The sequence below is a fragment of the Channa argus genome, chromosome 9, assembly GCF_033026475.1.
Source record: "Channa argus isolate prfri chromosome 9, Channa argus male v1.0, whole genome shotgun sequence".
Taxonomy (NCBI): Eukaryota; Metazoa; Chordata; class Actinopteri; order Anabantiformes; family Channidae; genus Channa; species Channa argus.
This window is the reverse complement of record NC_090205.1, coordinates 14,631,997-14,700,000: the sequence shown is the minus strand read 5'-3', so window position 1 is coordinate 14,700,000 and position 68,004 is coordinate 14,631,997. Positions and strand designations below refer to the sequence as shown.

General features: G+C 39.4%; 7 protein-coding genes across 7 annotated transcripts in view; 6 read left to right on the top strand and 1 right to left on the bottom strand.

Annotated features, from left to right (window-relative positions):
- evx2 (even-skipped homeobox 2) overlaps window positions 1–3,686 on the bottom strand; it is a 4,609-nt gene extending 923 nt beyond the window's left edge. The window contains exons 1-3 of the mRNA XM_067517393.1: window positions 2,457–3,686; window positions 1,919–2,160; window positions 1–1,411 (exon numbers count right to left, since the gene is read on the bottom strand). The exon at window positions 1–1,411 is cut by the window's left edge and continues 923 nt beyond it. Of these exons, the coding sequence (XP_067373494.1) occupies window positions 797–1,411; window positions 1,919–2,160; window positions 2,457–2,850 (1,251 nt within the window). The 5' untranslated portion in view covers window positions 2,851–3,686 and the 3' untranslated portion in view covers window positions 1–796. The remainder of the gene's footprint in view (window positions 1,412–1,918; window positions 2,161–2,456) is intronic.
- Window positions 3,687–12,590: 8,904 nt separating this feature from the next.
- On the top strand, window positions 12,591–15,140 carry hoxd12a (homeobox D12a). The gene is made up of 2 exons (XM_067516214.1): window positions 12,591–13,483; window positions 13,872–15,140. The coding sequence occupies exons 1-2, from the start codon at window positions 12,946–12,948 to the stop codon at window positions 14,108–14,110; spliced, it is 777 nt and encodes a 258-aa protein (XP_067372315.1). The 5' UTR covers window positions 12,591–12,945; the 3' UTR covers window positions 14,111–15,140.
- Window positions 15,141–18,427: 3,287 nt separating this feature from the next.
- On the top strand, window positions 18,428–23,475 carry hoxd11a (homeobox D11a). The gene is made up of 2 exons (XM_067516212.1): window positions 18,428–19,346; window positions 19,884–23,475. The coding sequence occupies exons 1-2, from the start codon at window positions 18,542–18,544 to the stop codon at window positions 20,117–20,119; spliced, it is 1,041 nt and encodes a 346-aa protein (XP_067372313.1). The 5' UTR covers window positions 18,428–18,541; the 3' UTR covers window positions 20,120–23,475.
- Window positions 23,476–23,663: 188 nt separating this feature from the next.
- Window positions 23,664–26,284, top strand: hoxd10a (homeobox D10a). Its single transcript, XM_067516213.1, has 2 exons — window positions 23,664–24,588; window positions 25,352–26,284. Exons 1-2 carry the CDS (start codon window positions 23,841–23,843, stop codon window positions 25,624–25,626), a joined length of 1,023 nt encoding a protein of 340 aa, XP_067372314.1. The 5' UTR covers window positions 23,664–23,840; the 3' UTR covers window positions 25,627–26,284.
- A 1,533-nt stretch (window positions 26,285–27,817) lies between these two features.
- hoxd9a (homeobox D9a) lies at window positions 27,818–31,148 on the top strand. Its single transcript, XM_067517284.1, has 2 exons — window positions 27,818–28,656; window positions 29,099–31,148. Exons 1-2 carry the CDS (start codon window positions 28,095–28,097, stop codon window positions 29,341–29,343), a joined length of 807 nt encoding a protein of 268 aa, XP_067373385.1. The 5' UTR covers window positions 27,818–28,094; the 3' UTR covers window positions 29,344–31,148.
- A 9,593-nt stretch (window positions 31,149–40,741) lies between these two features.
- hoxd4a (homeobox D4a) lies at window positions 40,742–44,527 on the top strand. Its single transcript, XM_067517212.1, has 2 exons — window positions 40,742–42,082; window positions 42,475–44,527. The coding sequence occupies exons 1-2, from the start codon at window positions 41,614–41,616 to the stop codon at window positions 42,771–42,773; spliced, it is 768 nt and encodes a 255-aa protein (XP_067373313.1). The 5' UTR covers window positions 40,742–41,613; the 3' UTR covers window positions 42,774–44,527.
- A 1,150-nt stretch (window positions 44,528–45,677) lies between these two features.
- On the top strand, window positions 45,678–54,067 carry hoxd3a (homeobox D3a). The gene is made up of 4 exons (XM_067517151.1): window positions 45,678–46,106; window positions 49,988–50,047; window positions 51,668–52,214; window positions 52,356–54,067. The coding sequence occupies exons 3-4, from the start codon at window positions 51,770–51,772 to the stop codon at window positions 53,105–53,107; spliced, it is 1,197 nt and encodes a 398-aa protein (XP_067373252.1). The 5' UTR covers window positions 45,678–46,106; window positions 49,988–50,047; window positions 51,668–51,769; the 3' UTR covers window positions 53,108–54,067.
- Window positions 54,068–68,004: the final 13,937 nt, after the last annotated feature.

Genomic DNA, 68,004 nt, shown 5'->3' with positions numbered 1-68,004 from the left:
TTGACAGCGGGTCTCAAAACGAGGAACTTTCTTACAGTCATGTATTCAAAGGGGCTCCATCTAGCTACATGATTGGCAATTTTTGTCATGATCCTCTCATTATTAACATAAAAATTGACACCAAAGACGCGGTGCAAAATTATATGCACCTTCCAGCTGATTAGGGGTGTCCCTATAGAGCAGGGGCTGGGTGTTGGAGAAGCTATTGCTGCCAAAATCTCAGTCTATTAGGCCTAAGAAAGATATGCTGCTGGGCAGAGAAGCAAGACTTTCTATCTAAATTCAGATGGCATAATTAGTTCACGTTTTTGTCCCTAAACCAAAGGAGTCCAGATAGTCCGGCTGGTTTTCTCACGGTGGGTGTTGGATGTTTGAGCCGCAAAAATTTGGAGTATGGCTTAAATGCAGTTGCATTGTTTACTTCAGGGTTTTGTAGAAACTAAAATGAATTGTAAAACAGCACATAAAAGAAGTGTGGGGACTGAATGACCGCATGGTCAATGGCCACAGTAAATTCAGCACAGCCTCAAAAATTGGTCTACTGATACCAAACAAGTGCACAAGCCTTTAGAAAACTTTTGAGTGCAAAAATTCCAGTGCTCAACTATTCGTGTCTTTTTCTTTAGAAAGTGGTTTTGGACTGGAGTTAGACTAGCAAAAATGAATCTTAGTGTGTGTTTGCAGCGCTGCCTAAGAAATTAATTCTTTACCCATGTGTGGATGTTTAAAGTAGGCCTGTCCCCCTAAAGTAGGACCAGAGCAACATATGAAACGGTCGCGACAGCTGCGTGAGGAGTTATCTGTTAAGTGAAGTTTCTTCTCGTTGGTCTGGTGACGGGACTGAGGTCTTGCTGAGAACAGCAGCAGAATACGGCAAAAATCCGCTGTCGGATCTTTGCCCCGAAGCTGTGCAGGTAAAGTCAGCGCTGGAGCTCCTGGAGCCCAATGCGCTTGCCGCCTGGCTGCTGTGGCAGCTGAGACACGAACAAGGCCCGGTGGCTGACGGTGCGCTGACCGCCGCCGCCGCTGCCGCAGCCGCCGCCGCCGCTGAAGCCGCCGCTGAACTGTTCAGGCCTGCGGGTGACTGGTAAAGCCCCGGGTGCCTGAAGCTGCACAGTAGCTCTGGCCGTGAGTAGGGATGGGAGAGTGCTCGGAAGGTATCTAAGGGACGGATGGAAGTAGCAAATGGTGACGAGGCGGCGCCGGTGGCGGCGGCGGCTGCTGCTGCTGCAGTGACACCGACATGCGGGTAGTAATGTAGAGGCATGTGCGAGTGGAAAGGGTAAGGTAGACTTCCTGTAGCTGCCGCATGCGTCATCATGTAAGTGTAGAAGCTGGGGTCTGCTGGATGGGGCCAGGACATCGCCAGACGCTGCCTTTTATCCTTCATCCGCCTGTTCTGGAACCACACCTGCACACAGAGTCAACACAAGGCCCATATTGAAGCTGCCATGTTGTTTCCAGGCTCTAAATTTAGACCTGTGATCAGCGTCTGCTCAGCACAGACGCTGATCCCTGCTCTGGTTTTAAATGTTGCCCCGAAATTCCTATCTTGAAATATGAACATAACCAGCTGTGGCTTCCTGCGGCAGTAAAGCAGTAATTAAAATATGACAATAAAATGTTTTTGGACTTTATGTTTTGATTAATTGTGCGAATAAATTTTACACAACAGTTGAATTGATTGGCGCCCAATGATGTGGTCGAAAAACAGTGTTATTTTGTGTACCCTGTGGAAATCAGAATATCAACATTTAAAAACAGAAATGAAAACAATAGGCCTATGGCCCTTATTTTCAACCAGTGTTCAGCGTATTGTAATTAATGTTCTTTTTATTCCTACATAATTGCTGTCTCTGCACAAAAACATGCACACCAGAACACACGTGGACAGGAATAATGAAGATTAATATCCCACCTTTATTGTAGTTTCGGGCAGATTTAGCGCTGCGGCTAATTCACATCTTCTTGGTCTCGAAACGTAATTTTCCCTGTAAAACTCTTTTTCCAGTCTTCCGATTTGTTCACGGGTGAAAGCAGTCCGATATCTTCTGACTTGGTCGGTGTTTGAATTGTTTGATCCCCCCGTTGAATTACCGTTCATGCTCGGGAGAGAGTTTGAGCTTGTGTTTGAAGATCCAGAATTACTATCTGAAAAACCTAAAAAAAAATAGATATTGATAATAATAAAATAATTTGCTTGTGTGGGGATCTACAGTAAATTTGACGGCCCACTGCTACAAATAAAACAAATACGAGTGAGTCAATAACATGTTTGTCATGAAGCAAAAACAATTTCTCTTGGTAGTTTTTAATAATGTATTGTCGTTTTTAATATCAGAATATTATTATTATTATTAATTATTTAGTCTGTGCGGAGAGACGGTGTAGCTTAATAATGGGGATAATTCTAATCCAACCATACGGAGAAAATACGGAAGTAAATCAAATGTTACCTTTGTTGTTTTCCTTGTGTTGGCTCGGGGAGCGATGCGCTGGGCATCCCACTTCCACATCACTGTTAATATCTGATTCTTGCGAAACTTCGGAGTAAAGGCTCATTTTCTTTCTGCTTTCTGAAGATGAAATGTCCGCAGAGGAGCTATTTTCACTGTTGTGGTGTGTCCCGAAAAGACTGTCGATTTCAAATTTGCCTTTCGTCGGGATGTCACCAAGATTTCCATGGAGAGAAACCGAAGTTATTCTCGGGCTTAACCGTCCGCCGTGCTGAGAGTTTTCCAGGGCCTCCAGCACTGAATTTCCAGACGTGTCTGCGAGCCTCTTCCCTGCGACAGGACTGTGCAGACCTCTCTCCATCAGTATCATCTCTTTTCTTATCCTCTCCATCATTAAGCCGCGCAAGACGAAAAAAAGGAAAAACACACTTGTCCAGGGGGCTGGAGCACCAATGACTTGTGTCGGAGCTAAATCCGCATGCAACTCAGCAACTGTCTCTAAATAACTGTCTAAAGCTTTTTATAAGCAAGACGCAAAATGAAAAAATCTGAATGCAATCGACGAGCGGCTGCTCAAAAGGAGCCGTGCATCCTCCCCACGGCAGCAAAATGTCATTCATCAAAAGTGCTTGCTGTTCGTTGTTAAAATGCTCGGCTGACGTTGCTCCAATGATCATTTATTGTAACAGGTTTATAAGCAAATAAATAGGAGAGGGCTGTCACTTGATGATGGAGGCGGCCTTCGGTCAGACGAATAATATCCAGTGGAGAGGAAGAGAGAAGTGAGGAGCGAGGTGTTTGTCCCTGGGTTGATCTCTGAGTCTGTCTTAGATTGCTCTTGGGTTTGGCCTCTTGGGTGAAATTGACAGTCTGATTAATAAAATGAGCGCTGCAACATTTCCCTCTTCATTTAGGAATATTATTATGCTTTGATTCTCTATTGTTTCCGTCCTCTCTTTTCGCCCTCCCCCTCTCTAATCGTTCTTTTATTTGTTCCTCCTTATCTCTTTTTTCAATTTTTTGCTATTTCTGAGACTTCATCAGCAGCCTATGTGAAGTGCATTGAGATTAACGTGCGAGTCTGTGACATTAGTTTATAAGTATGTTTAGTTTTTGAGTCCATGTTCATTTATTTTTAGGGCACTTCAGTTCATATTTTTTTCTTTTTTGTAGTTTTCCCCACTCAGTTGAAAACGCATGTAATATACCACATTATTAAAATTGCCGATATCGGAAGACTGTCATGCTTTTATAAAGGCAAATACAAATACATTTTTCTGTGTTAAGATTTTTTCTTTTAAAGTGAATAAATACGTTAATAATACATTTACAATTATTGCTGCTGGGATTTAAATAGTAACTTTGTTGAAGGTATTTCTTTATATTTTGACCCCTTTGTCGTTTGGTTTTATTGTTGGATTTAAACCAAATCCAAAAATGTAAGAGTTTTTCTTATATTTTATTTTTTATGTATTCATTTTTTTAGGGAACTGAATATGCGGTTTTGAAAAGGTTCGGCTACCAAGGAGCAATTTCCCTTTATTTTCAGCTTTCTTTTTCAGACCTTTTATTATGTTCGTGGCAGTAAGTGGCACATGTACATGTATGCATCACAATAACTCTAACGGAGACTCGATGCGTGAAGACATAACACGGACTCCTGATTCCTTCACGTGAAATGGATTTAAAGGCACCCGAGTATCTTCTGTGCATCCTGTGGCGCCCCCTGCAGGTGTTAATATTAATTGCTGTAATATCAATTTAAATGGTATGTGTGGGCTGAACCTGATGTCCTGATCTGTGTCTGTTCTAAGCACCAAATAGTTCGCATTGGGGCTACAGGAAAGTACCTTTAGATGATCTGGAAGCTGTAGGGCTAAGGTGCCACCTTCTGACCTTTTCTGTCTTTTTAATTTTAAAACTGTGGGCAAGTTATTGGAATAAAATTAAGAGAAGTAATAAACCCTTTGGCCTGCTCTTGTGTCATGGCACAGAGACTGATAGTGATTACTGACGTGGGGCTTAAATCTTAAATTAAACCAGCACTATCTGAGGAGTTATTTATATTTTATTTTTTAGTCAACATAGTCATTTTAAATTATTCATATGTAAAAGAGTGTTCTAATCTTCTGAGAATCATGTTTTACAGCTTGCATGACCAATTAATAAATTAGTTTTTGCAAAATCAAACAAAGTTAAAAACACTCATCCTTAGACAACACACTGTTTCCTTTTGTTTCTTGATAGGACATAATAACGGTATACTCAAGCAAGACACTGGTATTAATTTTATTTTCTAGGAGCTTTGGGAATTTACATTTAATATAATTAGGTAATTTGCATACATGTTCTGGATTAATTATGCAACTGATGACTTTAAGGGAGTTTTATAATGCAATAATTTATTAATTACATTAAATTGCAAATTTGTTTAAATTTCAAGCTATTATTGTACAAATGTCTTTATTCTGCCCAGCTCTCATCTGGCTGTTGAATCTCACCAAGTATATTCTTTGTAACTTTATATGTTTAATTGTCACTACCATCTTAAAATTGGGGCACAATCATTGCATATTAACCTTTTTCTTTGCTGTTCTTTTTTTTTTCAAACAATTTCTTTTAATACGACATTTTGACAAACCACAGTAGGAGTGGGCCTGGTGGATCAGTGGTAGAGCATTGAGTTGGGATGCACAAGGCCTCGCGCTCGAATCCCACCCCACCAGGTGTGGCCTCGCCCAGCCACAAAGGGCCACCCTAGTGCAGGTCCCCAACCCGCATAAAATGGTAGGGTTCCAGCAGGAAGGGCATCTGGTGTAAAAACTCAAAAAATATAAAAACTTTAAAAAAATTTCAAATCAACGTGCGTTACACATTCCACTTTGGCGACCCCTGAAGTGACAAGCCGAAAGGCATTGACCACAGTAGGAGAACCACATGGAAATAACTAAATGAATTCAATTTAGCTGCTTTGGTTTTTAGGTCATGAAGGCTCACTGTGGTACTGTCTTACTGTGGTACTTGACTTACTGCAACACCAGAGTAGAACGAACTCAGTTATACCTCTTCTTGTATGTTAATTCAAAATCTCTGCTGTGAAAAGATCTGTGGGTGTCACAGGGAGAGTACTTTTTGGGTAACTGATCCTCCACTTTGGTAAAGGACTGTTTTTCTATCTCCTGCTACATTTAAATTTGAACATAAAGTGTTTCATGTGGCTCTCAGGCAGTTTTTCGGAGGCTGATTCATGTCACAGATGCATGTAGTTATGCTTTTCAGCTGAAGTGTGCAGCAGTCGCATGCACTTTGGAAAATAGCCATCTCTGAATAAACCTCTTAGTTCTAAAAACATTTAGGGTTTGTAAATATGAAGCTAAAGTTTGGATATTCATACAGAATTGTCCTAAATGAAATAGTGAAGTCCATTACTGAAAAGTACAACAGTTACAGTGGTTCTCACCATTTACATGTAACAATTTCCAGTTTCTTTTTACTTCACCCATTAGAGAAACAAGAATGGTCACAATTTGGGCATAGAAAGTGCCCTCAGGATAGATACAGTGGGCGAGTTATGTCCATAACGTTTGGAGATGACTGAATTTGGGAAATGATTTCTCTCATGACTCACAGGTGGTGAGGGGCACAGATGGACGGTGAAATGAAAGGAAGGTTTTAGTAGTTGTAATAGCAGAACATTGTAATGGACTTTATGCAATAAACACATAATGGCCATTGAGTGTAGTGATGATCTGTAATGGAAAATGGACAATTATTGGAGTATATGGAAATTAAGTAAAAAATTACAAAAGAGTGGCAAATGTTTCACTAAATGAAATTTTTCAAATTGACAATAACACAAAATATAAATTCTGATAATGTTGAAGAAGCTCCCAGAGCAACTGAAAGGGGCAGAAATGATATAACACCAATATAACATCCCCTGTTTGTATATGCATATCTAACGAACAGAAATCACTAATGCTGTTATCAAACGACATTTGGTACGCAAGCTTTATACTTTGAAGAACAGCATTAACAGGACAAGGTCAGATTTGGCCAATACCACCAAGTTCAACAGTTTGGGGGAAAATGAATGAATAGTATTTGTGACAGCATGGTGATAGAGTGTTTAACAGTGCCACCTCACAGCGAGAAGGTTGCATTCTCGCTGGATCCTCTGTGCGGAGTTTGCATGTTCTCCCTGTGCTTGTGTAGGTTTCCTCCCAAAGTCCAAAGACATGCATGTTAGGTTAATTGGTGTCTCTAAGTGGCCCATAGGTGTACTTTTGAGTCTCCTCTTGCTCTATGACAGCTGAGATACTCTACTATCCCGTACGACCTTAAACATGATAAGCAGCTATAGATAACTGATGGATAAACGGTATTTGAAAATGATCTATCAGAGAGCTGCTTTTAGGCCATTGAAGGGATGCGAAGTTATCATGGATTTAGCATCACAACCGTGAGCAAGTCAGGCCCATAACAGAGCAAACTACGATCAGCAAACAAATGTGGTGAATCACAGAAGTTGGTGTAGAAATAAACCTAGAAATAAACCATATGACATTTCCAGCAACATTAGGACAACATCAAGCGTTCTTGTGTAAGAGACATAATTAACATTTACCTTAGCCCTCCAAGCTGAAAGTCCAACAATGAGCGCAGAGGAGGGTGGTGCTCAGATTGGACAAATAAACAGCAACCAGCAGTGTTGACCCGTCTGTTGAGCATATGATGCAAAATGCATTTCTTTGTAAGCTTCAGCCTGTCCTCTGTAGCACATTTTATTTCAAATTAGCAAATAAGACACGGGTTAGAAGATGTGACTCACCTCAGTGCTGACAGTTACGTTGGACTCAACAACACTACAACTTAGTGTTCAACATGAGCCCCTGACAAGTAGACCTTACTTGAACGAAAAGGGGCCTCCAGGCTGAAACCCATCTGCCACATTCCCTAAAATGTTTTCCATATACTGTACTATATATGTGGCAAAATGAGGGAAATTTTGAAGGTTAAGGTTGTAATTGGTATTCAGTTGTGAGGGTCCTGACAAAAATTGAAATACACTATGTGCCTTACAGATCCAAACTCTTGATTTTCAGTTTATGATCACAGCTTAGCACCCCCCCACCACCCCCACCTGGGGTACGCACACTCACACACAAACAAAGTGAATGTGTTTTTGACCATATAGACCATACAGATAGTGTGAACTATTTTGATTATTGTAGAGAATAAGCATTCATAATGCCTACATAGGAAGTGGTCAGAATAAGATGTGCATAAAAAGTGACTTTGATCTGAGTGAATGTCTCTTCTGTCTCAAATGTCGTTCAGTAGTGACAGAGACGAACGACATTACAGCACAGTCCTCAAAGATTTACATTCTAAATGAAATTCAGTACTTGACATACTGTTGTTCATATGTGGATTGATTATTCTCAGAAGGAATTTAACAAAAACATGGTGTGCTTAGTTATTCAGTGAAGATGAACAGGTGAAAGTTGTCTTTGTCTTCATTGATTTTATATTAACCACTGACATTATCTTTCTGCACATTTCTAAGTGTAAGTAGATAGAGGTGAGGTGTGTTAAAGAACAGTCAGTATACTTTGTAACAACGCACGTCAGCAGGTTTTGGGATCCTAAATATTATATTTCTGTCAATTTGTATCTGCATCTGCTTACTTTGAACGAATTGTGACTTATTTTACTTTATCTGATGTTTATAGGTAGATACAGTTTCTTTCCTTTCTTGACGATAGTTTCCAGATAAAACCAATGTACAAAAGTGATATATCGCAGCATCTGGGCACCATGTGTTTTAGTCTTTACTTTGAATAGGAGTCACAACCTTATGAACATTTAAAGTCCAAGCAGCTGTAACCTAGAATGGCACTGAAGATCCTTTTTTGAAAAAATATGAGGATCAGTGACCTATAATGTCCTGTAAATTTAGAAACAACTACTGAACCAGAGTTTGTATTTTTGTGTGTATGTAATAACAGAGTTGTCCTACATTAATATAAAATGAACAGTACCTTTCTTTGGCAGCCGCTGACCACCTTGAGATTAAATTTATGCTTTGCTTGTAGACAGCAAGTGTAGGCTACTTTATAACATTGTTCCAGTCTAAAACGCTCACTGAATGTTTACAGTAGTTTGTATGTAATATTAATCTAAATAATTTATTTTTTATTTAAACATACACAATTTGGGTGCTAATTAAGATATTAAGATAGTTCAGTAATAAAACATGTTAAAGCATATCTTCTTCTTCCTCTTCACCTTACGTATAAGAGCCGTTTCTAAACCAAGCATAAAACCTAAAAGAGTTAATCCAGCCCAGCTGCTAAGTATTCCAATCTTAGGCAGGATGAATGTGGAGCTACTCACTCACCACTGACGCTTGTCTGTAGCTTCTTTCCTTACGTGAGAGCGCCATCTAGTGGCGGCGTCTTGTGAGTGCAAACGGTCGAACAACAGGACAGAGCATTAAATCTGCTGCCCTGACGTGAAAACTTCCACCCTTTCTCGGTGCAGTGTTACATCAGGTTATTGTGATGAGAGAATAAAAGATTGAGAACGAAAGATGGGAGGAATATGCAAAACACTCGTTTTCTGTTTTTGTTGTTGTAATGATAACGTTCCGGTTGTAAAGGCAGGTGGTTGTATAGGTTATCTGAAGAGTAAATAATGCATTTAATGTCGGGCATTGGGTTTGGGGTAAATGTTGCAGAGATTATGTGAATATACGTTTTAAAGGCGTTGCTCCAAGCCATGTGTAAAAGGTGAATCATGGGCTAAAATAAAGTTTTGATTTCTTTTAGACTGCTAGACTTCATTCATCAAGTGTCTTTTGTTCTGCTGCCTCTGACTTAGGAAGAACAGACTCACAGTTAAAAACCAACATGCCTTATTGAGGAGACATACGGCAAACGTGAGACAATTGTTAAAGTCTAGGTCTATCTTGTAAAAAGGCGAATGGGGCCAAATACAAATACGTAGTTTTCATATAGTTTACAGAAAAACAACAAATGAAACCATGCTTTTTGCTGTATGGTATTACGGAGGATTAAATAATGCAGTCCCATAGAAGCTTTTTGACACTGTGAACGTTAAAACGATAACCGCTCTACCTACTATAGCTACTTTTGTAAGGTAGAATATATTTTTCCCATGCTGTGACTCCACACAGGTTTTATTCAGCGGTCGGGTTTAAATTAATTTAAGTTTACGTTTGCAAATTCTCCAACTTTTCGAAGTCAAATCTTTTCAAATTTGTGTCTATACACCTATTTCTTTTATAAAAAGTTATTTATTTATTTATTATTTGGTGCCTTCGTTAACTCGTCAGATTCCTTCAGCCAAACAACATTTAAGATTTGAAGTTTAAAAAATATAAGCAATAGAGTAAGTAATAAACAAGTAGTCTGGGAAAACTTTCAGAGAGTTCAGTTCGTTCAATAGAATCTGAATAACTTGTTTAATGCTTCATGGACATTATTACTGCGCATTACAAAAATGAATATGATTCCATTTCAACCACTGAATGTGTTTGTTCGATGTAACCTGTCTACGCTTTAGTATGATCTGTGGAGAAACTGCATCCTGTGCAAAACCCACTTTGACTTCCACACACTCAAACACACCGGTTTTATCACTGGGGAGCCAACATTTCTGAGCCCAGAGAACTTGAACGAGGAAAGCAGCAAGTTTATTACCAAGGACAATAGACGGCGGATAACTTCCTTCAAAGGGCCTTGAAAACAACCAGACTGAATCTCTTCAATTTGGCTCTTGGCACTCTAAACATGAAGGACGAGGGGCAATAAATGACTCTAAAACTGAAAACGTCTAATTTTCTAATTATGGGAGTCTGAAGGCTGCAGGCCCTAAAACTTTAGGTCTGCATGCCTCAAATATAAACCCATAGATTTTTATGGAATTTTTTTTAGGAGACCGTTTTTCTTAAGAAATAATTTTACGCCCATTTGGCCTAAAAGAGCTCTCACTTATTTTGTGATGAAACAAGGTTTTAGGGGACGTTTGTAGCATTGGAAGACACATGACATGTTTCTACACATGTGCCAAAATTAAACATAGATATAGTGTTAAATTCCTTGAAGTTAGGAGTTTTGTTCACGATTGTCTGACTGATTGTTTTAAAAACTATACACCATTGTTTAATCTTAATGTTTATTTTAATATGTATATCCAAGTCTAAATATGTTTTTCGTTCCAAACTTAGTTTTGCAATTGGATTATTTTTCGTTTAGCATTGCATAAATACTATTTAAACCAGTTGTGGTAAAATTTCTAATGTTTAGCTCACATGTTGCTGTATTTATTTTTGTATGTTTTCTACAAATAAGAATCATTTTCAGATTTTTCACTTCTAAAGTAGCACAATAGTCCCGGTTTCACGTGTTTTTTGACAGCTGTGTTAATGTTCCTTTGCCTTCAATGTAATTTTAAACAAAACAAAGTTTTTTTTAGACAAGGGATTTAAACGTATTTGATGTGTCCTTCGTGGTTTTAATTTCGGCTGCTGATATTAAAAAAATAATCAGTGGTTTAAAAAGTAATCAAAGAGGACTAATACAGCAACGTAGAAAAGTTCAACATTGAAAATGTTAAATATACTTCCAAAAAAACTGATTAAAAACAAATATTGAAGTCCCAAAAGTATCCTTTGTGCAGAATGGCCCGTTACGGATTCTAATGCCGGATTCTAATTACTGATATATTAATGCTCTAATAACGTTAACATTAATGATGATGGAAGCCTCTTTTCCCGATCTTATATGCAGTTTTTACAAATTTTAATTAAATAACAACAATTTGAATGAATTTAGATAATTCTAAGATTTTCAAACCGTAAAGCCTTAGGATTCAATCGTATTCTGTCTTATTGCTTGATTTCTCAAGTGTAAGTAGTTATCAAATGAATGTAGTGGAATAAAAGTGTGACATTTAAGTCGAAATATGTAGTATGGCTGTAAATGTGCAAGTAAAGGAGAAATACCTCAGTTTTGTACTTAATCACAATAGATTAACGTAGTTACTTTACACCTCTTTTTATATTGCCAGTGCATAGCTGCAGTGAAGCCTCAGACTGATGGTAATGTTTCACTGCAGAGTTTAAGCAATGACAGTGAAACGAGCAGGACTGAATGTGAGGAGACGCCATGTGTATGTGAACTTTTACTGCCACCTATCGGATTACATCTGCAACCACTCAAATCCTGTTGTAATTTGGAGCAACGTATCTGGTTTAAACCCCAGGATTTAAATCTCAGTAGATCTTATTTAGTGTGATGGGTGTTATGTTTGATAACCAGAGACTTGAACAACGTCAACCTGCGCGGACGTGGACCAGACTGAATTCCATCTTAGAGACTATCAGACTTACATTTATGTCTGTGGCGGTTACAGCGAAACCTGAGATGTAAACACTGCAGTATTCTCGCCGTATGCTGAAAACCAAATGAAAACACACAACTGCTACCAATCCTTAATGGGAGTGTATTTATATTGACCAGCGCACACACAAATCTTACTTAAATCTACTCTGAAATTTCAGGGGGTCGTTGCTTTCTTTTTTTATTTCAGTCACTAGTTTAAACAGAATTATGCTGATGTTTGAGAGAAAACAGATTAGAGAGACAGACGATTTTAGTTTGGTTGAGAATGTTTCCTTGAAAGCAATGCAGGTTTTTGAAATGCAGATACTGGTCTTTAGTTCATAGTTTAAAGGCCAAGAAGAATAAAGGCTACACTGTAAACAAGAAATGCAAAACCTCCAGGGCTACAATGTGCTATTTCCCATGAAATAGCATACAAAACAACGGGTTTCCAATGAATCCTATCTGTGTGAGACCTATGATTGTTGAGATTGCATGTGGGAAAAGGGGGATTTTTTTACGACATATCTATCTAGATATATCTAGATAGATCTGTGTGTGTGTTAGCCTGCTCCAAGAAGATGCAGACTTTTGGGCTTAAATTGCATGGAGGCACTTGGATTATTATATTACAAATGTGGGTCATCTCTTATTATCATAATTGCAGAAGTATTTCCATAAGCCTCATTGCTTACCCACTCTTCGCGCATTGTCTCTGCTCTCTGTGGTGCATTTAAGGCCCTGTATTTAAAGGTCAGACCAGAATACCATCCATGATCACGTGCTTTCAAGTAAGAGCCCCTGACATCGACCCTGACATTAGCCAAATATTCGTCTGATCTTTCTGACGCTTTCTATATAAACACATAGACTAAACAGATGGTTAGAATTTAACTTCATCCCCCACCCAATACCAAAATATTTCCTCATGGAGCGTTTAGCTATGCAGTATTGCAGGGTGGGGCGGAACAACATATTTTGCATATCACGTGATGCTGTATTAACAAATCAACAATTACCTACCCTTTATTCTTCAGGAGTTGCTAAAAGGCTTGCAAGAAGGCTTTGAGGGAAGCTCCATGGAAATGTGTGAGCGGAATCCTTTAAATCCTGGCTATGTTGGTTCTTTGTTGAATTTTGCTCCCCCTGACTCGCTGTATTTCTCCAACTTGCGCGGTAATGGAGCCCACATACCCGGCCTGCATCAGATTCCTTACAATAGGAGAGAGGTGTGCACGCTCCCGTGGACTTCAAGTTCGTGCACGTCTGGACCAACAGCACCGCCACAGAGCCGCGCCTTTGGAGGCTACTGTTCGCCGTTTCTGTCCAACTCGGTGTCTATAAATACTAACACAGCAAGCGGCCACGCCAAGGCGCATTTGGAGGAGTCGGCTCGATGCTTCCTGGACGCAAACCACAAGACAGAGGTGTCCGGCAGACAGGATGAAGTTTACGCCAGTGACCGCGGCTACTCGGACCTGGAGAGCCTGCCTCACGCTTCTGCGGCGCAGATTGATGCGGATTCAACGGATCCACTAAATGTGAACGGACCCAAACAGGAGCAAAATCCTCTACAGCCTGCATCAATTCATACATGCTCCAGGACATTTGTTGAAGGTTAAGTACCCCACCTTCTATAATTATTTGTACCAAGGTTTTATTGCACCGTAATGTGTCTTATTTCATGGCACTAGCGGGTTGGGAACTCAAATCAAACAATTGTAAGACTAACCAACTTCCACTGACGGAAATAGACGTTACTGAGACCTTACTGTGTATTACAATGACAGTTGGATGGTCACTCAATATGGCATCATTTTTCTTTAATCAGCCTATGTGTATAGAAGCTTCTGTGTGTGGTTATTAGCCATTTTATCACGCGTACTCTAAATTTTACTATATTATTAAACTTTAATTTTGAAAGATCTGAGCAACTTAAACAGTGCAATTCCCAGCAGTTATGCCCTCCACTGTCTTTTACTGTCGCTACTTCTGCTTCTTCCAGGTGTCCCATGGTGCTCGTCACAAGTGAAAACCAGAAAGAAGAGAAAACCTTACTCAAAGCCACAGCTGGCTGAACTTGAGAATGAATTCATGATAAACGAATTTATCAACAGACAGAAACGAAAAGAGCTATCAGACAGACTGGACCTGAGTGACCAACAGGTGAAAATATGGTTTCAGAACCGGAGGATGAAGAAGAAACGACTGATGATGCGAGAGCAGACTTTCCCCGCGTACTGATGACCTTTGGACTTGATCGTGACCAGCGGCGCACAGAATATGTTGTCCACTATGAATGTTGCAGCACAGGAGGAAATCTTTTGGTTTGTGGTTTGACCAGTATTTATAAATAATTGCAAAATGTTTATATATCTGCCATATAACAGGCTGCGGTTTGATGAAGCCACAACAAGTTGGCTAATTTAGAAATAACAAAAAAAGCATTGGAGTTTTGGATACAAGAGATTGTACCCAGTTGGTCATCGTAGACTTCGAGATGCGCATTAGGCCCTGGCTCCTGTTGGGCCTCAGTGCGGTTGAAAACAAATATTTGACCCCAGTTGTGATCCAACATAAATGTCTGTCCTATTTAAACAGGATTATGGCTCTAAGTGTTTGTGTGTATTTTGTAAGATGGTGCATGTAGTGTGGGCCACTACATCTGAAAGCAAACAGTCAAGTTCAGGTTTACGGGCGGATTAAACCTGAACGCAAATAAGAATTGGAGAAAATATTTGCATGCTTTTGTCCCGGATTGCTGTGGTTCTATGAAATGCCTGATTCCCCCAATGTGTAGTAAGTTTGTTTAAACAAGCTATGTTACATTTTGTTCTCTATGACCGCCTCCACATTCAAGGTCAGTCTATGGGGGAAGATTTGCGCCGCAGGTCAGATTGGTACATTTGTGGAGGTGAAACACGCTGATACTGTTAGGTAAAACTGAAGCGTAACCGCACTGAATTAAGCGTATTTTTTCTCCCTAGACCTAGTGTTGTGTTGCTACGATTACAGATTATAAGATGGTTGCATTATAATTATTCCTGCTATGAAAAACTATTCTTTATAGGCAAATGCATATTTGATAATTGTATATTTAACTTAGCTTTGGACTAATGTAAAATTATTCAAGAAAGCATGTTATTGGTAAAAAACAAAGCAAAATGGAATGTGACTTAGACCGCCCCTCTTTATACGACCGGACAAGATTTGGCTTTGTAAAGTGGACGCTTGCAGATGATGAAAACATTTGTAAATAAAGAACATTTTTATTGCCCTATATTCGAGATTTTGTGCATCATGTGAATCATTTTATATTTTAATCCTGGATATTGAAGTTCAACTTTTAGGTGTCACGTTTTGTTTAAACATTAGTTTCTCATTAGGTGCTCCCATAATATTTTATGAGACTCTATACGTGAAAGGTGGCAGTAGTTCACACGTCAAATGTTACTGATAACTTTAAAGTATAACAGGATTTTTTTTGTCCTTTCTATAGCATGCATTTATTTGTGCATGCAGCAGTTGAACGACCCCCCACCCATATCCGCCTTTAACTTTATTATGCAGCTTTAAAAACAAATAAAATGCGAACAAGTCATAAGGAAATCACCCACTGTTTTTACAAATATTACATGACAATCATGTAATATGTATGTGTTGCTTTATTACAAATCCTCTAGGAAATACTTGAAATTGTTCTTTGACAATATTTTTAGTATCAGATTTTTAGACCTTTGTGTATTTTATGATGAGCACGTGTGCTTTTGTGTTTCTACTTTTAGATCTCGCATAGTTATTCAAAGTAAATACATAACACAGCAACAGCTCACGACCACAGGCAAAACCTCCATAATCCACTGGAGGTTAGTGTGGTCGAACCAAACGGCGTAATACAGTGATTCACAAGTAATCTTTTAATTTCAGTGTCACATCACATACATTTTAAATGCGATTGATGCACAACAGCAGTTTTCTTTGATTTAGATTATATTTTGGTTTTGCATTTGATGTATTCTGAGCACAGAATAGAATTTGGGGCTTAATTTAAGCTTATGAAAACACGTAGCTGTTGTTTGCGTGCTGCATATTTGATTATTAATAAAGTTGGCGTTTACACGTCCCATTGTGGTTCTCAAAACCGCAGAGAAAGGATGCACATGATGAAACACTGACAGACAGAGAAACATTTACACAGACTGATAATAGCCCCCCCCCCCCCCCCCCGTGCCCGCCCAACTTCCTCACCATGTACCTCACCGTGACGTCATCATCACGGCATTGATAGTGAAGAAAAAGATTGTAAATCAAATTATTTGTAATGAAACAAGAAGGGGTTGATCCCATATTGGTGTTTCTTACAAATGTCACTGTTTTAAAGGTTTAGGCTTGTATTTTTTAGATCAGTCGGGGCTGAATGTGTCATTTCCTTTGACGCAGTCCCACTTTACATTCAGCATTTTATACACAATCTACACTCAAATGCTGCAGGCCGGTTGCTTTCCAGCAACTCTGGTTTGGTCATTCTAAGCTCCCTACCGCTTCAGTTTTGTATTAATACTATAGTGCACTTCAGGTACACTGAGTTTTCCCTGTGGCTGATGTCCAACGTTTCCCCTGGTATTTGTTGCTTTATTGCTTTACTGCCAAACACTGGCAGACCGCGCCAAGCCTATATTCTTCCTTAAATGGTGGGGGCGAAAAAACAAAGTTAAGGTCAAGTTAGTATGCCGCGCATTGCTACTTCACACAGCATGAACTAGCCTATTTCTTTCCATTTAGTTTCCTTCAAATGCATTTTAGTCATTAATATGACAAATATATTAACATTAATTATTACGCACCAAACACTGGATCAGCAACAGGACGCTTAAACTCTGTTATTTTAGTCCCTAAACAAACAAACAGAATCAACCCCTGGTAGAGAAAGCTATTAATGATATAAGTGAAAATATAACTTAAACTTGAAATATAGTATGCATTCTTTTATAATCAATAACAAATAACAATCACAATAATAAATAATTTTCAGATAGTATACAATGTTGGTGCAATAGTTCAAACCTTAAGTGAAGAGATCATTAATGTTGTTGTTAGTTTCACATTAAACATACAATTTTAATCATTAAATATAACCACATAAAACAAACAAGCAACAGGTCCCCTTAACGATATTACTTTGATAGGTTAAGGAAGTATTTCAGTCACTTGTTTCATCCCTTCATTAGCTTTTCATCGCTGCTGACAGAAACATGTTAAGTGTGCCTTGGATTGACTCAGAAATTCCATCCTTCCATCCTTTAATCTGTTTTGGATGTCTTTTCGTTATGACTTTCAACCTGACTTCTAGTAAATGGTCGAAAACAGACTCGAAGAGCCGATCATATAGTAGATTTTCTTTCAATGAAAATAGGGCCAGTAGCCCTGAAGCCGCTTCCATATTGTGCGTGACCTTCGAGCTTAAATACTGATACTGACCTGTATTTATGCGCTAAACTTCGTTTGGTGCACGGTTTACCTGATTATTCTGTTGTTTTTCTCTAACTAACCAATTCACAGCTAAATATTATGAAATAATGTATTTTTTTCTTTTTTATTTCTGAATAAAAACATATTACTCACATTGATAAAATATTGGTGGGGAGTTCAATATATGAAGTTATCCATTTACCAGTGTTAAACCTCCGGTTGCAGAAGGAGATAGAGACCCTGCAGGCATGGCTGCCCTCGTGCAAGAAAATGATTTAGCCGCAGTGGCATTTCTGTGAATGTCTGTTGGACATCACCTAGACCACAGACGCTCCACGCTTGTTATTTTGGACTTGGCAATGTTGAATGTGCTCAGTATTTTATGATTGCAACTGACTTGGTTTGTGTTTAGTGCATCCAAAATCAACTTTTCTGCCTTTGCAGTGACATACCGTGCGCTGTTTTGTTTGGCTTTGCAGTTGCATTCATCTGCAATGATGGCTAAGATTAAAAAAAGCAGCAAACAATATATTCGCATTGTCATAGAAAACAGATTCTAGCTCGAGCCATACGAGCTTATTTGCAATATTCGCAGTAATGTGTGTGTATATACATTACTATATATAAGTGTGTGTGTGTGTGTGTATATATATATATATATATTTATTGTAGCCATTAGATCTGTGGTGTATGAGCTTGTAAGCAATATAGGCCGAGAGGTTTCTATTTATGAATGTATGAATTTATATTTTATTGCCAGTGCTGGTAATAATAATGACAAACAACCCTAAAATGTTTTTGCATGAGAGCTTCCCTTGTTAATCACAATATTCTGCAGGATTCTGTGCAGCAACAATGGCACCGTGGCCTTGGTGCCCCTTTCCTCCAACTTTTCATGAAGACCAGAGGTCAACTTCAATGTTTCCAAACTGTTGCTACAAACAAACATGCCTCCCCAAAGTGCAGAGATTTACTGAAGAATCCGAATGTGCACTCGATAAATGTCACAACACGATGGCCACGCTGCTTCTCTAAACATTCACATTAAATATTCCAACTGCGGTTCGCATAGTTCTTTTTTTGTGTGTGTGTAAACCACAGGGCAAGAAGGCTGGAGAGGAGTTTCCTTTGCAGCCGGGGAGCCAATGAAGTCTCTTGCACGCGCTCACATGAGTTGCTCCGGACAGTTTTTAATGACTGATATTGATGTATGGTAATTTCTTAGCTGGACCACATGACTCAATTACCTCAAGAATCGATCAAGATGTATTGCAGGTCTGCCTACGTTTCCGATTTTTTCTCCCTGGCGGGGTCTTTCTACGCGCCTGTGGAGCTATACATGGACAAAGTTTAACACAGTCAAGCTGCCAATTCCTCTGTTACAAAGAGGAAAAAGGGAGAAGAGCTATGACGGAATACGATGATCGCAACTGTGCGTCAAATATGTATTTACCGAGCTGCACTTATTACGTTTCGACGCCCGATTTTACAACAGTCTCTTCCTTTTTACCGCAAACTACGACGTGTCAGGTCAATTTCCCTTATTCTTCCAACATAACCCAAGTCCAACCTGTTCGAGAAGTCTCTTTCAGGGATTATGGCCTGGATCATCACAGCAAATGGCACTACAGAGGAAATTACGCGCCTTACTACTCGGCGGACGAGATAATGCACCGGGACTTGATCCAGTCCTCCGGCAGCAGGGCGGATGTGATTTTCAAAAACGAATCCTTGTACGGCCACCACGGAGGGACGAGCTCGCCCTGCAATTTTTTCACCGGTGTCGGTCGAAATGGAGTTCTTCCCCAGGGGTTCGACCAGTTTTTTGACCCTCCTCACTCGGAAAAGCCCAACGCTGAGCTCCCCAAACAAAAGACAGAGTGTGCTGTTCCGGGCGATGCAGCGAATACCAATCAGGCTTTAACCAAACTGGAAGAGCATAAAGCCGACCCGAGCAGGAGTGTCGACGAAGATTCATCCTCTATCTGCGGGGAGAAGAACAATCAGCAGAGTGAGTATTTTTCTCTTTGGTTTGGATATAACCCAAGCTTTTGAATCAACTGACTGAGTGACTGGGGTGCATACGTCCACCACCGTGCCAGTCCAGGGATATACATGACTTTATAAGCATGCAAAAGCTTTTATATCCCTATAAGATTCACTTTACGGTTGTAAAGGAGTTTACAACGGGAGCAGTCAAGTAGCCATAGTTTAAAGGTTACCTATATCTTTGTTGCTGGAATTCATATAGGTGGAAACATAGAAATAGTTTCATTAAAGTTTATTTTACCGGCTGGTAGGTAGTGCAACGCTGTGCTAATAGAATGAGTGTTTTGCAAAAAATCTCGTGCGATTATCTCAGTCCAATCAAGAACACATCCATAAAATCAGTGCGCTGAAAGTTCATTTTAATACAAAGTCCTCAGTCTCTCAGCCACTCAGAGGTCGTTTGTGCAGAAATGAAAAATAAATATAAAATACATGTCTGTGAACCTATGTCCAATCTTCATTTTTCAAACTACCCCCCCACCCCCCTACCCCCGTGCAGGTTCATCAACCAAGTCCAGGAAGAAGAGGTGCCCTTACTCCAAATACCAGATCCGAGAACTTGAACGAGAGTTTTTCTTCAACGTGTACATTAACAAAGAGAAGCGGCTTCAGCTGTCCAGGATGTTAAACCTGTCAGATCGGCAGGTGAAGATTTGGTTTCAAAATAGAAGAATGAAAGAGAAAAAGCTGAACCGCGACCGTCTACAATATTTCACTGGGAATCCTTTATTCTGATACCAAATAGGTGCATACACACGTGCAAGGGAATAAAATAGCAGCTATACTGGACATTTCCATCCTGATCACTCTATTCCAACCATTTGTTACAAAACTCCGCCATTTATAAAATTGGATGCAGTTACTTCACTTATTTATTTATGTCCATATATTTTCGCGTTATTTGCAGCATATATTTCAAACAGTTGAGGGCTCTGCTTTAAAATTATTTATGAACAATATGTAGGCTTCTTTCTTGTGTGTTGTGCATTCATATGGACGCATGTAATGTGAGTTATGGTGTGAAATAAAATAGACACGACAAATGTTGTATGATAGTCACGGAACCTGTCACATGAACCCAACTTAGTCATGTAAAAATTGTTCATAGTGGGATTTTCAAAATCAATGGAAGAATTTGGCGCTTGCAGGCCTGTATGGTCCCACTATTTCCTCTGCTTTCAAACACTGGATTGTTTACTAAACCTTGAACCGTCTAGACAGTATAATAAAAGTAGCTGTAAATGTCTAAATAGGGGGCTATTGGACTTTGGTATCCCAACCCCCAGACCACAAGGGGATCGATTCTCACAAAGTAGTTTCACTCCAGGCTACAAATGTTTGCGCATCACGTCCATATTTATCTCCTTTTGCGTCTTGGGGCAGTTGAAATGTCCCCACTGCTAAGTGTAAACCAGTGGAAGATGTTCCAGTGGTGTGGTGTTCCACCATTCAGAATGCATGGCATGTGGCTTTGGCGAATCTGAATATGCTGCTAATAAAAAAATGATTTTTAAATATTACGGAGGGAATCGCATTATATCCTTTTAAAGCAGATGAGCCGGTTCTGTCTTTATGCAGCTGTAGGCGGGTTTTAGGTCTTGTAAAACCTTACATGAAGTTAAATCGTCTGAAAGCCACACGTAGCCTCAGTGGTGTATATCATTCTGTTATTTTTGTAATCATCAGAGAGGGAGACAAAATAACAGCTTTAATATTTTTTATGTGAGGCCGGATTATTTTTCATGCAGCAAGAATTATACCCCCGTCTTTGCAATTATGGAAAATGAGTTGGATTAATGTTTATTTCATTTGTGATGAATTACATCTACGGTTATTTCCCAAAAAGGCGGTCAGAAATCTGAAGTTTCATTAAGCGTTTAATTGGGTCGACATCACATCCCACAGTGAAACTGCGGTACCAACTGTGTGGGTTATTTCACTTGGATTCTCCGTGTATCCACATGAGGGCAGACTTGCTGCTTTAGCTTCAAGTGGAGATGCATTTGAGCCAAATTTAACATCCATTCAGCATGAACATGAGTCGGTGGAGAAACACTCGGTTCGTACACATTGTGCTTTGATTTTTTTGATTGGTTTATATTCTAACCGCACCCATTAACCAAAATTGTTGTTCTAACCAGAATTACTTTTCAAAGTAATTTTGTACAAAGCCCTTTGGTTTATTTATTTATTTTTTGTATAAAAAATTCCAGTGATCAGTGTTTCTGTGCATAAGTGAGAACATTAACAGATAATAAATATAACAGTTTTATTACACTTTCTTTTATCCATTGCCCAACTTAACTGGTGCAAATTCTTTAAGTCATCTGCCAGACGGCAATTACATTGTCAAGTCATGTTCAAGTGTTTTGAAAGCACAAAGTGAACAAAAGAAATTAAATTCTACTCCGTGTCTTTGTCATCTGACTTTTGAACACAGACATTTAATTTTGTTTTCTGCCAGGCCTCAAATATCTGTACAAGAAATAGAATGCAATTATGGTGTTATGGAGGAATATGTAAATACAACACATACGCTTGTTTTTTTAAATCCGCTAGTTTCCCCTTGATTAATTTCTTTTTTTATTTATATGAATTGACCAATTTTTTCGCTTTGAAATATAAGTGCCTTTAAAGACATGCTTTGTAGCTTTAATATTTTTTGCTGGAAATGTAGCTGTCTTTTAATTGCCTCAGTGTATCTTCTGATATGCATAATTATTATTGTAGTAGTAGCAGTAGTAGTAGTAGTAGTAGTAGTAGTAGTAGTAGTGGATTATTAGTATTAGTATCCAGTTTTACAGCATTTCATTTGACCAAATACCAATAATATTGTTCCTCGTGTAAAGTTACGAATACCACTATAATAAAGATTTAGTTTTCAGTTCACTTCGAGACAGGAAATGCAAAATAGCCCAATGTTATGACTGCATCAGGTAAAACCATTATTACAAAAAATGTCTTGTCAGATGCCTCAGTTAAATATATTTTTTTCTTTCTTTAATAGCAACTGTTATAAGGGTTAATAATAATGGGCTAATATTTCCTACGTGTATGTCATAAGGGGTATTAAGGAGTTACACAGTCCTGTGTTTTGTTCTCTGTGAATCCTCTGATGGTGAGATTTGCATATTTCACACATTGTTTAGTTCCAAGCAAGTAAGAGCCTTAAACAGACAAGACGACGTCTCCACATTCTCTCTAACACGTTGTGTGGTAGTTTTGTGCTCGCAGCATTAATACCAAAGATAAATATTTCAAGCTCCATCTAGTGTTTATTGATACTGACTTCTTTGTAAATAATTATTGGCACTTATTTTTACCAGACTTCTGATATGGCTCAGTGGATATTATTAGGCGCAAGTTTTAATTTATCACCCTTTCACACATTTGCCTTTCTTGAAGACAAAAACAGTGGATACCTGACCAGAATAATGCCCAGACTGTGTGCACCTTCAACGACTTATTATTTTGAACTGTGCACTTGAAGATCAGAAACACACATGGGACAAAATTCAAATAGACCCATAACGAACTATGCTTAACACAGTAAAAGGAATTATTCGACATTGTTTCATCTGGATTAGGTGGACTTTCATTTCATAAAACAAACTGGTACACTCTCAATTTATCTTCCAGAATTCTTTATTTAATACAAATATCTTACAGTTAATGTAAAAGATTGTTATCCATAGCACATAGATTTAAAATATATGAACATTTAAGCAACACAAATCTAATGTTAATATGCAAAAATAAAACAAGAAAACACTCTATTGACATGCTGTGTTTATTCTTTTCTTTTCCGTTTTCAGTCAGCCTGACTGAAAGTAAAGTGTGTGTTGTGTCGTTGGTGGGCCTCCGTCCTGTGATCCATTATTTTAAAGAGACATTAAATTCATTAGAGCTGTTTACATTCTTTGAAACAGTCTGCAGTTGTCGCCTATGCGACATGTAGGCAGCATTTTACGCACACACACTTTAGGCACACACACACACACACACACCTAAACACAGGTTCCTTGTTCTTTCTCACATAAAAAGACGTGCATCCTTTGGGCATTTTACACAACAAAAGCACATCACAGACCTTCGGTTGTTGAAGAGGTAAGGTCCAAATAATTATATATACAATTTTTGTGCAACTAAATTTCGCCCTTTAAGTGTTCACGTTTTACTGAACGGCCTCTGCAAAGTCCCGCGATGCCCCCACTGTCCGCACGAGTCTTTAAACCATTTTCAAGTCCGTGTTGTAGGTGTCGCTGTTGACCACGTCTGTATCCTCAGCGTTGGTGAGTGCAGGGAGAGGAGGCTGCGTCCCAAGGCCACTTTCAAATCTCATTGGTGGGCTTGTCATGTGGTCGGGAGGCATCCTGACTTACACGGAGATTGTTTTTCCTAGATATGTCAGCTTACAAAGGACACCTATCTCCTCCAAAGAACTTAACCACCCAAAATGTCATTTCCCACCAGCTCTCCTTCGGCAAACACATTTTTAGTGGACTCTTTAATTGGTGCTTGCAGGACGGACAGCTTTTACTCCAGCAGCAATATGTACATGCCGTCTGGCTCAGAAATGGGAACTTACGGAATGCAAACCTGTGGACTCCTGCCGTCTTTCGGCAAAAGAGGAGACTACAACCACCAAAATATTGGCATGAATGTCCACTCGTACATACCTCAAATAGATAACTGGACTGATCCGAGCAGATCCTGCAGAATAGAGCCTCCAGGTCAGATTTCAAACTGTTCCTTTTCACAGAGCATAAAGGAAGAGAGTAATTGCTGCATGTACTCCGATAAGAGAGTACAAAAAGTCAACTCGACAGAAGTCCCCGCATATTCCAGTGTTATTCCAGAGTCCTGTCCAGTCGAAGGTCCAGAGATCCCGGTTCCGGGCTATTTTCGACTGAGCCAAACTTATGCGAATGGGAAGCATCAGGAGACCTACTGCCATGAGCCGCCGAGTCCAAACCCAACACTGATGCAGCTTAGTCGGGTCACCCCGAAACCACAGTCTTCCTCATCGTCTTCTAATTTTGCAGAGGCGGAAAAGAGAAGTGAGGACGTGCAGCAAAACCCCGAGACGTCAAGGACAGCCGTCCCCGCAGAAAGTCCGGAACCAAAGTCCAGCTCGGAGGAGAAATATTGCTCTATGGAAGCATCTGTGTCCAGTCCTGAGCCGCAACAGAAGGAAGGCAAAGGTGGGTTGGCTACAGTGAAAAGCTTTTATCTTGTGGGGTTGTGCTGAGAAAGCTCCAGCATCATAAAACCAAGTATAAAACACAAACAACCCTAAAGTCGTAATGTTTAATGAGAGTCTTTCTCAAGTTGCACTAATAGGCAGCAGAGAATAGCATGCAGCAGACACCCTGTGTCCCAATTCATAAGGTATTTACGTTACATATTTAAAAATACATATTGTATACCGATATATTATATCCGCTGTTTTATATTTATATTTTATATACACTACACAGATTAAAGAAATAAAAAAATATCATGCATGCTGCAGAGATAATTATATTTCCCATATGTTTGATATTATTCAAAAATGTGGTGCATTTGCGGCTACAGTGTTCCGTGTAGCTGTTTTTAATTATATTCTTGCATGTCAAAATCACTGTATTTGAACTCTTCAATTTAAATTGGATTATTAACAGTTTAATTAAAGGTTACATGGTAATGTATCTTCCAGATTCGATTAAATTAATTGTTGTTTTTGATCATGCTTCAAGCTATAAAGGTCTATTCCTGGCGTGCAGGTTGATCAGCTGGGGTTTCGTTTCAATTAGTTTTGGCATGACTAATAACATCCCCTGCAAATTTATACAGGGATAGCATTTATATTGTGTTTTATTTCCCAAAGGTAAAATCCAGAGCAGCAGGTGAGAGTCGGGTTACTGTGAAGCACACTGCAGCGAAAAGCTAAAAATCCTGTTCTGTCTCTGCTTTGGATGTTTGCAGACTGCAAGGGTGACACGCCAACAAGCAACTGGTTGACAGCAAAAAGTGGGAGAAAAAAAAGATGTCCCTACACAAAGCACCAGACCTTGGAGTTGGAGAAGGAATTTCTGTTCAACATGTATCTGACCCGAGAGCGCCGCCTGGAGATCAGCAGGAGCGTCAACCTGACCGACAGGCAGGTCAAGATCTGGTTTCAGAACCGCAGGATGAAACTGAAGAAAATGAACAGAGAAAACCGCATCCGTGAACTGACCTCAAATCTCACATTTTCGTGAGCATCAGTGTATTTTTCCTCCTCTCTCTCTCTCTCTCTCTCTCTCTCTCTCTCTTTTTCTATCTCTCTCTCACTCTCTCGCTCTGTCTTTCTCGCTCGCTATCTTTCTCTTTCTCTCTCTCTTTTTCTCTCTCTTTCTCTCTCGCTCTCTCTTTCTCTTTCTCTTTCTCTTTCTCTTTCTCTCTCTCTCTCTTTCTCTTTCTCTTTCTCTCTCTCGCTCTCTCTTTCTCTCTCTCTCTCTCATATGCAGTTCGATGCTGTAGTGGCATTGGACGTTTATCTTCAATTTCAACGAAACTGTGACTATGTTTGCCAATTTTAGTACTTTGTGTGACGTCGTGTGTTTGTTCTGTCACCTGCAGGGTAACACTTTTAGTCTTAAATTATTGGAGAAGCAGATTTATTCAACAGACCTGGATATTCTGTTGTGTGGCGAGCTGCGTGGTAAGGGTTGCTCTATTTCAGCCATGAAAGCACATTTACTGTCGTGTAGTGCATCATTTGTTTTACAGTAAGTGCAAGCCATTTGCTCAATAGTGACATGTTTCTATGGGCCCTTTGAAGCAGCGGGAAAACAATGTTAATCTGTGACTTTATTGCATGTTTGTGGCATGTATCTTGCAATAAATGGATTGTCAAATAACTTCGATTTGTATTCGTTTTATGTATCAGTAACTGCTACATCATTATTTAAAGTCTGGTGTCATTTGTGTTGCCACGAGAACGGTTTAGCTTTAAAAACCCTACTAGCAGGAGAGAAAATTTCAAGATCCACTTTTTCTAAAGGAGCAGTTTCATTGCAGTTTACTGCAAGAAAAGAATTTGTCTCCCGATGTTGTTAATATGTGTTTCTCATTTCACTAAGTGATTACAGCTGTGCTCTAATTCAACCCGACGATGCGTCTACACGTTTTTGTTTGCAGATTGAACATTTTTTGCAGATAATCCTTACGATGACATAACTATCATATTATTGCATGCTTTAAATACATTCCTGCATTTCCATAAGAAAAGTACAGACTAATATTTGTGCACTTCAGTGGATTGCACACTCACAAACACGCACACACGCGCGGTCACACACACACACACACAGACTCAACAACAACATTGTTTACCTAGCAAAACAATAAATGCTCTAGCTTTTTCTGCTTTCCTTGCCGTTCATGTCATATGGTCTGTTTACAGCGCGGAGTGTGCAGCAACAGAGGCGTGGGTCTCCTAATCAAATAAACATGGTGTTGCTTTTATTTTCAGGCCTGTTTTTTTTAAGTCTATAAGAAGTGTCAGGGTTAAGTTATGTTCAAGCACAAACTCACAGTTAAGAGTATAGATCCCTACTTCCTCGCGAGCGACACAGGCATCAGCAGCCACGTTGCATTTGTGTTTATTGTACAGCTTAACTTAATATCTGCCATTTTTGTGAAAATGTCACATGTGACAGCTGACCCAGTCTGCAACATCCATCGAATTCTCCATTTTCGTTTAAATGGAAAATATACTCGTATTTCTTTATTAGCTCCTCGACTGAAGGGCCACACATTCCACTTCATATACAGAATATTTTATATATTATAATATTTTTTGAATATTTTTAGTAAATTCCTACGTTAAGCAGGTAATATAAATATATATATAGTTAGTTAGTTATATATAGCTATATATATAGTTAGTAATATATAGCTATATATAGATAGTTATATATAACTTACACCTTTCAGACAGCAATTCACAGATGCACTTTGCTTCTCCAATGTTTTTTTTTTTATTGACGGCATGTATAATCACACGCACCCCATAAAACATTTATTGTTACATTAAAGACATTATTACCCTCCTTTGAATGGATACAATAATTTCACAACTGCTATTTCCTGTGTAACTTAAAAAAAAATCCAACCAACTCAGAAAATGTTTCCTTGCCGAATATTAACAATGGATTCTCCGCACTGTGAACGGAAATGGCGTCTGTTATTTTACAACATGTTATTACATCTATTTTACGAGGACTTTGTAAGTCTATAAACCGTTTTACTAGCTCTAAGGGTATCAAGACGATATTACAAGAGTTTTCTCAAACATGAAGATGGTAGGAATTTGTCTTTGTGAATTGTGCGTGAGGAAACATGCAGCTACACTTTTGTTCTTTCTTTTTTTTTTTTTTTTTTGCATAGCTGCAACGTCCTGCAGCAACACGCACAAGACAAACAAGAAAAAAAAAACATTAATTTGAGCAATAGTTGTCTTCCTCCTGTCACATCTGATGGGGCTGTTTATTAATTGTGAAATAAAAAGCTAAATTAAACCCGAGTTAAAAAAAAGGCAGAGCAAGCGCAGGATTGATTTACTCGCTGTATTGGTAAATATGACCACGTGATCCGTGTAACCAATCCCTGTAGATGCAGGCCAGCAAAAATACTATGATTGTTCATAGAGAGAAGCTTCCCGTAACAGTGCAACCCTTATTTTATGAGTAGGAAGAGATCAAAAATGTCTTCCAGTGGCACTCTCAGTAACTGCTATGTGGACGCTATAATGGGACAGGAGTCGGAGGACGTGTACGGTGCTCGCTTTATTCAGGCTCCACATACTGTGACCCCGAGGCCGTCAGGTGCTGGGGACAATGCAGACTTCTCCTCTTGTAATTTTGCACCAAAGTCCGCCGTTTTTTCGCCGTCTTGGTCTTCGGTTCACCCGCAGGGGATTTATCACCCATACGTGCACCACCACCAGTCTCATCTGCCTGCTTCGGACGGCAGATATGTAGGCGTCCGCTCCTGGATGGACCCCATCTCCAACCACGTTTCGTTTGCCGGGTTTCACTCCAGTAACCGCCCGTACGGAGCGAAGCCGGAGGTCTTGCCACCGAAAGCCACAGTGCGCGACACGCTGGAGGCAGAAGCGCGGCCGCACGCCGGTGAGTTCTCGTGTGGAGTATCGGAGTGTGCAGAAAAGGCGACCAAAGAGCACAGTGGAAGTGAGCTTTCGAGTCACAGCGAGCCCAAAGAGCAGAAACAACAACTTGACCCAAGTAAGTAAACGAAATAGTCGACCCTGATTTACAGCCGTGAACTGTAAGAGCTGGGTGTGTAAAACTAGAGGTTTTACTAACCTATAAAAGTGTGTGGTGCCGCACCGCGACTCGGGAAGAGGAATAACCCGCCCTACAAGGGTTATTACAGGGGATCCTAAACTTTTTAATGCCACGGGACACCCAAAATATACAGCTATGCACTGTTCCATCTCGATTCAAATATCCGAAGAATGTAGTTAAGTCTGATCTATTTTTCCTAATCAAAATAATCAGCTTTGTCTCCCTGTATACCAACACAAAGTAGCACTTTTCACTTTTCATTACCTGCCATCCTGCCACTGCTCTTAAATATAAGAAGCCAAGTCATTAAATTCCAACAACACGAACTACTCCTCACATGTGTCTTTACTTCTCATTGTCTCTGTCCCTGTCTTTGCAGACAACCCTGCAGCAAACTGGATTCACGCACGCTCAACGAGAAAGAAGCGGTGTCCCTACACAAAATATCAGACTTTAGAGCTGGAGAAAGAGTTCCTCTACAACATGTATTTGACAAGAGACCGACGCTATGAGGTCGCCCGCATACTTAGTTTAACCGAGAGACAAGTGAAGATCTGGTTCCAGAACAGAAGGATGAAAATGAAGAAGATGAACAGAGAGAAGAGCAGCAAAGATCAGCTATGAATTCACTGCACATTGTGATGTTTCGTACCAAGGAAGCCATATGAACAAGAACATTTATTTTGCTAGGAGCCTCGATAGCCATTTTTTGAAACATAAAACGTATAACATCGAGTTACAGTATCATAACATATTGGCCAAATACGCATCACATATGAAGGAATTTTGTTTTGTCGCGCCTGACACAAATTGGATCAGTCAGACTGCGTTAGGCACTTTTTTGGTTTGTTTTTCACAACCACAAACTGGGTGTTCATGCAGTTTTACTAGTTTGTTAGGAATCACCCATCATAGAACACGTGCCTGTGTGTATTATTAAATAGTTGAGAATATGGACTTGTACATAAAAAAAAATTCACACGTTTGGACGCTGTCTGTGTAAAACACACACACACACACACACACACACACACACACACACACACACACACACATATTGCTGCAGCAGTAAACAGTGCGGACTTTACCTTGTTGTGATAGTTGACCATGAGGTGTGTGACTAAAAATGAGCCCGTGGACTTCAGAAAAATGTGTTGGTGCTGTATTTGTTGGAAGCAAATTCTCCACTTAGCCTTAAATGTCTATACACATATTAATATTCTACTTTAATTAACATACTTACACTTGGCGGCGTACTGCTGGCAGATTGCTCGGGTTTCTTATATATATTCCATCTAAATTATCAAAAACGATTCCCTGTGAACTTGTTTCCAAACTCCACCACAACGTCTTACGGGCAAATAATAGCCTTCAACATAAAATGTAATCAAATAGAGTCCGTGTTAAGCAGTTGGCTTGTCTTATTTGCAGCCAACAAAAATGCATTTCAATAAACTCAAGGGATGATGATCATTCTTCAAACCGAAATGAGATTACTTACTGTTAAATTTGTGTGTGTTTGAAAGTGTTTACGGTTGGGAGACGTGTTGCGGCGGTTTTCCAATTTATTGTCCAACTTGCACAAAGAAAGACTTTAAAGCAGGAAGAAACACGGTCCAATAAAGCTTTAGAATTGGCTAGACGTCTGGCCTAAATGAGTTTATAGGCCTGGTCAGTAATTGCGCTCCCCTTTGAACCCCCCCCCCCCTCCTCTTTTTTTTTACTTGGGCGTTTGCGTCTGTTGCACACAAACAGAATGTTGACACTTTTCCACAGGGTGTCTGGTCGATGGATTGTTTTAGAGGAAATCACCCCCACAATAATGGTCACGTTTATTTATCGGCTGCACTTCCCACTGATGGGAGAAAAACTTCACTTTGACTGGTGTCCGAGGAAGTGTTTCACCTTGGAATCTTAATATGAATTTAATTTCTGAAACTGTAAAACCAGCTTTCCAGCTTTTTGCTCATAGTCTGAATCTGCCGAAAAAAAATTTACTTTTGGTAAAATTGATAGATATAACTGTTTCAAAATTGTTCGAATTATTTAAAAGCACACTAAGAACTTTAACAATAGAAGAAAAAGAAATGGCAACACCTTAATATTGCTGAACTTATTCTATGATGCTTGTTTTTACTAGAGGGCAAGTTTTCATTGGAAAGCAATGGGAGCGCTAGAGGGCGATGTTGTACTGTAAGTCTCAGCAGCAGTGACAGCTGGAACATGCAGACAGCACACGCACCAACTGCATGGACTGATCCACTTATATGGACACTGTATGAACTGGCTAAAGAAAATACTCCCTATGATGCCAAATGTATTCTATAAAACTTGATACTTATAAGTTATGATATTCTACAAAGTTCAGAGTTAATATTTGGGTCAAATCAAGAACAGCCGACATACCGAGTTAATTTTGTGACATTAAATGAAAGCCTTTGTTTCTAAAAAAAAAAAAAAAATAGAAAAGAAAATAAACTATAAGAGCTTCTCTGACAGTTATAATCCTTAATGTTTTCTGTTTTTTTGTTGTTGTTGTTTGTTTTGTTTTGTTTTTTGTTCACAATTCAGAGATGCATTTAATACTGTTCAAAGGCCATATCCTTACTCTGAACTTTAAAAAATGTATTTGGTATTTTCAGTGTCAGCTCAGGGAAGTGCCAGTAGTGCTTTGTCCATGTGAACTCCTGTGGGAATCTAATGGAAATATCTGAAACAGACTAATATTTCATGAAACCTCACTAGGGCTCAAAAATAGCAGCTCTACAACGTGCAGGCTTTTGATGTTTTATTTAAGCTCAAAACCCACTTTTATATTATACACATATTGCTGGATGCAGGATTTGTTTTCCCCGACATCAGCAGAACGGGTTAATAGTGAGCACAGAGCTGCTGCTATTTCGGGCCTTTACAAGAAAATAACAGATTTTCTAATACTAACACTTTCTAATCACCGCAAACATTTGCAGTGAATCACTGTTAAAGGAAAAAACAAAATAAGAAAACACAAAACAAAACTAGGTCTGAAGATCTTTGTGAACCCGCTCACATGAGGCTTGTAATTATGATCTATTTGAAACAATGTAATGTAATGTTTCACGTAGAGCTGGAAACAAATTTGAATCTGCCAGGAGTAACTTGCAACTTGTTTCTTGGAGACAACAGAGCAGCCTCCTTCGTGTGTGTGTACACAGTCTGCAGAAACAAATACTAGGCACCTCCTTTAGTACTGCTGTGTCCTGAGAGGAGTAAAAGTTAAATAAAATACTTTAGTCATTGTCATTAAAAGTAGTGCTTGTCATGATACCTCCAGCTGATAGTCAATGGCAGCACAAAGCGAAACAAAACCGCATCTTCAACAACAAAAACAACGTTTACTAATTTGGATCTTGATGGGACATGCTGATAAACAGGGGTCTGATAAGGCGACCATCATGAAACCTTGATCCAACTACGAAAACGCTCAGCTTTTGATTATAAAAATAGCTAAATGCACAACTAGCGTTTTTACGTAATATCAGCTTAATAGTCTAATTCCGTCGTAAAGACTGTGCCAAATCTACATGCTGACAATGATCAGCTGTGGTGACCCTGAACTCCCGGGATAAAAAAGATCTAATTAAACAATGAGACATACAAGATTAAAATCGGTATGCACAAAAAAGAAATCTTCTCAAAATCAATGTCTTTGTATTTCCGTGCAGGCATCCTGACCAATGCCTCTGCAGCTGTAGATGTCCCAAATAAGAACACGTTGCCAAAAGCTGCATGAAGGCCAAGATATAATAGGTGTGAAAATGAGCTGAGCGTCACAGATTAGGAACACAGGGGAATAATGCTGGGGCTTTTCTAAAGCAGTAGTCTAACCCTAACCCTAAAAATGTGTAAGACCTGTGTGTGTGAATGAAAATATAGGTTTGCTAGAGGGGTTTGCTAACAATTTGTACCATTATGTCACCAACATTCAACTGCTTAGGAATTAAAATCAAGCCTCTATAATCACGCCCTACAACATTAAATATAATAATAATTGTGCAAATATTGGTATTTGCGTTTAGTGTGAGAATCAGTGTAAACTGTCTGTTAGATTTTTAAGGGGAGTGACTTTTTTATGGTGGTGTTGATGGTGATCAGTTTTATGAAAGACGGTGCCCCACCCGGCCCTAACCCACAGGCAGCAACAAATCCAACATAATCCAGTGAACTGAAACTTTAAGATCTATGACGAAATAATCTAATCTAAGTTGGCATTTCACGTTCTGGGTCGTCAAGCAGCACGTAGAAAAGCGTCAGACCTTCTCCTGTGCAACTAAGGGATAACGAGGTGCCACATATAGCTCAGGGGCTGTGTAGTTATTTGTTGGGAGTTGCTTCGCAATGACACGTGTGAGAATTTGATGTTTCATCTTTTCAATCTGATTTCATGATGTTTGTGGAAAAGCGGAGTCTACTATATCACTGGAATTGTTGTGGGGAAAAACAAACTAAATACTTTTAGGTAAATTTTCACCGAGATGATATGCTTAGGCTGCTGGAGAAGCAGGCCGCATAGACAGTATAAAATAAAGCTCGGTCATGAAAGTAGTATTTCAGCCTAAATTGAGCATTTCACCGTAACACACGTTTCTGCCAGCAACCGCTTTTTTAACGCACATGTTCACTTTCTTAGTTTTTTTAAACTCTCTGTAGGGACAGTTAAGCATTTTTTTCCAAACAGCTTTTGAGATTTCAGGCGTTTTTTTTAAACCCAAAAAGAAGAAGAATAAAACGCTTCAGGAATGTTTAAACGTGGACGGTGCGATTTATGTGGAAATCTGTTTTGGTCAAGGTTACAGAAAGGAAAGTCATTTAGCTTACTGTAGTCAGACTGTGGCAGTGGGACAATACTGAAAACAGACAGGACGCACCCTGTGAGACTTGCTCATCTGGTGGCTGCCACATCTTCATTAGTGAAGGCGACAGCAGTGTAGCTTTGTGCACCAGTCGAGCCTATAATCCAGTTTCGTGTCTTATGACAATGGACATTTATATATAAGGGTCGCTTTGCGTGTGTTTTTTGAGCGGTGTACTTACATATTTTATCTAACATGTCCAGCTTTTTTTAAATGATAAACATAGTAGCAATTTTCGTTTTTCCAATCGTTCGATTTAGGCTCTCCATCTTTCACTAACATCACCTAACACCACCATATTGGTTAGGTCAGTGGAGCTAACACCGTTCACCGAGAGCAGCGTGGGGACTCTTATGACCAGTGACCTTAAACAAAAAGCTGTAGCATTGTGTAACAAGAATAGGGTAAATAACTCAGTATCTTTTCACCGAGATCAAAGCGATGTTAATACAGATTTTTATAATTGTAATAGAACGAATTTGTCCCAATTTGTTATACAGTTACAATCATGCCACAGCTGTGTAATCCAATAAATTCTACTTCTCTTGCACGCACACACACACACACACACACACACACACACACACACACACACACACACACGCACAAACACAGACTATGAGACTGTAAGACAGGAAACCAGACAGAGAGCCATAGCCTGACCATAAATCGCACAGTGCTCAGTCTGGCATGCCAACAGGTCAGCGAGGAATGAAACGAAAAGAAATTCTTTTAGTGCAGAAATATTGACATGCAACTAAATTGAAGCCTTTAAATGTCGTGGGTCAAAAAGGTGAGAAATATCCATGTATCTCTTCCTAGTTTGTCTACTCATTTCTGAATTATAAAAGAATAGTTTGTTCATACACACTTTCAAAAGACTCACTTGTCTTCTTAAAACAAAACAAAATAAATCTAGAAAAAATAACTGCACAGCATAAGGAGAATGTCTCAGTAATAAACACTCTTTAGAATAAATTGTATTTTAATTTGAGCTTTTATTTACAAAACACAATTTTTTTTGTGAGCAATTGGTGCACAGGCCGCTAAAATCCGGTTGCCTTTCACTGCCACTAAAACGTGTGTTATAAGGTTTGAATTATGAAGAAACTGAACTAATCCATTTAAAATGATGCAATATATTTGTTATTGTACATTTTAAGACATGGTGCAATATCATAAAACACTGAAATAAAGCCCTGTTGTTTCTCTCCAGAGGAGATGAGGGGCTCCTGCTATTATGCGTAAAGATGGGAAGAACTGCTGCAGTCCAAATTCCTTTTTGTGAGAGGACAATTTACAACTTGGTAATAGACCTTTTTATGTGCCTCCATCGCCTGTCATTGGATGCCACTGGTCATGTGTGAGAGGCAAACGTCTTCATGGCCCTTTTCCTGATTTCCCTGGCGATTTTTTCCCCACTGCGTTCTGCATCTATGGCGTTCAAACCCACTGTCGGTTTTCTTTAAAAATCCGCCAGCCATTCGATCCATAAACGTCTGATCAGCACATATTTGCGTCACTGCGCCCTCACTCTCCTGGATGACAAGAGGAGCGTTTCAACTTTCTCCATGCCTGACCTCTTCACAAACAGAGGATCACTGGCTCTGCAGAGCGTCGTCAAAATCCACTACGTAAATGAACAAAGAATAAACATGGATAACCTCCCGGCTACAGGTAAGAATTATCTGTAAAGAAGGCGTTTATTTACGCGTGTGTGTCTGCATGTGAGCTTTGACAGCTTCCTGTTTCATTAGTCATGTAAATTAGCTGCAGGGTGATGACTCTCAAGTAATGCGGATTTCAAGTGTTGTTTGTTGAAATTTATGTTTTTTATAGTTTACAGGCAGAAAAGATTGGTTGGTATAATATGCATTTAATTTAAGCGAGAAACATTTATTTTTTTCTTATGATTTTCTGCAAGAATGAAAGAGCAATATTGAATTAATTATTTTATCTGTCTTTTAAAAATTGTTTTAACTTGTTACATGTTTATCGGGGAAGTATTTTTTGTTACTCATAGCTTTTATCTCAACCTTATTCTGCACAAGTAATAGCTTTTTTTAAAGTCACTGGTTGTGTTTGACATGTCTGAGCTCTGTCTCTGATGTGGTTAACCGAGTGAAGTATGGGAAAAGTGCAACGTGTGATTAACTAACACATCTTTTAATTTTCATTTTGAAGCAGTATTTCGCAGCTCGACAATAACTTAGAGCTCAAACGTGTATGATTTTGCATGTCTTTAGGTACCAGAAAATCTGCGATTCTCCCATGAATTCAGTGTATTTTCACAAACACGCATAACTAAGCTGAAATCCTGTGCCATCATCCACACAGAATATGTCTGTTTTGCTGTATTCCACATATGCGAGCCTGGCAAAAGAAGTTCAGTTTTTATAGCAGTGTTCAGCTGCAGGGAGATGGGGCCAACTGAACAAAGACAGTATTTCACTGTTGGCTGACAGGCAGCTGCGAAAGTATTTACAGCCCTACTGCAATGCGGCAAAATGGACCCTATAACACAGACACAAGTAGGAGCCTGAGAAAATTAGCCAGGAGTCACTCTGTGGTTTTTAGTTTGACAATGCACAAATAACTTACTTCATTTCTGCGTGTGTTTGTTATATGTTACTATGTAAAACAATGTCTGACCATCTTTGTTCAAATCCCCCCTAGAAATGCAGCGTCATGTTTTAAATTAGTGGGGATTTTTGTGTGAAATAGGGGGAGTATGTGAACTAAGGTCCCTTCGTGTAAATATACAAAAGTGAAGAGGTGTAACAATTATTTTCGTAATTTAGTAAAATGTGTTCGCTTTCCAAACCGATACACGGTTTCATTCGTTGATATCAGTCATTTACATAAGTTTGGATCTTACTGCAAATACGTAATGATCTAAAGAATAATTTACACGATGGTATATGCACAGATTTCCCTGCAATTCAGTTTTTATGTTCAGTCTTTTATAGTCACTTGAAATTTTTAAATCAGTGAAGTCAAATTGCAAAACACACGTTTGTCCAAATACTTCGTGTGCCCAATCATTTGTGTGTCTGAAGTGTATCTCAAAAATGATACTTTGTTGTATCAAAGCTTGTCCACTAAATTAGAAACCCAAATCACAAGTTTAAAAAAATAATAAGTTCATTATGACTTGAACGAAGCTTCATCTGCTTCATCTTTGCTTCATCTTTCTATACCAGTGTTTTATAAAAACATGAAATCCAATGCAATCACTTGTTTGAATACGCTGACATTTTTTAGAGTGGAGAAGGGGGGAGGCGCTAAAATGCCAGCAGAAGGCGCTGTTGTCCAACACTCAGCCTCTCTGCTCCCATTCAGCCGCTTTTCACTAGCAACATCCTCAGCTTTGTGATTGGCTGAGAAACTGCTCATGTGATCAGATTCATTTTTTGGAAGTGGTTTTACAGAACCTGAATAAAATGTACCCTTTCAGACAGCTGCAGCTGCAGGATAAATCAAAGTTTGCTATTAAATGATCACCCATTATAATTATCTATTGCTGTTTGGTGCAGTGTGTGATATTTATGCAATGTCATTATTAATGTTGCACATTTTCACAATCTCTCACACAGTCACCACATTGCATTTTGTTGTCAGAGATCATTTCTTTTAGCAATGTTGAGCGAAAAATGGCTTCACTGACAGCAGCTGCCACAACATGATGGTGAGAATGATGATGTTAAAATAGGGAGAGAAGATTAAAACAGATTGTGGAGCTAATGGTAAAATGGATCCATTTTAGACATAAAACTCAATGCAAGCCACTTAATCAAAGAATAAGAGAGCCTATAGCAACTAGATAACAGCAGGAGCTATGTCAGAGCAGATCCTTCTAAAACACCCAGGAGGTTAAACATCATGTCCAGGTAAATATGTTTACGAGGTCATGCACGTAAAGAGCGACAAGCCTCTAATTTAATGCCCTCCCATCAATCATACCTGCCCCACAGTGGCACCACCCAAACCACCCAAACCTTAGCACCTATCTCAGCGCGCTCCCGTTTGGACAGGAAAGGAGAGGAGGAGCAACAAAGCTGTGCACTCGCGGATTGGGGCCTATGGAGTAAGAGACATCAGTCTCATTGCGCCAGGTTCACTGGGGAGAGAAATGCATTCGAGTACAAATCAGTGATACATGCTTGGTGTTTGTGTCAACAGTTAGAGGTTACATCAGTAAAATCATATAATATGCTCTGTTCTCTAGGCAAGAAAAGTAAAGGAACACAAAATCTCCAGTAGACCTGGGGACAGATTATAGAAAGTGACACGGCTAAAATGGTCAGACACAAATAAAAGAGCTTGTTTGCTTATACATTTATTAGCAACTGGCTACAGTGCCAAAATAAAAGCATTTTCATCTGTTCACAATTATGCACTGACGGTTACAACCTTCCTCTTTTCTACTTTTCCTCAGTGTGCATCAGTGCATTATTGGGTAAGTGCAACTTTGGGGATTATTTATGGGCCTGCGCGCTGTTGTGAATGGCTGCGAGGAAACACGTGATGCCATTAAAGTTTGTTTTATGGCCTGGGACTTGACAAGCCAAAATATAATTCTCATTGTGTATTAGTAAGACCGTCCAGATGGGTTGGAATAGAGCTTCAAATGGAGAGGGAACTCTATACCGGGCAGACTTTACTTCTAGCATGGATGTGTTTGTTGCACGGTGTGCCAATGTGTTGCGGTCTCTGTGGTAAGCTGTGTTTTATCATTATGCTCGGGCTATGGGCGGGTGATGTCATATGCGTAATGCTCGGGGTACGCTGATCCCTGCCTCTAAAAGCTGCAACAGTGCGCGCTCAGGACAAACAGGTAGTTGGATGATGTGCCGCTGTGAGGAAACTACTTAATAAGGTTACTGCTTGATCTTAGTTTGAGTTTAAAACCTTTTAAGACATGATCAATGCTTCTTTGGAGGGTGTGATTCTCTGCCACAGGGTTTAGCTGCTTGATATTACTGGGCCTTTTAAATACTTGGAGTCGGACAAATCAACCTGTTGTCATCAAACTGATCCTTTTGAAGATTTAGGTGAATTTTCTTAATTAAATTAGTAAGAGTTTCAATTCAATTGCACGTCTGCTGTTTTCTTTTTTCATAATTCAGTTACACTAAAATTTATGAACCACGTAAATCAGCCACTGGATTTAAAGCAATCAAATGTTTTTTGTCCTGTTGACACGATGTGGCTGCTGCTCCTTCAGTAGGCCAATGAAAGCTAATGATTTTCTGCTGCAGGCATTTCAATCGTTAATTTATCAGTCATTGTTAGAAATCCAGTCCAAAAATTGTTAAAGAATACGTAATAATAAAAACAAGTTGATCAAGGCTTTTGTTCTGTTGTTGTCGGTCAAAATGAGCTACTTTGGCCCAAAATTGGATTAAATAGGCCTCATGTTTTCTGAGGCTCTGGAACACTCAGGATTGTCTTTTAATGGTAAAAAAACATCTCGTAAATGTGAGGAAAAACGAGTGAAACAGAACCAGTTCGCCTTTCTTTTAGCACAAGCTGCCAAGAAAAGCTGACTTTATCTTTCTTTTGTTGTGAATCTCGGCTTTGACCCGTCTGAAGGACCACAGGGCAAGGTGAAAGACAGGTCAGGCTGTCTAACAAATACTGAAATGTGAAGTGCAAGAACACATTTTTACACATTGTATTATCTTGATTGTCTTTTAACTGTGCTTCAAACAAGTATTTTATGCGTTTGAGTGGAGATTTGTTGATCAGAGATATTTGTCGCTAACTGCTTCATGAGACAATCTTCCCAAAAGCTTCAACAAAAAGCGTCAACTCCACTTTTTATTTTGCTACTTGCTTTTATCCTCATACTGTTTGGGCCTGTACTGTAAGCCTATGCTTCACATTAAGGGGAAAAAACTGGCCTAACTAGGACATATTAAACTAACCTCTCAACACAGCGTCCTGTGAACAGTCGGTTAGTAAAAATAGTGTTATAGTGTTAGAAAAATGTCTGCTCTATTTTCATTTTCAGCCTTATTATGTCAAATGTGCTCCAAAACAAATGTTACAATAATTCAGATGTGAGCTATAGTTTAATTATATTAAATTAATATCAGCTGAATCAAAATGTCATGGGTCCCATTAATTTAGAACCGATACTTTTCCAATATCACGCACTCAATAATAGCTCTTATTAGGACAAAATTTTACTATCCCCACATTTATTTTTCGTACTTTGAAAAAGAAATGTTTCTCGAGTTTAACCGAACAGTTTGAAACATTTTGAACTTTAATTCATTGTAAAGGATGTTTGTAAAGGACTTGCAGAGGCCACCATGGCGGGTTTGTTAATGGCTGACGAGGATTTGGTAAACTTTTGCACCCTTTGAGCTGTCAGTAGGAGCAAAAATAATTGAACTTTTTGATAAGTTTGTAAATGATTTTGCTTGACCTCCGTGCCCTCTAGCTTCATCTTTTCACCAGCTGTGATAAGCGCCACTTGTATTTAAGATTAATCCGTTGCTTAATATATGTTGTTGAGTATTTATTTGACAAAAGCTTATCTCTGACTCAGAGGTAAAACTGGTTTATGTGGTTTTCTTTCCTGGCTGTGAACTTGGACAGTGTCTTTCGCTTGTCACGTACAGCTGAGACAGCCTGAAAGACTTACAGTTCGCTTTTTTTGATTGTGAACGCGCAACTGACATAACTTGAAATTGTCATGTGACAAGTTTTAGGTCTAATCACCATCACAAACGTCATTATTTAAAAGACAAACTGATGGAAAAAACCTATGAGGAAATTCCCAAAACGAAATAAAAACTGCCCCAAGGAGAGAAAATTTATAAAAATTCTGTTAAGACTAAATAAAAACTCGTATATTAGAATAACACACACTAGTACTGCGTCTGTGTGTGTTTTCCCCATTTGGTTGTGGTCCCTGCCTCCTTTATTCTAATGTAACCTTTGGATGCTGCTGTTGTTGATTTTTTTTTTATTGTAAATGTGAGGCACTCTGTAATTTGTCCTGCCTGCTCCACAATTAGCGTCCTCCCGTCGTCTATATATACCCTGTAGAACCGAATTTGTGTGATAAAACCACAGTCACAGATTCGATTCTAGGGGAGTATATGGTCGATGAAAAAACTTCGATTTACTGACTCACATCAAGTGTTTGCTGCCTGATGTGTTGTCAGATGCCCCACTGAAAGTGTTGGTTTATGAATGAGAATAAATCTGACTACACCGCATACTTCAGAAGAAGGACTCGGGGCATATTGAAACTCTAGAGGCTTCAAGGAAATATCATGCACAATGTTTCACATGACAATAAAAGTAATTAGGAAGGAGGCTGTGGTTCTCTTTAGTTTCCTTATACTGGAATCAAACGGAGAAGAAACAAACCACAGAAAAGTCCAGCTGCAGCTTTTTCCTCCTGTGTCTCAACATTATTGATTCCCAGAGGCGTCTGCTGCTGCTGCTGCTCGCCAATAGGCTCCTAGCACAGTTTTTTTCAAAAGGATGGTAGCAGATGAAGGGATGAGATTCGTGTAACTTTTGGATGACCCCTTCCTGACAAAGACAGTGTCCATCAATTGTCCTCAGTCATTATTCGCTGCTTTTATGCCAAAGGGCTTTTTGTATCTTTTGTGGGTTTCTCTGTTGAACACCATTCCTTCAAGTCAGACCTTAGAAACTGCTATATTTTATATCTGAGTGCACAAAACAACTTTATACCACCATTGTTTATATTTTGCACAGTTTTAAAGTCTAATATTGAAGTAAGCTTATCGAATTGTGCACAGTTTTTATTTGTTTATTTCAAAGCACGACTTGATCATTTTCAGCTCAATATTTGTTGTTTTCCATCGGGGTTTAATTTGGGTATGTCACAAGTTAGATAAAATTGCTTTTAGTTGTATATTTACCCGTTTTTTGGACCAGCATCACCTCTATTGGCCAATCTGGTCACATGGTTCGCTAACTTTATTCAGTTGACACAAAGTAGGAGGGCTTTATGGAGGGAGGAAAAAAAGACAACTCGAGAAAAATTAGTATTTTCTACCTTCAGAAATTAATGGCCATGAGTTCGTATATGGTGAACTCTAAGTATGTGGATCCCAAATTTCCTCCCTGCGAGGAATATTCACAAAATAACTATATACCTGAGCAGGGCTCGGAATACTACAGTCCATCGCAGGACACAGACTTTCAGCATCCAGGGATCTACTCACGGTCAAACTACACGGAGCAGCCCTTCAGCTGCAACACTGTGCAGGACTCCACAGTGCAGCCACGGGGTCATGTACATGACAAAACCAGCCACCCGAGCCCTTTTAGCGCACAGAGTGAGCAGGGGCCACCGGTCCAAGCGGCCGGACCCCGGACTTGTGGACAGCAGCAAAACACAAAGAGCCAAAATGGGATACAAGCCAAGCAGCCTGCAGTAGTTTACCCCTGGATGAAGAAAGTCCACGTAACCACAGGTAAGATTTTTCCCTTCTTCTTCCCCTCTTATGGACCAACTGAGACTTGTAGTTTAGGAATCGTTCAGTGTAATATTTATGGGAGTCTTTGAAAGGCCTCGCCAATTACACAAGTCATAAATTTTTATAGCTCAGGAAATAGGCCGCTAGGTGAGCGCCTGCAAGCTCCTGAAATCACATATTGACCGGTTGTAATGTTGCTTAAATCTGCAGCAAATCCGATTAAATTCAGTTAAAATCATTAATTATTTATACTCGCTTCCGTGTGATTATTATTAGTGTTTTTAAAGTTTGAGCGCCTCGGGTAAAGAGACTATACTCTTGTTTTATTGTTTTCGCTTGCATGCTGCACTGATCCCATTTGGTGACTTTTTTGTTTTCTTTGTCAACAGTGAACCCAGATTACACAGGATCTGAGCCCAAACGGTCCAGAACAGCGTACACCCGGCAGCAAGTTTTGGAGCTTGAAAAGGAGTTTCATTTTAACAGGTATCTGACCAGGCGGCGGCGGATTGAGATTGCACACACTCTTTGTTTGTCCGAAAGGCAGATAAAAATCTGGTTTCAAAACAGACGGATGAAATGGAAGAAAGACCACAAACTACCCAACACCAAGGGCAGATCCGCACCCGCCTCCAGCCATCTGCAAAGCATTCAGAAGGATAACCAGACTGATATCACAGCATTATAAGCCAGGAATGCGCCACAGCCTCAGAAACTACCTGTACATACAAAAAGACAAAGGTTGCATCTGACTGTTGCATGGACTGATGTCGTTTTTTGGCATTTTTTGTTTATTTATGTTAAATGACCCCAACAGTGTTGACTCAACATTGAGTCATAAAATCAGTTATAGCTGAGATGGTTTCAAAGTTGAGCCTTTTAGTTGTTTTCAATTCCTCAAGAGACAGAAAAACATCCAAACAAAGTTTTCCCCCTGTCTCTCTCTTTTTTCCTTTTTTTTTTTATTGTTGTTTTTGTTTTTTGTTTTTGGAGCCTCTTTTTTGACCCCTGAGGACATTTAATGAGCAACCTCGGCTGAATGCATGGATTTAAACCAAGTGTCCCAGCTCTTCTCACGTGGATTCACGCTGGTTTAAAGGTTTAATCATCTTTACTCAGAACACGGAGACCCCCCCCCTCCCCACGTTCATATCAGCGCACACACAAATATAATTTCATTTTTTCCTCCTAATGATACTTCGCATTAAACGCACAAAATATATATTACATACTTGAAGCAAAGATTATTTGCATAGAGCACGCCAAACACAAGTCAACCTCCTTTCGAAAATTAGAAAATCCCGCTGAATATTTCACTTACACGTTTCTTTGTGAATTGTATGTTTTTTAACTTATTTTGTATAATAAAGCTTTGAAATCTTCTTAGCCTAAATATTATTCCCCAAACCAAGACATTCCTGTGTGCATACTATTCTGAGTGCCCTTATAAATCTCTCTTGACATCTTTGTAAACAGTGTACGTTTTCAGAGGCTCTCTCATGCCATTTGATACTCTTATATGAAAGATCATTTGTTCCTGCATGGCATCAAATTGATACTGGATGTTTCTCATCGGAAATAATCAAATCCTGAATATTTAGAAGTATAGTTCTTTATTTTTCTTTGTAATTTTACGCCATTATTTATTTGCTTAAGAAGTGTAAATTTTTCGTATACTACAAAAACAATTTTTATTATTCGTCAATTCTTTTATTAATCTAAAATATGTTTGAACTCGTGTGCATCATTAGCATGGCTTAATGCAAAGTTTTAGTCTTAGTTAATGTGGGAATCTTTTCATTTACACCAAGCCTAAACAGAGGGGGGTTTTCACGCCACGTTTCAAGACAGATATTTCTTGTTTTATACCGTCATTGTCTTCAGACAAAAAAAAGCCAGAAGCTCACCCAGTACGAGGAGGTCTTCTTTCTGAAGTCTTCACGATGAGAGAGTTGAAAAGGTATTTTCAGCCGAAGGTCGACAAAGCAGCAGTGGCAGGTTCATCCAGGGGACACATTTCAGCCGCAAGGACTGACCCCGACACCTCTGACCCACCGGACAGGCTGCATTTTCTCTCCCAGGCATCACTCGGTTTGGTGTTAAGTGTGTTTTAACACCCTTATAAAACTAAAAGCAACAAAATATGTAATTTTCTACACCTTTTAACAATATTTTTAAGCCAGGCGCAGCCCCCAAAAGGTTCTGACGTGCGCATTTGTCTCCTTATGTCAATATGCAATCGTTTTGGTTTTATTTTTGTACATGATTTCTACCCTGTATTGTGCATTGAGATGTGAGAAGTATATTGCGAAAAAAATAAAGATTTCTACCGATTATGCATTTAAACGAAAAACACACACTGTGCAGAGATTTTTATTTTCTGTACTTGGCAGATATTTTTACTTTGAGGAAATTCCCTTTTCCCGAACTACTGAGGTTTTTTTTTATATTTTTTCTGAATGCTTAAAACTTTTTTATATATTTTGGTTTCATTTTCTTTGCTCCAATTCCACATTGATCACGTTGTTGATGTTTGCATTGGCAAGAAGCATTGCAGAGCTATATGGACTTCTAGCCCCCCTTTTACAAAACATACAAAAATCCACCAAATACGCTCTGCATGGGTATATTTAACCTCTTTCTGAAGTCTTAATTGTAAAAAAAAAAAGCATATCGTTATTACTGCTACAGAATGCGTTCAGTATTTTAAATCGATAAAGAATGAGTTTTTTTGCTCTGTTGTATCTTAATTTTCACTCATTAGCTCCATCAGAAGGAGCGCATGCTCTGCGCACTAACATCCTCGTGCAAAAAGATCGTACTGCTGCTTTTCTCGGTGGTTTTAAAGAGTAAAGTCACTTTTACTTTCCTGAGAAAAGTTCTGTAAAATGAATTCTCTTCGCTTTAAAACATAAACCAAAATGAAGCTTACTGGATTGCAATACTCTAAATGGCAAAAAACTTTTATGGGCGCTGTTTTAACATGTATCTGTACTCCCGTGCTTGGTATTAAATTCCCTCCATTAAACAAGACTTATGACTTTATTGCTGATGACCCACTGCAACACTGACCTTCGACCCTCCACACTACAAAGTCAGTACTGATACAACCAACAGTATCCACAAACGGACACGTGCGGAGGCAAACTGCAGCAGCGGTGTTTTCATTCATAGTGACCACTGTCTAATCCCCACTGACCACATGCGGGCCTTTAGGCGTACACACGCGCGCACACGTTTGTGTAACTGCAAAATATGAGCGTGTGTGTCATATGATTCAAGAGAGAAGCTGAGACAAAGTGATGCTACCAATCCACCATGCTGCCAGAAATGATCTGCACATAGATGCTGAAGAGAGTGAGAGGGGAAGGGAGGGGGCAGTGGTGGTGGTGGTGGGTATATAACTAATATACATTACAAATCATTTAAGGCAGCAGGTGTTGTTCTTTATTTAATATTCAAGAGTCGTTTGATATAAATAAAATCTGGATGCTCTGAATTCCTGTTCTCAAATCATGAATTGAAAAGAAATACATCACAATATAGTTTTCTGCGGCGTTTATCAGGTCAGAGCAACCAACTACAACGTGCAGTGTGTAGCCACACTGACCTACATGTCTGAACAGCAATAAATGGGAGCCAAAGGCAGTGCCATTTTCAATGACACTGCACCCAGTGCAGGAATACAGCGTCGTTGCTCTCCATCCGGCCATATTTGATTTCCAGCTGTTTTCGCAGAAGCTTCTTCGAGCCAGACAACCCCCCTAAGATATATTAAAGTGCGCTGTCTGCATTCAGAGATATAATCCAGAGACTATACCACTCCGCTCTCTATTCTCGACCACGTGATTGTCTAAATAATTAATGCAGCACGTCCCCCTAGAAACACGGCGTCGTCATTAATCGCAAGGACTCTATCAGACTTGAAAACTGAAGAGATCCCCCAAGAAAATAATATCCGATACCCGGCGCAACCGTAGCCCCGCACTTTAGAAACACATCCGAACCGATGGATGCTTGGGTAGGTAAATATTTCAGCATTTTTCATGTTGCCCGAGCTGGTAAATGACGATATCAAATGTCGTGATATTTGATAAAGTGCTCCCTTTGATGTGTGCGCTCCGACCAGATTTGTATAGGCTGTGGCTAGTCGCTGTGTGCATGTCTTTTATTTATAAACGATGTTAGAAATGGTAGATTTGTGGAGTAAACTGTGTGCGCATACTTCTTGAAAGGGTTTGATAAGATAAATCGTAAAAAGTGAAGGGCCGTGACATGTATTTATGGATGCTCACTCTGAATAAATAGTCTTTCGGACACATAGCTCAGTGTGGCTCCTTCACTAGGCCCATTGATTCTATTCGCTCTCTAATTTGGATATTTACAAATTTAGATCAAAACAATAGAGAAACTGTTTATTTCATAAAGTCAGACATCTAGAATTATAATTTGTGTCTTTTTTGTCTAAATAGAAATTAGCATATATTCGAGTTTTTCAGTACAAGATGAATAAAATATTATTTATCTTACACTTTTTGCTTTCTTCAGTTTGTTGCAACTGTTTTTGTTGTTAGCGGGGGATGATCTATTTTTGATTTCTGGAAAGTCGAGGAAGTTTGGGCAGGCTGACAGTTCTACCTCCTTGTAAATCATTCCCAGTAATTCCTGAAAGGGTGCGAGGCTGTTGGGGGGCCGGGCGAAAACTGTAAATCTTTCACTTTTATTACCCTCTGAACATATGCTGCGACGCTACCAGTCCTGCATCCCCTTCTTCTTCTGAGCAAAGATAGCCCACCACTGAACCAGCCTACGCTCACTGCGGCTCCGTATCTTGCCTTTTCCAATCCACCCTGGTGTTTTCCAGTTTCTTTAGGCTATTTAGTGGTTAGGAAAGCTTGCTATTAGTTTTTAGGATTTATTATTTAGAGTTCACTTTGACTGATAGTGAAAGCAACGCAGGAGAAGACATGGCTCCCTCACTCTTTGTGTTTCAGCAGTGTGTGTGAAGACAGACACAACAAAAGACGATAATGTGGTTTATTTGAATACAATTCAGCCCCAGTTGGTAGAAAAAGCCCCCTTGTCATTTAATTCATAGATTATTTTAAATTGCACATCCCACAGGATTGCAGTCATGGCAGGATTAAACAGAGCATCGACAGATGCTACTATTTTACTACCCTGTAATACTACACTAAAATACTTGTATTTGGTGCGTTGCAGGCCCACTTTACACGTTGTATTGTATAATTCCTCATAGGTTTCATTTTTATGTAAATGTCGTCTCAAAAAACCAGGAAATTCCAAAGCTGCCCTGAATACACAGATCTTTTTGCGCACAAATCGTTTTACGCAAATATAGTCTGTACTGTATGATATAACTATACTGCAGTAGGAGAGCGTGCGAGTGTGCGAATCTGTATGATTAATACCCAAAACAATAGCATATCAGTTTTAGCGTTTAAACACTGAAGTGTGGGCGAGACGTTATGCTCGCAATTCAGGAGGAGATGAAAAGAAATAGGCAGTGCAACATTTTCACACAGTTGGGATGAGGAAATAAACGCCACCCTTTATCAAAATGGATTGGTGAGGTAAGGCTTGCTTGAAGAAGAGGACAATCACGTGAACAAATATGCTTGTATCTTAAGGCAGCGCCTTTATTTGTCACCACAAACTCCGAAACACCAAAAAAATCTTAATGTGAGCTCCAAATCTGCACAGGCCTATCCGATTCTGAATTCCTGTAAATTTCAATGGGTGATTGATTGCCAGGGATTTTTTTCAGGAATAAGGATACCACGTTCGCTTTTTATTGGTAGTTGAATGCGAGTCCTTCCATTCTTTCGGGAATACTGTCTCCATTGGTATATGGAAATGTCTGAAAAACAGCAAGATCAGGTTTAGGACAGCATTGTCTACAGACAATAGGTGAAGGATTTATTCTAGTGACTGCGTGGAAAGGAACTGAGATTGAGAGGGAAGCTGGTGTATGATGAATTGATTCACAGGTAAGCAACTGCGAGGCAGAACTCAACCTTTAACCGCGGGTTAATACAATGCTAGGAAATATATATGATTTATTCCGTTCATGGAGGTGAGGCTTGTTAATGTCGCCCACGCCGGCGATCGTGCGGACAGTGGAGTCTACAGCTAACTCCTCTAAAGCAGATACTTTTTTATCTATTTATTTATTCATCGTCTTTTTTTAAAGAAAGCTCGTTTAAATATTATCGACAGATTGAGTCTGAGCTGCTCTGCGCTTTTCAGCTGATTTCACGTTTCGATGAAAACCGTCTCAGAAGGAGAAACAGCAGAGCAACTTTTCTTTTTGACTCTTGGATCGTAAATCACATTAATTTGTTGTCTTATCGTCACAGTGGCGTTTGCCGTGATTTATGTGGTTTCATCTATATGGCTTTGTTAACCTGCAACGTTATATTATACACAAATTCATATTGGATGTTTTAAAGGTTTACCGGGCTAGATATTCCACAAGGACAAAGGCAAATACTTGTATTTACTATTTGGATGCATCTCTGCTTAACTTGTGTTTGCTTAATTGTAGCCTATGTGATTTTTTTCTCTCTTTGGGTTTTCTGTATGGATATAAAAGTCAGGCCTAATCAGCAAAGACAATAAAACTTCATCTTTACGTTCATTATTCCCAGTTATAATGATAAAATATTAATCAATTGACAATTATGAATCTTTGTTTTATGATCTATAAATGTGTGACTGTGCTTTGTTTAAAACTAAGTCTTTGCAGAAAGGCCACTTAATTTCTACTTAAATTAATTAAACCAGCATGATAAAAAATAAATTACATTTCGGTGCGAGAAGGTGCGTTGCATTTTCTGAGCAAATCTTAGGGGAAACAGGAAATAAACATCCTGCATTTTATCACAACAGCAGCAAGCAAAAGTCCAGCATTGTTTTCATTATATACTATTATTAACTGTTATTATGGATAGGGTGTAACTAATATTCCCAACAATAACGACGCGTATTTTAAAGCTGTTTAAGTTTAAATATTAGCAGAATCTGAAGGGATAACTGGGATAATAACACTCCACATTGAGTCCGACCCATTGTGTGAACCAAACTTACCGTAACAACGCGTAGGCGAAAAACACTGTTGTGTGAAAAGAGGAGCATGTCTACTACTAGTAGCCCAGTGTGCTCTAAAGCACTCGAGGCACAGATTATCGACCAACTTGAACAAATAGTCCACATCCAAGAAATCTTAAATTTCCAGCATCTTATTTAAAGTAAATATCTTTTTTAAAAAAATGTAAAGCAGTCAGTAGAAAAGAAGTGGTTTCACACCCCAAAGAAAAACAATATAAAGAAAATGAGGTTTAAATTCTGCTCTCTTTTTTCCGTCCGTCGAACATGTTCTCTGTTTCAGTCGCTGGCGAAAAGCTGCTTTGAATTTAGTTGAGACTTGATTCTACTTGAAGCCAAAGTGCTCGTTGTTCATTAAACTTTGACTTAATGCTGAATGACCCAGAGGTCACCTAAAAAAGCTTATGACTGCTAAATATTTGGCCTAGGTCTTTGTATAAAAGTGCACATGTAGGACTTTTTACTCTCAAGAAACTGAAAGCAGTGACTTAAAAAAAATGTCATATGTGGTCAGTGTAACGACAGTTTTCAGTGTTGATATTTAGAAAAATTAAACAGGCAAAAAAAAAGTATCTTCAGCAAGTATTCAAAATTTGTTTTATTTTAACTTTTATAATAAAATTCCGGTGTTTTCAAAAAAAAGTGTGAAGATTATTGGCTTTGGGGTTAATGTCTTTTCTTTTATACATCGAATTTAAGTCCATACTTTGCTGCGATTTAAAGACCAACATCTGTAATAAGAACACTTTATTTAATGGAATTTTTCTCTTCCAGGTCGAAGTGGGAGCAATGATGAATGCGTGAGGGATATAAAACAGATCTGCGCAGATTTCGGTGAGTAACATTTCCTGAATGAAAGGAGTGGACAACAGAGCCGACTGCTAACCAGGTGAAAGGATGATTTGTTATTAGGCTGCAAATTAACGCTCGCAGTGTTTCGCAGGAGGCTTAAATCACGGAAACAGACATGAGGGATGACTTTAACTTAGCGTGTGCGTGCAATTATTTACGCTGGGCAGAGTCCCATTTCAATAAGTTCCCTTTCTTCGTTTGCCACAGTGCATGTGGCTGAACAAAGCTTGGAAGGACCAGACACTGTTTTTTTTCAAAAATCACAGCAAAAAAAAGCATGTGCAGTCTTGACAAAATAAAATTTAAAAAAAGGATGCAAAATTTAAAACGTCAAATCATTAAGTATTTCACCACTCCGTCCCACGATTTCCACATTTTAAGCAGGTTATCAGACGAGCCATCGTCAGACAAACTCGCTGCCTCTCTTAACCCAGTCAGAGAGCTCCAGTGTTTCACCTCGCTGTTTTGGCTGCAGACTTGCTCTCGGCCAGAATGGAGGCATCATTTATAAACTGAGCCTCTGTATGGGGCAAGTTGCCGAGTATGAAATTCTTTCCCCCTGCCTTCCTCCTACGCTTGGTTTTACTCTTCTGAGGGCTGCGAGTCTTGAGGAGTGTTTTGCTTTTCATTCCTCTCTGAGGCCGTTTACAACCATAACATTTGCGGTCATAAATTTTGCCGCGGTCCACATTGACAGGTGCAATTGTTATGCACGGCGCAGGCTGCACCTCCTCAAGCCACCAACATACAGTACAGGGCCCTGTGATAGTTAGTAAAAATGATGCCAAGCGTTTCTCTGTGCTTGATGAATCAAATGTAGTTGCTATCACCGGAACGTGTTACATTTTTTTATTCATCTAAACAATTTTTTATACATTAAAACATTTTGTAAACATTAGAATGAATGGAACATAAGGAGGGAGCAAACCATTCAGTCAAAAATAAAGCAATGGGTCGAAGCAAATGCAAAGACTAATGAAATGTCATATATTTGTACAATCTCCACCCCCACCCACCAAAACTCTCTCTCTCTCTTGCTCTCGCTCTCTCTCACTCACAGACACACACAAAACACGCACACACATACACACATTACTGTAATATTTACAGTGGAGAAGTTTAGTAATTAGCTTCTTGTTTACACAAACACGTGGATCAACTGCATGAGCCCGGTCTTGGTGGGCTATATTTCTGCTCCAGGGAACAATGCATGACGGCCTTTGTCAGGCCTTGTGATTAGTGAAAAGGGTATTGTGTGTATGTGTGTCAAATGCTGATCCAGCTCATTTCTGAGAGACTCGTAAAGCCTCCCAGAGGGTCCTTTTTAGCTCAAGTTAAACTTTAACTGTTTTGTGGACGGCTCCAATCTGGGGTTTCATGGGAGTGATGTCAAAGAAGAGGCAGCGGGAAATTTCTGATTTTCATGTCTGCTCTGTCGTATAGCAACCTGAGCCAGGGCCGAGCAGTGTGACTCTCATGGTTTAATGTGAACGGGTTTATTTGTGCCCCGTTGGATTAATGTTAGGGAAGATGTAGCTGTATAATGAGCAAAAGCCTTATTAATGAGAGGCCAGATGAGTTTGATGTATTTTCTCTTTATAGGTCACAGACTGGAGCAACGGTGGGAAACACCAATCACGTAAATAAACAACACCCATGCCATTGGATAGAGTTACTCTGGCTTATTGGCTTTGAACCCACAAAATGCAGAAAGCAACATACTACGATAACTCTGGACTTTTTGGAGGCTACACCTATCCCAAACCAGACTCATACAACTATGGCCCTGCACATCAGTCCTACAGTACCTCTAACATTGAGAATGACTACCAGGGCTCAGTGTGCCCCATCCAGACCGCTGCTGTCCGGCCACCAAGCCTCAAAGACAGTGACCTGAACGGAGACTGCATGCGACAAAACAGCAGTCAAAGCAACAGCAGCAGTCAAGCCACGACTATTGGGGAGCAGCAGGCACCTCCACTGTCCGCATCATCTCCCAGCTCTAACAGCTCTACGTCCCAGAAGAAGAAACCCCCAACCAGTAGCGCTTCCAGTACTGCCACACCAGCTCTCACAAAGCAGATATTTCCCTGGATGAAGGAGACTCGACAGAACTCCAAGCAGAAGAGCAACAACTGCCCCACTGCAGGTACCGGTCAAGTGCCTGGGGGTGGTGTGTGTGTGTGTGCGTGTGTGTGTGTGTGTGTGGGGGGGGGGGGCTTGTTTATGTATATGAATTAGTACTGATATGGCTCCAAAGATGCTAAGATGCCCCTTTGTTCATTTACAGGTGGTGAGGTGAGTGATGAGAAGAGCCCACCGGGACCGGCCTCCAAACGGGTCAGAACTGCTTACACCAGCGCACAACTTGTGGAGCTGGAGAAGGAGTTTCACTTTAACCGCTATCTTTGTCGCCCTCGGAGAGTGGAGATGGCAAACCTGTTGAATCTCACCGAGCGCCAAATAAAGATCTGGTTTCAAAACAGGAGGATGAAATACAAAAAGGACCAGAAGTCTAAAGGGCTTGCGCACTCTCCCCTGGGACACTCCCCGGATAGAAGCCCGCCACTGAGTGGCCCAAACCACATTGGATACTCTGGCCAGCTACAAAACGTTAACAGCCTCAGTTATGACGCGCCCTCGCCCCCGTCCTTTGCCAAACCCCAGCAAAACATGTACGGTTTGGCCGCGTACACGGCACCCTTGGGTGGCTGCATCCCGCAGCAGAAGCGATATCCGGGCTCCGAGTACGAACACCACGGCATGCAAAGCAACGGAAGCTTTGCCAACGCCAATTTGCAAGGCAGCCCCGTTTATGTGGGGGGAAATTTTGTTGATTCCATGCCAGCCTCGGGCCCCATGTTCAACCTCGGCCATCTTCCCCACCCTTCATCCACCAGCGTGGACTACAGCTGTGCCGCTCAGATCCCAGGAAACCACCATCATGGACCCTGCGATCCCCATCCCACATACACAGACCTCACCTCTCATCAAGCGTCTCAGGGAAGGATTCAGGAAGCGCCTAAACTCACACATTTGTAATAAGTGGTTTCTGTGTGTGTGTGTATGTGTGTGTGTATGTGTGTGTGTATGTGTGTGTGTGTGTGCGTGTGTGTGTGTGTCTGTAAGCTAAAATTAAGTTGCGCTCTTTTTATTACCTCACTAGTCTAATAACTACACTCCGAGCGAGTCGTGTGTATTATTACAGTATTATTGATATTATTATTAATGCTATTGTGTAATTATTTTCTAAATGATATAGCTTTGTCCATTTCTCTTGAATATTTTGGGATGCGCAGAGGCAGACTAGCGTGACTGTAAGTTGTTCCTTTTTTGTTTCTCTCAAGTGCAATGCGCAAATTTTTTGACTGAATATTTCATGCCGTTACTTGAAGGTAAGTCTTGTAGATCACGGAAGTTAGAAGCTCATCTTTAGACAGAAGGACCTTAAGGGAATTTTTCGTCTGATTGTCACTATCTCCTTTTACTCACATGCATCCTATTTATTTATTTTTATTATGCTGCATAATCTTTTGTATGAGCATTTATCCTATTTATTATTTAATTACTTTTGTATTGCACATTATTTATCGTTTATATGCGAGTATTTATAAGTGTGGATTTTTTGTAAGATTGGACAGCTCAGTGCACTTGAAAGTGTTGGCAAAACAGGGTTTGGAAGACGCTATGACACTCGCAGTGTATTGTTGAAAAAGAGCATTTCTATTTGTAAATCTGGTATAAATGGGGCATTATATAGTGTATAAACACCACTATATGTCCATGGTTAATCTTGTGTCAAATCTTAAGCAAAACGTAGACTATCGACGTATCAGATATTATACACACCAGCATGTCATTTTGTGTAGTCATTGCTATTTTGTTTGTCCTCCATTGTTATTTCATTCAGTTGGATATTCATAAATTTATGAAACCCTTATGATATTGAAATGTTATATTTTATTGTGTTTAACATTTTGTAAATAAAGTGCTCAAACTTCTCTTTTTTATTACTTTTTGTAGATTTTGTAAAACCCTTGCAGCAGAAACACTCCTCATCTAGTGTTTCTGATTGTTTTAATTTTTCATTTAGTCGGTGCTCCTATGAAACATGTCAAGTACTGTTACAGAGGATCCTTACTGACTCGCAGCCCCGCTGTACAGTCTAAACAGAGAGCAAATCAATAATTAGAAACCAAGATATCTGAAGCTCATCAGACTGCTCTATGCCTCCAATGCAAAGTGCATTTTGGCTCTGGAGATTATTGATGTTTTATTGATATGAGGGAAGTGAGTGTATGGGCTTATTGCATCTTCCACATGTCACATGATGTTTTTAGACTTGGCCGCATGATTACCTTCCTGTCTGCTGGGACAAAAGACTAAGCTCCATTTTCATATAGATGGAATCCAAATCATTGGACTGGTAATTGATTAGTAGGTCTACACTTTCAAAATTATTCAGCATGATTTGCAGTAGTAGAATAATAAAAAATACCTGTTTTCACCCATTCGTTGATGGGTGAGAACGGGCAGATTGGTGACAATAAAACCAAAAAAAAAAGAAAAACAACGATGCAACGATGGAGGCCCTTGCGCGTGCGCGTATGTTCGTGTTTGTGTGAGAAAAAAAAGGGGGGGGGGGGGGCGCAGTTCATTCTTTATTGCTCCTGGAGAGCCATTTCAAAGCTCATTAATCAAAAACTCGTCGCTTTCAGACTCCTCGCTGATCCCTCCTCCTCGTGAACAAAGCATTTGCATATCAAATCCAAGTAACATATTTCAAACAGAGCAGCCCGATCTCTAATGGTGGGATAGAGAGTGAAATCCCTACTGTGACACATTTTCTAAGATGATATATCCTCAGACTTAGAAGAGCATCAAGGCAAATGAAGCCCTTGTCACAGAAATCGTCAGTGACTTCAAATCCACGCAAGATCCACAGTCCCAAAAAGTTGAAACTGAATGTGACTCAGCACACAGGTATTGTCATAAATCCTTTAATAATAGCCTTTAATTTAATATAATCTTACTTAAAATCAACCCCAGCCTGGAAGCTGGCTACGAGCTCCTGCAATAGGTTCCAAATCATCTCAGTATTCAGTGAATGGCGGCCATTTTAACCCTGCGAGCTCTTTCTTCATCTCCCTTACTGCTGCTTTTGCACCGGCAAATGCGTTTACTGAGCCCTTATTATATTTATACATCGTATGTTTACATTTGAATAAGAAAAAAATCACTACAAAACGAAAATAAAGCAAAATATTAATAAAATCATTCAATTTTATTTAAGAGGAATTTATGATGCTCATTATATCGCTCAAGTTAAAGAATGACTGAGATGACATTGAATTAAAAGCAAGGTAAAACATTTCATCCAATATAAAACCTTTGGTAAAAGAATAAAATGTCAAATGTTGCTAATAAAAGTAAGCAATACATTAATTTGAACATTTGTCACGGAGACGTAATGATCAACACTGCTGCATCAAACTAGGAAATGTAAGTCCACATTTCAATCCTTAGGGACCACAGGGTACTGCTGGAGTTTAAGATTTTATTCTTCCCATCATGCCTCCAACTCTGGTAAGTGGACATGGGCGTAACTGAGATCAAATTCACCAATTTTCCATGCAAATAGGAAGTTTCCCCCTAGAGCCGCTCTTCTGCAAAAACAAACATCCTACTTTAGTAAAGGATAGATTTGTACAGACTCCTAAGAATATTTTTGAATAAAACAACTAATGCTTCTAACAAAACATGTGCACTTGGTTTTGGGTTTAAGGTAATTTGTATTATGTGTCCTTCAGATTATTTGTTAAATGATTTAAAAGTAATTTAATCATAGCTGAAAATGTCAAGCTCAAACTCATACAAATAAACCAAGAGCAGCTTTGTAGAAACAGGCAGTGCAGCTGGGATCTCATTTTGTGTGGCTGATTGGATAAAAGCAGAGGAGACCACGCCTGCTCAGTCAGAGTTAATGTTTACACATGGGGAAATTGTCCTACTGTAGGCGAACTATTAGAGAGACATTAGGTAATCTTCTTCCTAGGATCCAAACTGGAGGCAATCTGGCCTTTATATTATTACAATATAAGTATATGTTTTAATTTTGTAAATGTTGTCTAAGATGATGGACAGGGAGCTTGTAGCAGTGGGGGGTCTCTGTGTTGGACCACCGGGAGAGGACCAGCCTTTCATCTAAAGTGTAGAATAACAGAGATAAAGTCACATCACTACATGCGCTCCCACTGCAGCTATATATTAAGCACAAAGTTTGGTTTCACATCGGATGGAGCAGAACATGTCGCGATGATTTCTTTGTTTTGGTGAGCAGCATTCATCTCCATCCCAAGAAGGCTTTATAATTTTTTTTTTATTGCTCTGGAGAAGCGCAACAGCGGCAGTTGTTCTAAATCCTTGCAGAAGACATGAGCATCACTAATGTTGTTGATCTTTTTTAAAATTGTACCTGCTTTGAATCATCGCTTCCTGTCCTTCTTTATTGGCATCGAGCGGCGTTATTGTGGATTATCATCGGCTCAAGACTGAATTCTCTCAACAAATCCTGACACACCTTGGAAGGACTGATGTGTAGTTTGAACTTGTTTCAGAGCAGAAATGTAGTATGAAGTGGAGTGGCGTAAAAGAAAAGGCCCCAAAGGTCTGTGTTGTTGTTTTGTTTTTCACAGCATCTCAATTACTAATGCATTTTCTGAAATTGAGCAAAGGTTTAATGATGTGTGTGACTGCTTTAATCGCGATGATTTTAGAAAACCTGTTGTAAATTGCATGCCTTACTGTGGTTGTGGACTTTTAAAATATCGTTTTCAAAATTAAACCCAACCAGAGAAGCTAATACACAACATTTACTCAGGTCCTATGGCCGGATACAAGGAAATCTGCTTTAAAATAAGATTTTATTTCTACAAATTCTAAGTTTTTCCAAATAAAACACATTTTTTCTAAGCCCTGAAATTGTGTTTGTGTGTTTCTTTTTCATATGACTCTTAATCACTCACCTATATTTTTCTTAGGCTTTTCAGAAAATACAGGACACACAGTGGACTGTTTTCTTTTATGTGTGTTTTTTTTCATACATCTCCATTTGTGATGATGTTGACTATGGTATCAGACACAAGGAGGAAGGAAACCTGATCTGTAGGACAGCACCTGACCATCTGTAAATGCTGACACAGGATGTCAATGTTAGAAGACACTATTGTCATAAGTCCTTCCTGTTCTCTGGCCTCTGCTGTCATTAAGGATTCACCACACACAGTGTGTGGGTGAATGAGCAGAGGACGCAGATGCTCCGCTCGTGGTGGGATCTGTGTTGTTTGCCAGCTCATAAAGTCCACACTTTATTTCTCCTTCTGAGGGGAAACAGACTACACAACCACTGCAGGGTTACATCATATTCAGAGAAATCTCATTACTTGTACCGGTTGCAGAGGTCTGTGTCTGTCCATTGGTTGGTATATTATTAGGATATAGGGTTGTCCACACTGCCATGAACAAATGTAATATTATCAAATGGCCAAAAAGGGTAGTTTGAAGAGAAAATCATAGAAGAAAATTTGCTCTCCATTCTGTACATCCTGAAGCACCTGCATTTGTTACCCTGTCAGCTCCTGCTCTCCTGTAACATGACTCTGGAGCTGATTGAAAGCTTTCGTTTTGCACACTCAGTATGCCATAACAACAAATTTATGGGCTAGTGTTTTCAATAGGGACGTTCAGAAGATAAAGAGGGGCAGCGAAGACTGATGAGAAAGGATGCAAGACTGAAAAATCAGTCCTATATTTAATACATTGAGTTTCTCTGTTGAGCACATGTCTTGCTGATTCATAAAACACATTAACTGTGTGAAACTGGCAGTCAAACTGCTAAGAATAACAGTAGCTGAGGACCCTCCCCACGTTGATCATTCACGTTGTCACAGAAACTGATGTGCGTGGATTTATCGCAGCTCTTATGTGTTAGTGATATTGATATAATTGTAACTATAATAAATGACTTACTCCTCTGGGTATGATTTAGAGGGCTTGGCCAAAAGGCTCTTCTCCTCCTTCCTGGTGTGAAAGATAGCTCAGTGATGTGAGGAAACCTGAAGTAATTCATACATTATACCTAGACTACAATGCTCTTGTAGTCTGTATCCAAAAGTATTAGTACCTCTACCCTTTTCTGATGCTCATATGGATTTTTTCCCACAGCATTTTCTGTATAAAATTATGAGTGAATAAATTGCATCTTCATTTATCTTCGAAAAACCCTTCTGTGCTGACTGCGATACTCAGCTCTCAGCGCTTTACATAATTATATTAGTCTTCTGCTACACCACCAAATTGATTGCCCAGGAAAATGAACCTGGCTTTGCTATAAATTACACCTATGGATCATAAGAAATGTGTTATTTTGTTTAAAATAGTACCTAATATAATTAGAGCTCTAATTCATGGCAAGCTACAAGTGTGCCTATTACAGTAACAGGGTTTGGAATTTAATCTGTCTGCTGGATAAAGAATGATCCTGTGTGGTTTTCATTTGTAATCCCAGACACATTATTTCAGTAAAATAGTCTGTGACTTTTAGATATGAGAGATGGATCGTTAAACTATACTATTTTCATAAGTTTCAGTATTAAAGTTAACAATTCACCCATGAAAGGACGTTTTGACATTCCTCCCAAAGTCTGTCTTGTTTAACTTTTCTTAGTGAACAGCAGCATTGAAACTGGATCCTGCTTTGTTTGAGATCTTGCTTCTGCTGTGGATGTCTATCAATGTGACGTACAGGGTCTTTAAAGCTATAAAGTGTAGTGGTCTGAGGCTTTTTTCAGCTATTTAAATATTTGGTATCTAATGAGTATTTTCAACAGTAGGACTGAATCTGAATGGTTCCTTATGCTCAAACAAGATGTTACTCAGTGCAATGTTGTAGCTCATTCATGTGTCTGTGATAGTTTTTGGTCAGAAATGAAAGGATGTAGTGCAAAAGAATATGGTTTATAAGCCTTGACTTACACAGGCAATTAATTTTAGTAAGGTCAGCTATTTATTGACTTTACCTTTTGGAACGTGTGGATATTAACAAAAATGTAGAACATCCCCAGAGCGATTCTTTTACTTTCACACCAAAGAAATGGGTCTTTGTATGGTTACTCTAGCTTACATGTTGCATATAAACAGTATAGCCCTATGTGATACAGTATGATCTAATAGTGCTACAATTTATCTTTTGCTTTCAACTTTTGGTGAATAAATATCTGTCTTTGACATAATTAACTATTACATTGTTTAAAAACCAGCCACTGGTGCTATCCCTCATGTTTTCAAACAGCACCAGTGTTTTAAAATCTTTAGGAGTTGAATTTCAGTTTGCTTATAATATTCTGTAAAAAAAAAAAAAATTTTTTTTACAAAAAACAGAAATACAAAGGCACATTTCCTTCATCTATTGTTCTCCTTACAGGCCCCTGCAGTACAATCCACAATCCAAGTGCACTGTGGCAATGTGCAGGGTTAAGTAATTCTGCACCAGTGAGAAAGACATTTGATTTCATTTGTAGCATGTCTTGGAGTAGGTGGAGGTGAGCCCACCTTTGGCTGCAGGAGGAATGAAGCGGCACACATATCTAGTGTTGGGAGACACAAAATTGACAATGCATTTATCTTTGAATAATGTAAATGCCCTGAGAATACAGTGGCAGTGGTCCTGGTGTGTCCGCTGAGGGCGCAGGGCTGTCAGACTCTGAGCTCTCTTGCCCTGCTGCAGCATAATGTGGCCTCCGGCTCCCCTGGAGCATCCCGCTGCTTTGCTCAGCTCTGCCTGGATCTGCCTCGGGCCCACATTCCTGCTTCGGCACACTGCACTAGCTCCCCACTTAATTTAAACTCTGGGAGAAGACAGAGTTAATGCAGAAAAGCCTGCCAAGAAGAATCTTCTCTGCTCTCTCTCCATTTAAAGGCCTAGTAGTGTAGACCACCATATATTGAATAGTGCTTTGGAAGGTGATGGTATTTTTCCAACACATAAATGTCTGCTCATAAGATCTATGTAATATTTGTTTACCTAAATCCATTAAGCATAAAATGAAACCAGGCATCTGTGTAATGAAAATTCACTTTCCTAGAGTTTCAATAGCTTTTACTATCTTAAGCAGCTGGTATAACTTAAATGGTTTTATGAATACCCTGAGTTGTTATGTCTAAGAAATGTGCAGCTTGGTGACCAAAACATGCATTGTTTAAAATGGATGGTTCCTGGCTGGCTGACTGTGCTGTTCAGTGAGGCAAAGTGCCAGTAAATTGTTTGTCTTCTGCAGTGCTGCCCTATAATTCTTCTGGGAACCAATGGCATTGTGTTTGTCAAAGAGAATAATGATAGATGGGCGAAAATCAAACTAGAAGATTTTGGGATGCACTCTGGCCACCAGGCAAAATCTGAATACATTTGTGTCCCCGGGAGCGACATTGGCACCCCAGGAACAACTGATTTTATAAAGGTAATTATGAGTGTCTGTGCTTTATAACAATTTATATCATAATATTTTACTGTCTGCAATGATGAATTAGTAAACTGTGCATTCATGCACCAAACGTTATCCAGCCTAGATTATAGATGTTGGATGCAACATTGCACGTTATTCTGTATAAACTGTTGGCTCATAATGTCTCCACGTCTGAGGCGTAAATGTAAATGTGCAATCTGCTTTCTCAAGTGTCCTGTTGGCCCAACAACAGGAGCACGTCCCCATCTGTTCTCTCTCTCTGGAGTGCCTAGACAATAGATTCCCACCACCAGCCCTGCTCATTTGCTGGTGCAGAGGTTTCCCTGCCATTTCTCAGGTTACAGGCAGGGTAAGTGCTTCCACCATGTGCTCACAGCTCTAGTTGGTCCTTATTTGCAGATAAAATCAACCTAAATCTTTGATGCTGAGTAATATTTAAACGTGCCATCCCTGGCTTTGAGGCCCTTTTGTTGCTATTGGTGCAGTTCCACAGGATGCAAGCAGCAAAAGACGAGCGTAGCTGTCAGTGGAGTTTGATTAGTTGCAAGCCCAGCCTTGCCAACTGTGAGGCACTGAGGTGTGACCACAGATATACCTAACATCTCCAGTTGCCTCGGGGCCAGCCAGTCAATTACACAATACTTTCTACCCTGAGCAATGACATGTGCTCAATAATGGACCAAAGGCAAATAGGAAACACCTCTCAGTTTGTACCATTGGCCACACCATCATTGTGGTGGTCAAATATTTTCTCATTATGTCATATAGTGGATGTGGATGCGGGTCTGCGTGAGCATCTCTTGGCATCATAGAGAGATTTCTTTTTCCTGCACGGTAAAACACACATAATAGCTTTTTAAAAGGTTTTGTGTATATATTGTGTATATATTTTGTAATAGGTACCTCAAAAGAGAAACATTTTGGTTAGTTCTGGACTTGAACTGTTTATGAGGACCATGTGTGGGTAACTCCAAGAGAGTCCTTGTTCAAAGAAATCTGCCTGTGCTTTGTGAAACACTTTATCGTGTGGATGCAGATGTGCTTTTTGTTGGAACCTTGCACCTCATCCATTACCCACTGCCTGCCAGAGAGATAGTGGAGAGTGAATCCGTTCAAAAGGACCATGACAGAGCCCGATGCTCAGCTGAACTCTCCGTGAACTAGGTTCAACAGCAGGAACCATGCATCAAAAAAATAAATAATTTCTCCTCTCTGCTCTGGCCTGTGTTTCATACAGATTGCTACTATCAACACGTTTAGCATCCTCATGTATCAATCTGTCAATCTGATATTTGTTTGAGCACTGTATCAGTCCCCCAAGCGTCAATCGAGTAAAGATCAAGAGCAAGTTGGGAATTTTCTTATCTTGCTGGATTAGGCCATGTATTTCTAAAATACAATTGCATGTTGCAGTGATGTGGGTATGATGGTAAACACAGATGTTCATGAATTTTGTACTGAAAAGCTAAAGCTACACCTTTGAATTGTTTTTCTCTTGACAAGTTGTCTTGTTGTACATGATCACACAGCATACTAACGGAAAATAAAGTACAAGTTAAAATATTTTATATGCATCATAGGGCTTGGATTGCTAAACTTGCTGGTCTTAATGCTAGGCTAAGCTAACTGGCTGCTGGCTGTAGCCTTCTCTGTACCATATAGACCTAAGTTAGATTGGATTTTTTTATCTGACTTTAGCAACAAATCCATTAACCAATATTTTCAAAAAATTCAAAATGCAAGGCCTTTGTGTCGAGGTAAAAGAATGATACCTCAGTGGACAAACAATAAGGGTTCTGGTCATGGATAAAAGAAACGATTATCAGTTTGAAACAGGAATTTAACAGTGGTATTAAAGTGTGGTGTTCCTGTGTTAAGCTGTTGTTGTTTTGTCAAACCATCTATTCTTTTCAACCTTGTTCCTAATCTGACTTTGTCTTTTTCTATCTAACTTCACCTGCCTTTAGCCTTTGCTCCAGTCAAACATCCAGCCACTTGAGGTTTCCTAACAATAAAACGGACTAATGGGTCATAATAAGCTGTTTGCACAGTCAACTTGTGAGGCTGTTTTTATGGGAGGACAGTCTCACACAATGAGAGTCCTTTTGCAGACTCTTCATTTTTTCATGCTGCTGTTAAAACAACTAAACACAAAGATTCCTACATAAACACAAGTACCTCATGTTAACACAAAGGCTGAGCGTTCATTGTCCTAAACTCATATTTTACAGTTTGCATTTTGCTGTCTTTATTTTCTTAGAAATTACTTATCTGAAAGATAAATGAAGCTCCAAATTTGACATTTATCATGCAAACAAAAATGCTTTTTGGCTTCTATGTAATAATGCTTAGACTATTGACACACACCTTGGGTGACAATATGAAAGGTCAGGGGATGCGACATCATTTTTGTCAGCAGACAGGCTCCACAGCCACACAGCATCTGATTCTTACTGAGCATTCTGTGTGAGCAGGAAACACAGTTTCTCCCAAACGCCTTCCCCTCCTCCACTCACTGCCCTTAAGGTGCATTTCATCCACATAGAAAATTAAGTTATATCTGAACTTCGACCAATAGTCGCACTTGCTCAGGGGTAAGCGCTGCGAGGAGCTCTTCTCAGTATGACCAGGCAGCACAGACTGCACACGGCTACACAGGTCCATCAATCTCCATTTACTGTACCTCTAATGACTACACACATAACATGACCATCTTTTCCATTTGTGATTTGAAAGGCACTATTATTTCGAAAAATGTACAAATAATGTTAAACGCTGCCCATTTCTTTATTTTTCTTGAGTTGTGTGCTTTGCATATTGCTTTAAATGCTTCTGTGTTTTTATTCTTACAGCTGCATCCTAAACAAGCCACAAGGATCCTGTGTTGTGTTACAGACTAAAGCCACGTGAGAGAAAGAGTGAATTATGTCCAGAAGGCTGCAAGTAAAATTCTTTCATGAAAAATGTGTTGCTGACAACCTGAGTGCAGTAGCTCTTGAAAATGTGACTGTTTTCAGTTCTAATGGTATGTAGCAGAGCAGTGTGTTCATGGCTGTTTTGCTTATGATGATTGACAGCACTCTAGTCAGGTCTGACTGACAGGAAAATAAATGATGTGATTTTCTTCTTGGGAAGTGCTGACATCAGACTTCTTTAGTCAAGGGTTGGAAGAATGTGATTTTCTACTCATGTGACTCATGTTCTGGAGCTGTTTTTCTCATAGTGAATATGTGCACAGAGTAACGACACATAATATTTTGTCTCATTGAGCAGAACTATATCACACCCCATGTGTTCAGAATTTGACCTGTCAGAGAGGCAAACCGAGTGTGTCTGTGACTTGTAAATATGAAACAAGTGAAGAAAATCAGCAAAATGTGATGAAAACTATTTACTTTTTCCCACATACAATGCCTATAATGAATATGTTTGCATCAACAATGGTTCAGAAGTTTAGCTAAACGCCTCGCAGTGGAACAATTATAGCATGAAGTGTGAATACTGGATTGTTGGTTTTGGAAAGTTACAGAAATGATCAGACAAGACCTGGTCTTGTGTGATGGAAGGAGTTTCTCAAGCTTTTTAACAAACTATGAAATAGCATGTTGGCAGCTCAAACAAAGTTAATGTTGCGGATGTCTGCATGAATAAGTAACTGTACATCAGCCTTGTGAGGCAAGTTGCATTTACAACTTGCTGCTGTTGATTGGATTATGGACTCAAATTACTGAAATCCCCCCCCCCCCCCCCCCCCCCCCCCAGAAAAAATAATGCAATGTTAGGCTTGTGATTCAAGCTACAAATAATGACTATGAACATATGACTACAGTATAAATGAATGGGAAACATAAAGATATTTACTGTGGCACTGTGGAATCTCATTAATGACATGTTGCTAACCTTTTGTCATTACAGTCATCCTGTCATAAATCACATCACCTGCCAGCAGGATGTTGAACTTGTTTTTGCTATTATGTGGTCCCTGTGTGAAACTCCTAGATTGTTTGTCATCCTCTAAATGTGCCTCCTCTTTCTGTCTTCGGTGGTTGGGTCCACCTAGTTGTCTCAAGATGTGAAAGAACAACTTAAAACATGGTATGTTCTGTCAGATCATTTTTCTTAATTATAATTTATGAATCGTGGCTGTCTTTCCCTTTGTGCTTGTAGCTCATAAAGGAAACATTGCTCTTCGCAGCATTTCCTTCACTGTACTGTATACATGCTTACATGTTGCAACAGGCAACAAATATTAAAAAGCTCAGTCAATAACTTATATTGCTGCTGCATTTAAAGCAATATTGGTTTGTGCATTTCAAACATAAGGATTTATGAATATTGAGAAATACTGTACTATGTAACTTCCAAAAGCCACTCTTGTTGAGTCACGGAGCAAGTAATTGGTATAATATTTCCACTAGTCTTTTAGCTTCTAGCGTGACAATGTAACTTGGTCATGGTCTACCGTATCCATGATATTCAGCCACACACTACAGCGATGTAATTTTTGCAATTTCTAAATGTCTGCAGTGCAAAAGCATCTACACAAATTATTCATCAGGCGACATTTTTAATAAATTGCCCCAAATTATGAAAATTGACAGTAATCCTGTAAATTTGTATTAATTTACAGTAATCTCACATTTAATTTAAACCACTGTACAAAGTTTGGGCAAATTGGACCATTTAGGGCAACATTTGTTTTCTCCACCACATGTTGTAGAATGAAGAAACATCTCACCCAGTGAAGCAGTGTGTCTGGCTAGCATGTTTTTAATCATTTTTGGACAATAAATAAGTATGAGGCACAGACAAACAAGCTAAGGCTATGCACACTCTACACTATACTGGTAACTTTGGCATATTGTCATAGATTAAATTCTCAGAAAAAGTTTTCAATGAATATTACACAGTAAATAACCGACATAACTATTTTACGCGACAAATTAGGAATGTATAAAGACCAGTACTCACTCTAACTCTTATCGTGTTTATAAATTCATAGGAGTAACCCTTGATGATTAATCCTGGGAAGGAAGAACCTTTATAAGGTGCAAATTAGAAGTAAGGGTCATTGAAAATGATTAAGGGCAATCTAATGAGTTTAATCCTCACCTTTGTCTAATATCGGGCTATTACCTTCCTCCCAACTAGCTTTTTAATGTTCTTGTCTTATAGTCTTTAACACAAATTAGCTAAACATACCCTGACCTCAGACTCCCTGTGTTCTTTCTTAAATTTGGAGGTGACAGACCTTCAGTGAGTGGCTGCTTGCTGGTTGTGTGCTGATGTCTTGCTCAAACCTTTTTTTAGATGTAATTGATGCTGCAGTACAGATTCTTTATGCTATCCAAATTTATAGACTATTTACTTTTATTCTGTCTGAAAAAAACACAAATTTTAATAAAAATGTCTTTGGAGAAGTTTAGCTTATTTTCTGCAGTGTAAAGAGGATTTACTGCTGTTTAACTATTTACAGTCCATAGCACTGAGACTTGGTGGAAAAAACCTCTTGATATGAGTTTATATTGGAGTTTTCCCCGTTTTGTAGTCCTCAGAAATCATTTACCATGAATTTAACAAATGTCGGATATCTCATCAGATGTTTCCACACTGCAAAATGAAGTTAGCTATTGTGCTAGTTTAAGAAGGCATCTTTCACATCTGTCCTCCTTGAGTTTCTTGGCACACAATGAACTGGACAGAAATGTTACGCTTTGAAGTGCGTGAGTTGTGTCTTTGTGATGCACAGTAGTGGCAGGGTGGACCTGAGGACCAGACCCCTGGTTCCTTCATTTCATTTTCTTTCAGGAAGGGTGAAGGGTAAAGTCGCTGTAATAATGAAACACAGTTACACAACTCTCAATGTTTTTAAGGGGCGCCTGTGTGTGTTCACGTTTCTCTTTAACTCTGAGCGCAGGGGGAAATTATAATTAATCTGTTAATGACAGTCGGGGCTGTCATAAGCTCAGGGAGTGTATAATAAATTGCTGTAATAAAAATTAAGATTGCATGCATCATTGAGGCCTTCAGAGGGTTTGTTTAATGTAGTTACAAAAATGGTAGCAGCTGATGTGGCGTCCACTGCTCTACCAGGAGAACGCTAATTTCTGAGTGACACTTAACCTGCTGTAGCTCAACCACGGCTGAGGGAGGTGAGGGGAAACCTAATGAGTTTTTCCCATTTTGAGACTCACTGAACTGGATGGCCTGGTTTGTGTCCGAAAGACAAAAAAAAAAAAAAAGAAAAAGAAGAACTTGCATTGTTCATGGGAAATTAATTAGCCCCCCTGAAAATGCATCCAATTCAAAATTCAAGTAAAAGAATTCATTATGGTCCACTTCCCTGAACAGTGAATGATTGGTCATCATTTTTGAGGGCACAAACTTTAGACAAATTACCACATGCTCTGAAAAGTCATGTGAAGGTTAAAGGTTGGGTCGTTCACTTGTTCCTCTTCCCCTTAACTGGAACATGAAAGATGCAGCATCGTCTGCAACATGCTCTCTGAGGGGAAGCATGCAGGCACTGCACAGAGGGCTTCCTCTTCTTTGATGAGAGACAAAGTTTCCTCTGTGGTGCTGGATCCCATTAGAGGAGAGCCCTCAACTTCTGCCCTGGAGGAACAAAAGAACAAATCTTGTACGTTGTTGCACATTAGAGGATTATCATTTCAGCTGATGTACTCCTAATGTAAGAGCCGCCTAACAAGGACAATGTCTCAAGTGTCTTTTTTTCACAGCCATGTTCTTGCATGCTTTCCACTTTAATTGTTATCTGACAACAGACTGAACAGAGGTAGGCTGACCGTTTTCCTGTCTAGTCACTGTGGCTTTGTCACCTCTCCTGGCCCTTTCATCCCGAAACATTTACCAGGGAGGAAACTTGGAATCCTTTCTTTGGTTGGTAATGTTTGGGACACAAGGGGCCTCGTTTGGGGCTTAGCCTACAGGCAAGCTTTTAGATTGCACTTGTAGCCTGACACCAGTTGACACAGCATAGTTACCCAGGTCACCATACAAAAACACTGCTTTTGCTCTGGGTGAAGCCACTAAACAATGGAGATAGTTTTGTTGACAGCCAGCCCGTGGTGCTCTAATTGAGACTCACTTGGCTAAATTGTAAACTTTAAAGCAATAGCATCCTTCGTTTCTGCTCTGTTTTTTGTCTGCTCACATTGTCTTATCACGGGAATTTATTGAAAAGAAGTAGCAAGTAAAATTTTATTGAAGCATTTGATAGAGCAAAATATACATATATACTATTCTCCATATTTTACTACAATGCACGAAGTGAATATTTATATAAAACTTTCAGAAGCAAGGATTTGTTTTTAAGTACCTGTTGAGGCCTGGGCTTTTTGTGCTGTAACCACAAGTCTATGGGTGAAGCATAAAGCTTGTGAGCTGAGTCTAATAGGA

Excerpts from the sequence above, each read along its gene's own strand:
- hoxd3a (XM_067517151.1), top strand. The coding sequence starts at position 51,770 with ATGCAGAAAGCAACATACTACGATAACTCTGGACTTTTTGGAGGCTAC. Across the intron at positions 52,215-52,355 it reads CAACAACTGCCCCACTGCAG|GTGGTGAGGTGAGTGATGAG; the intron begins GTACCGGTCAAG and ends GTTCATTTACAG.
- hoxd11a (XM_067516212.1), top strand. The coding sequence starts at position 18,542 with ATGTATGGTAATTTCTTAGCTGGACCACATGACTCAATTACCTCAAGA. Across the intron at positions 19,347-19,883 it reads GGAGAAGAACAATCAGCAGA|GTTCATCAACCAAGTCCAGG; the intron begins GTGAGTATTTTT and ends ACCCCCGTGCAG.
- hoxd9a (XM_067517284.1), top strand. The coding sequence starts at position 28,095 with ATGAGTAGGAAGAGATCAAAAATGTCTTCCAGTGGCACTCTCAGTAAC. Across the intron at positions 28,657-29,098 it reads GAAACAACAACTTGACCCAA|ACAACCCTGCAGCAAACTGG; the intron begins GTAAGTAAACGA and ends CTGTCTTTGCAG.
- hoxd4a (XM_067517212.1), top strand. The coding sequence starts at position 41,614 with ATGGAGGGAGGAAAAAAAGACAACTCGAGAAAAATTAGTATTTTCTAC. Across the intron at positions 42,083-42,474 it reads GAAAGTCCACGTAACCACAG|TGAACCCAGATTACACAGGA; the intron begins GTAAGATTTTTC and ends CTTTGTCAACAG.
- hoxd10a (XM_067516213.1), top strand. The coding sequence starts at position 23,841 with ATGTCATTTCCCACCAGCTCTCCTTCGGCAAACACATTTTTAGTGGAC. Across the intron at positions 24,589-25,351 it reads GCAACAGAAGGAAGGCAAAG|ACTGCAAGGGTGACACGCCA; the intron begins GTGGGTTGGCTA and ends GGATGTTTGCAG.
- hoxd12a (XM_067516214.1), top strand. The coding sequence starts at position 12,946 with ATGGAAATGTGTGAGCGGAATCCTTTAAATCCTGGCTATGTTGGTTCT. Across the intron at positions 13,484-13,871 it reads CTCCAGGACATTTGTTGAAG|GTGTCCCATGGTGCTCGTCA; the intron begins GTTAAGTACCCC and ends TGCTTCTTCCAG.